At 42.3% G+C, this 72,089-nt stretch overlaps 3 protein-coding genes across 17 annotated transcripts in view; 1 reads left to right on the top strand and 2 right to left on the bottom strand.

Annotated features, from left to right (window-relative positions):
- Positions 1 to 15,355, bottom strand: part of LOC126996407 (organic cation transporter protein-like) — a 54,283-nt gene extending 38,928 nt beyond the window's left edge. For 3 of the 9 annotated variants that reach the window (XR_007751155.1, XM_050856797.1, XM_050856802.1), the window contains exon 1: positions 6,184 to 6,327. The gene's annotated coding sequence lies outside the window, so the exon portion shown is untranslated. Of the gene's footprint in view, positions 1 to 6,183; positions 6,328 to 7,423; positions 7,650 to 13,791; positions 14,150 to 14,338; positions 14,561 to 14,668 lie in introns of those variants that run through there. The other 6 variants (XR_007751154.1, XM_050856803.1, XM_050856799.1 and 3 more) reach the window with 5 other exon arrangements.
- A 155-nt stretch (positions 15,356 to 15,510) lies between these two features.
- Positions 15,511 to 26,137, top strand: LOC126996409 (zinc finger protein 511-like). 5 transcript variants are annotated; one of them, XM_050856816.1, is made up of 5 exons: positions 15,511 to 15,651; positions 15,794 to 15,900; positions 20,971 to 21,126; positions 22,006 to 22,207; positions 24,852 to 26,137. In XM_050856816.1, exons 3-5 carry the CDS (start codon positions 20,972 to 20,974, stop codon positions 25,338 to 25,340), a joined length of 846 nt encoding a protein of 281 aa, XP_050712773.1. In that variant the 5' UTR covers positions 15,511 to 15,651; positions 15,794 to 15,900; position 20,971; the 3' UTR covers positions 25,341 to 26,137. The 5 variants fall into 5 exon arrangements, with proteins under 5 accessions (XP_050712773.1, XP_050712770.1, XP_050712769.1 ...); XM_050856813.1 differs by lacking the exons at positions 15,511 to 15,651; positions 15,794 to 15,900 and adding an exon at positions 16,210 to 16,558 and having other exon boundaries at positions 20,955 to 21,126; XM_050856812.1 differs by lacking the exons at positions 15,511 to 15,651; positions 15,794 to 15,900 and adding an exon at positions 16,214 to 16,558.
- Positions 26,138 to 28,261: 2,124 nt separating this feature from the next.
- Positions 28,262 to 48,423, bottom strand: LOC126996408 (uncharacterized). Of its 3 annotated transcripts, XM_050856808.1 has the most exons (6): positions 48,211 to 48,423; positions 46,812 to 46,996; positions 44,018 to 44,149; positions 43,443 to 43,607; positions 42,898 to 43,246; positions 28,262 to 31,190 (listed from the first exon to the last, which is right to left on the bottom strand). In XM_050856808.1, the coding sequence occupies exons 3-6, from the start codon at positions 44,132 to 44,134 to the stop codon at positions 30,730 to 30,732; spliced, it is 1,092 nt and encodes a 363-aa protein (XP_050712765.1). In that variant the 5' UTR covers positions 44,135 to 44,149; positions 46,812 to 46,996; positions 48,211 to 48,423; the 3' UTR covers positions 28,262 to 30,729. The 3 variants fall into 3 exon arrangements, with proteins under 3 accessions (XP_050712765.1, XP_050712766.1, XP_050712767.1); XM_050856809.1 differs by lacking the exon at positions 46,812 to 46,996 and having other exon boundaries at positions 43,117 to 43,246; XM_050856810.1 differs by lacking the exon at positions 46,812 to 46,996 and having other exon boundaries at positions 31,044 to 31,190; positions 42,869 to 43,246.
- Between the last annotated feature and the right edge of the window lie 23,666 nt (positions 48,424 to 72,089).

Genomic DNA, 72,089 nt, shown 5'->3' with positions numbered 1-72,089 from the left:
TGGAGGTTGAGAATTACGGTTTCCTGGTACCAGAGACCAGAGCTGCACCGCTGGACTTGGCATAGAAATGCAGGAGTGGTAGCTAAGGAGATTGACCGTAGTGCGGAGTTATTTAGAACTGATCATAGGCTTGTTGTTGCAACATTTAACAGTGTAATATGGAGGAAGGCGAGCCTGGTCTACTGAAGATTTTTGAGTGAGTTTTTGTCCTTCCCCGCCATCTATCGTAGCAGCTTTGCACGAACCACATCAACAGAAGACTAACGACTCTGTTTGTACATCAGGAAGATAAATTGTTCCAATTGTTTCAGCACCTGAGGTTTGGCATTCCAGTCATCACCAAGTTATCGGAAGGCAATGTGAAACCTGGGGTTTTTCTCCAACTCCTTTAGGGGCCCTACCTTCCCCATCCCTATGAAGATATTGGTGCAATCCTTCCCACTGAAGACATAAAACCCAAGAGGAGTAGCGCAGTAGTTTTCACTCAAAGACTGTGCCAGTTCAGAGAGGTTGGCAAGTTTTCGATGTTTGCCAGATCCTGTAGCCAGGTATACAGTTAGCCTGAAGGTTTGAGCATGTTGGAGGAGAATCATAAGAATGTCAGTGTCAGGACTTATGACGACAGCATTTTTGTATCCCAGCTCTGCAGCGTAATGGAGGTACAGTACCACTCTGGCACCAGTCTCTTCTTGGTTGCTGTAGATTGCAGAACTCATGAACCTTGACCTGGAACATAGAGGATAAATAAGACCTTGAAATTTCATGAGTAACATCTTCAGATACCCAAAATACTCAACATCTGTTAGCGCCGCTTTAAGATAATATGTCAACTTTCATTTCAGATGCTAAACTGAACCCGAGTTTCTCACCTGCCTGTTCGAGGAAACAATTTGATAGATCCTCCCCTCTACGATCAGCACTGCCGTCTCTGCTTTGTTCACTTTTGTGGAAAAAGACCCCCCCTTACAACTCTGGGTACTGCCCTGCTAATATCACGCTTTTGCCCCTGCTACTGCTCTGAGAATTCTGGCGGTCCATTGGTTCCTACCGTAATATTCAAGTCCTTGTTTAGTGAGGGCGTTATGTTGGAGTCATTGTTTCATGATCGGGTGGGTGTGGGGTAAATTTTTAGTCAAGAAAGGAGTATATCATCTTGAATCAAAATTCCCCCCGGAGGAAATTATCCTGGGCCAAATTCCCCCTTGTGAAATTTCGGACGGGGATAAATGCAGACTAGTACACCAATCTTCCGAAAAAAAAAAAGGGTACCTCAAAAAATAATAAGATAGTACATGACCTAACTTAACATCGTCCAACAAGCGAAAACGACAACGTAGGGAAAGTGGGGTAAGATGAACCGTAGGGTAAGATGAACCACCCCTTGCGATCACGGGATCACAGATCGCATCGAGCTCTAATGCTGCACATCCAAAGTCAGAAGTCACCACGTGTCTCTGGTAGCAGCGAGACGTTCCTATGGAGAGTCTATCAGTTTTTACAGCAAAAAAACTGTTTCTTCCATCGAAAAGTAAAATATTGGAAGCTGAGAATATCGTCAATTACTCTGGTATGTATTAGTCTTACTTTTGTTGCAAATTGCTGGTGATTAGTTTAGTATTTGATAATTCTTCTGTCCATGTTTTCGATTGTAACGGTTTGCATTACCATGTTTACAAACGATTCATTCAAAATGGCCGCGGAGGGGTAACATGAACCTTTAAGTTTGGGGTAGGATGAACCATCTGTTCATCTTATCCCATCATGTGTGAAAGATTATTTTTTTAATCCTCATTGTAATCTATTTGATTTCAAATGCCCCGAAAGTACATCAGAAAAACGGGCCGGGCCCCTGTACCCCTCGGTGTGATGAAAAGGGCCTCCGCTGCATTTGAGAAGTATCACGAAATTTCAACATCGACCGTGCCACACTGCGTCGCTTCATTGTGAAATCTAGGGGTAAAACAGCTCAAGACACCCTAACTGGATATAGCAGACTGTCGAAAAGTAGGTGTGTGTTCCCACTGCAAATGGAGAATGACCTGGCACAACATATTAAAGACTTAGCCGATCAGTTCCATGGTTTGAGTGTGGCGAAATGTAGGGCACTCGCCTATGAATTTGCGAAACAGAATGGCAGTCCAATTCCATATTTACTTATGAAAGGATGTAAATGTATTATTGATAAATAAATATTTGTAATATCCTCTATTTTGAAGTAAAATCACTAAACATTTTGTTAAATTTTCAAAAGGATTTTATCTATTTATTTTTTATTTACTTCTTAAAGGATGTACATGTACCGCCTCGGAGTCCCCGCCTGGGGGGGGGGGGACCATAAATTCCCCCAGGGAGGACTCCCCTTCTGGCTGCCGACTTGAGAGGTGTCCTGATAACTCCTCGAACCTCCTCCTTATCAATTTCTGCAACATTCGCGGTCTTCGTTCTAATTTTCATTCTGTGGAACATCATCTCTCCTCCTTTAAACCCCACCTTCTCTTCCTCACCGAAACACAGGTTTCTGAGGCTACTGACAGCAACCTCTACTCTGTTCCCTCCTACTATCTCTATCCTAAATTTCAATCCAAAGCTGGATGTTGCGCCTACGTGCGCAACGACATCACTTGCTCTCGTGCCCACGACCTTGACTCTTCTGAATTTTCCACCATCTGGCTAAGACTTCATTATCATTCTATTACTAAATACATCTGTGCTGTTTATCTCTCACCAAACTCTACTAACTTTGTGAAATTCTTTGACTATTTGAACTTTAAAGTGGAGCACATCTTGACTCACTCTCCCTTCGCTGAAATCTCCATCTTGGGAGATTTCAATGTTCACCACCAGCTTTGGCTTTCATCCTCTTTCACTGACCAGCCTGGTGAACAAGCCTACAACTTTGCTCTCCTCAACGACCTTGAGCAGTTGGTTCAGCACCCTACTCGTATTCCCGACCGTCTTGGAGACAGGCCCAACATTCTAGACCTCTTCCTTACCTCTAATCCTTCTGCTTACTCTGTCAAACTGTTCTCTCCGTTGGGCTCCTCCGATGATAACCTTATTTCTGTATCCTGCCCTATCACTCCTGTACATCCTCTGGACCCGCCGAAGAGGCGATGCTTCTGGCATTTTGCTTCAGCTCGGTGGGACGACCTGAGGATGTACTTTTCCGATTTCCCGTGGAATGATTACTGCTACCAGGAGAGAGACCCTTCTGTGTGTGCTCAGCGCATCACAGAGGTGATTGTCTCTGGAATGGAGGCATACATTCCACGTACTTTCTCTACTCCTCATGCTAAAAAGCCTTGGTTTAATCACGCTTGTTCTCGTGCTATTAAAGATAGAGAGGCAGATCACAAAAGGTTCCAGAGCCTTCGAACGCCCACTAACGTTGACCTTTACATTTCAGCCCGGAATCGTGCCAAATATATTCTCCGACTTACCAAAACTTCTTTTATTAATAGAAAATGTCAACACCTTGCTTTTTCTAATTCTTCCCGTGACTCCTGGTATCTAGCCAAAAATATCTCCTCCGATTTCACTTCTTCCTCTTTCCCTCCTCTCCTTAACCCTGACGGCAGCACTGCCGCCTCATCTGTCTCTGAGGCTAAACTCTTCGCTCAAACTTTCTGTAAGAACTCCACCCTGGACAATTCTGGGCATATTCCTCCTACTCATCCCCCCTCTGACTCCTTTATGCCTGTTATTAAGATTCTTCATAATGATGTGTTATATGCCCTCTCTGCCCTCAACTCTCAGAAGGCTTATGGACCTGATGGAGTGCCTCCTATTGTCCTTAAAAACTGTGCTTCTGTGCTGACACCCTGCCTGGTCAAACTCTTTCGTCTCTGCCTATCAACATCTATCTTTCCTTCCTGCTGGAAGTATGCCTTTGTACAGCCTCTGCCTAAGAAGGGTGACCGTTCCAATCCCTCAAACTACCGCCCAATAGCTTTACTTTTCTGTCTATCTAAAGCTTTTGAATTAATCCTTAACCGGAAGATTCAAAAGCACCTTTCCACTTCTAACCTTCTATCTGATCGCCAGTATGGATTCCGCAAGGGGCGTTCTACTGGCGATCTTCTTGCTCTCTTAACTGACTCTTGGTCATCCTCTCTTAGCCGCTTCGGGGAAACGTTCTCTGTTGCGCTAGACATATCGAAAGCCTTCGATAGAGTCTGGCACCAGTCTTTGCTTTCTAAACTGCCCTCTTTCGGATTCTATCCCTCTCTCTGTTCCTTTATCTCCAGTTTCCTTTCCGGCCGTTCTATCTCTGCGGTGGTAGACGGTCACTGTTCTTCCCCTAAACCTATCAACAGTGGTGTTCCTCAGGGCTCTGTCCTATCACCCACTCTCTTCCTGTTATTCATCAATGATCTTCTTTCCATAACAAACTGTCCTGTCCACTCATACGCCGACGACTCCACTCTGCATTATTCAACTTCTTTCAATAGAAGACCATCCCAACAGGAAGTACACGACTCCAAACTGGAGGCTGCAGAACGCTTAACCTCATACCTTGCTATCATTTCCGATTGGGGCAGAAGGAACCTTGTGTCCTTCAATGCCTCAAAAACTCAATTTCTCCACCTAGCATCTCGACACAATCTTCCAAACACCTATCCCCTATTCTTCGACAACACTCAGCTGTCACTTTCTTCAACACTAGATATCCTTGGTCTATCCTTAACTCAGAATCTCAATTGGAAACTTCATATCTCCTCTCTTGCTAAATCAGCTTCCTCGAGGTTGGGCGTTCTGTATCGTCTCCGCCAGTTCTTCTCCCCCGCGCAGTTGCTATCCATATACAGGGGCCTTGTCCGCCCTCGTATGGAGTATGCATCTCACGTGTGGGGGGGCTCCACTCACACAGCTCTTCTGGACTGAGTGGAGTCTAAGGCTCTTCGTCTCATCAGCTCTCCTCCTCCTACTGATAGCCTTCTACCTCTTAAATTCCGCCGAGATGTTGCCTCTCTTTCTATCTTCTATCGATATTTCAACGCTGACTGCTCTTCTGAGCTTGCTAACTGCATGCCTCCCCCCCTCCCGCGGCCCCGCTGCACACGACTTTCTACTCATGCTCATCCCTACACTGTCCAAACCCCTTATGCAAGAGTTAACCAGCATCTTCACTCTTTCATCCCTCACGCTGGTAAACTCTGGAATAATCTTCCTTCATCTGTATTTCCTCCTGCCTACGACTTGAACTCTTTCAAGAGGAGGGTATCATCAGGCCACCTCTCCTCCCGAAATTGATCTTTCTTTCAGCCACCTCTTTTAATTCTTTTTTGGGAGCAGCGAGTAGCGGGCTTTTTTTATTATTGTTTTCTTTTTTTGTGCCTTTGAGCTGCCTCCTTTGTTGTAAAAGAAAAAAAATATTGATAAATAAACATTTGTAATATCCGTTGTTTTGATGTAGATATCCTCTTGTTCATTTAATTCACGGTGTGGTTCAACTTACCCCACGGTAGGGTTCAACTTACCCCCCTAAGTGGGGGTAAGTTGAACCATTCAACACTTTTTTTAAAGGCTTTAAAAAGGTAAAAGCCTTATCAGGAGAATATAATTTTTTTTTTATGGTTAAAGGTAAATGACAGCTGCTCACATGAACACCGACAGAGACAGGGTCACGTTACCAGGGAAGACCCCAGGTCGAAAAATCTAAAAAGTGGTTCATCTTACCCCACTTTCCCTAGTAAGTTACACGCCGCATGCGCGAGTGGCGCGACAACACCAGCAGAGTATAATTTTAGTTGTAAGCCAAGAAGGCCACGCCACGCTGGTAGACCGCTCCCCTAGTCTGCCCATCCCAGCCCAACTAGCGCGCACAATCAATATTGAATCACAAGTTCATTACTCTCAGCTCTCCCACCGGCCATTCCCAACAAACCCATCCAATGTCCTGAAACAACATGGCATAACAGATGAGGAAAAAAAATGTGCTAATCTTATCTCGGAGACTCGAATCAGTCTCCGAGTGTTGCCATTCTCAAACAACCCCATTCACAGACAAAATGTTATATGCGTTTACATGTTAGCAGTTCGCAAATTTCACCCCCTATTTATTAAGCGTCTCGCTGTGTCTTATGGCGGCACCCGCCATAAGACACTACAGCTATCTAATCCTCTTTTATCTCTTCTCTGGCCAACCTAGGCCTAAAGTTGATGAGAATAGGAATAAAATACCTGGTCAGTAAGGAGCCTCCGGTATACGACAACTCCACGGGAAGTCCTCTGATGCAAATTTGTCTGCGATTCTACCACACACACCACCCCAACCGCTGCTTCCGTAGCACTGGCACCGTGGCACGCCGCACGAGAAACGCTGCCGGCAGGGCTAGCTCCCACAAAGGCAAATCAGTAATTCCCTAAATTCGTGGTGAAAAATCCCTAGATTGGACAAAAGTTCCTAGTTTACAAATATTGACACATGTACAATCGTGGGTCACAAGTGATGACACACTGTCCACTGAGTTTCGTTCACTGGCCCCGACTTTAAAATATATACACCGCATGGAAGGAGGTTAATGTTCAGATATGTCACTACATATACACTCTCCATAATTTATTAGATATGAATTTGTCAGTTGTGGACACTGATAACAACTTTTAAATTCACGGATGAAAATGTCTCTTTACATTTCGTTCAAATTTAGTCAGGGACAGCTAAAGTTGTTTACAACGCTATTATGCATTTGAATAAATGTTGTATTCATTCCTGCAACGTCCACGCTAAGAAAATACGAAGAAAACATTGATAACGTGCACAAAAATTTTGATATGGTTTAAAAATATATAATAATACCACCGTTTAACTCTTGCTTGACAATGTTATGCAATGACGTCATCGACCATGCCAGCCGGCGCATTAAGAAACTAGTAGGCTATTATGAATTGAAATGAATTACAAAGCTATTATTTTGTATTTGAGAATACTAAGCGATTCGTTTGCATTTATGAAACTAGGCTATTACTTTGCATTTACGAATACTAAGTTATTATTATGCATTTAAGAAAACTAGGCTATTATTTTGCAGACTTTTTTTTCTTAAGAGAAATTAATCTCTCTCTCTCTCTCTCTCTCTCTCTCTCTCTCTCTCTCGGGCCCGCCGGCCCGTGCCCTCCCCTGGGAGGACAAATCAACAATAACATCTCTCTCTCTCTCCAGAATGCACACTGACGACCAAAGCCAAGCAAGTATTTAGCAAATGGAATGCAGAAAATCTTACTACAGATCGTGCACTAGTGGAAACAAGAGCATTCATAACAGATTTTTTTAAAGAAACATAATCGTCGTGCAGTTGATGCTCACAATTTCGTAAGAAAAATCCTTAAATAATCTCTCTCTCACACCCACACACTCTTTGATCCTTGCACACACCCACACACACAGACACACATACGGTCTCCCACCCAGTACACTGACATTGAGGTTACCAGGGGTACCTGTCCTCGACCCGGGCTGAGCTGTATGCCATCCTTGAGGCTCTCCACACTGTAGCAGCTTTGCACGAAAATGTCTACTTGTTTGTCGATAGCCAGGCTGCATTACATGAGCTTGTGTCCTCCTCCCCTACCGACTGTGATCTTGTAACTAAGTGCCTGACTGCCGTCCGTGCCCTTGAGGCCGCAGGTGCCACGGTCCACTTCACCTGGGTGCCCTCCCATGTGGGAACTATCAATCAATCAATCTTATATAACTCGAATGCAGCTCTGCTGGATAGTTGCCGTTTTTCGCTAGCGGTGTCCGAAACATTTTGGAAACTGTCAACACTTGTGTCCCACGACTGTACTTACAGTACCCCCCCACATAAAAATTGCGAAATAATAGGAAAAATTTGCTTTATAAATATTTCAGAAGTCTACTTTTTATCATTATACAGATAATACACTTTTCTTTCCCTTTTTGACAATGATTTCCCTCGAAACGCAGAAGAACTTGTAACACAATGTTTGAGTTTTTCTTGTGATGATTAAATTTTCATCATGTTCTTAAATGCTAAAATGAAATGAATAAATGAGATCCCTTAGCAGCTGAGATAGACGAGTGATTTTTATCAAGCAGTATAACATATAAACAAAGACTAAACTAAAATCAATAAATAAATGAAAAACCTGAGCATTAACTGTTGACATTTCCTGTCAACAAAATATGAAAAAAAACACTGGCAGTTCATATTCTTGCTTTTTCTAGCATAAATTGCACAATTAACAATTTAAGAAAACACTTTCATACAAAATGTATGTGTTACTTGTGTACTTTACACTTTGGTATACAGAATATATTTTTGGCATAAGTAAAGTTCTATCACATTCATTACAAAATGCTAAAATGAAAAAAAGACATTCCAAAGCAGCTGAGATGGGGGGCTCCCGTGGTCCCGTGGTAGAGTCTCGGCCTTGCGCTTCGGCAGGGGCGTAAGGGTTCGAGACCTCTCCTGTGCCATGGGGGTGGAAAGGTGGGCTCTTTCCGACACCCTCAGCCCCGTTGTTGGGCCTCCTCCTTGAAAGAATTGGGTATCTCTCTACCAGCCGTCTGGGGGGTTGCGCGGCATGCTCCGCCTTCCTCCCAACGAATTCCCCCCCCCCCCCCCCAAAAAAAAAAAAAGCAGCTGAGACAGATTAGAGTGCTTTCCATCACGTTCTATCTTCTATAAAAAAATATTAATAGACTAAACTAAAATCAATAAATAACTGAGAATCTTAAGATATTGCAGTCTGACATTTCCTCAGTTAACACAATATAAAAAAAAAAACACTTGAGAGTTCATACTTTTGTTTTATTTCAGCAAAACTTGCACTGTTAAAAAATACAGTAAAAAAAAAAAAAAAAAAAACATACAAAAAGTAGCTATATGTTGCTTATTATATAGTGTATGTTGCATTGCTTTTGACATTTTGCATAAGCTTTAACAACCTTGGGTGATCATGTACACTTAGTTTATTAGCAGTTAACTCAGTTGAAGCCATACCGAGTACGTTTTCCATGGAGTAGTCCCACAATGCTTTCCCTTTTCAGTGAGTTTCTGTGATCATTCTTAATTGCTTTCAGAGTGCTAAAAGTCTTTCAACTGGAGCATTTGCACAAGGTAGTGACATCATGCACCTAATAACTCTTTGCAGATTTATGTATTTCAACTCACCAGTTATGTTTTTTTTGTGGTTCAGTCTTTCTCTCCAGCTGGATATCCCTAAATTGTCACTAAAGGCGACCAGAATTCCCCAGAAAATCCCCCCCCAAAAGCCAAAATCCCCAGATTATCACTAAATGCATGAAAAAGTCTCAATCTGGGGACAAAATCCCCAAAAGTGGGAGCCCTGGGCCCGCCTGCCGGTGCTAGCTCAGCCAGACGCCACCTAGCTCCTGCCTTCCTATTACGCTTACTGCGCATGCTCTAGCTATTATGTATTATCCTTTCGCCTTCACTATTAAATTCACTGCTTATATATGATATCGATCTTTAGTTGTTATTTTCTTATAATTCTTTTTTACTATTTATATTATTATCACTCTCTTAGGTTTGCCACCTAGAGCGCAACATCTCACTCTCCAATAGGGTGTAGCGGGACAGAATGTAGGAGCAGGGGCCGCAGGCCAAAGTGTAGACTTACCAATCACGGAGCTAGAATTTAAGGTATCGTACCGCATTCTGGCAGCAACAATCTTAAGAGGGAAAAAAAACTCAGTGCGGTCAGAGTATTGACAAGGAGAGTGTATGCTCTTTGCGTCGTAGAAGTTAATGAGTTACATTTTTCGTATTATATAATATATAGTAACACTAATAACAGTGACACCTATACATATGGAAAGGACACTTGCCCCAGCCTTGTCATTAAGCCGCGAATTTTGGAAAATCAACCGCTTTGGTGCGAATCGCCATAACGCCCTTATTTCTGGGGCTACCGAAAAGTTATTGGTATCAATCGACGGCAAAATGCAAGGGCTATATTTTATATTCAGCGACTGGGCTCGAAAACCGACTCGAAAGGGTTGAAAATCGAATAAACTCGCAAAAAATCGACTCGAAAAAATACGTATTTTTGAGTTCCCAACCTTGAAACCCACTCATTTTTCGAGAATTTCAAAAAACTTATTTAATAAATGATTTATCCCTGCCAATGTGCTTTCCAAAATGGTGCATAACGCGTCCCTACTCCCAGTATAGTTTCGTCGCTAGAGCGCGAAACGTAAACCCTGTCGAGAGATTTTGACGAACTCCAGACATTTTGCCGTTTTTATCTAGTGTGGCTTTGCCATTGCCTCTAGAAGGCTATAATTTGGCACGTAGCCCCTCTTGGCAAGCGGACGCCGTCTGGTTGCCGTCAGATAGTAGGTTCGGTCGCTGATGTTCGCCGTCCACTTTTCATGTCATTGGCCGTGGTCGACGTCCGGCCTTCCACTACACGGCAAGTTGTGCGGTGACCGGTGGTAGGTCAAACCAACCATTCCCGGAAATGAGGTACATCCCTGCGCAGTGACGTCCCACGCCCCTCAGCCCGTCCAAGCTCCGTCCCGACTCAACCTGCTCCACAGGTCAAACACACAGGCAAATGTGTATGGGTCACCTCTGCCTAACCAAAATAAATCACTGCAGTACATGATGTGCACAGCAGTAACAATGAGAGTCTGTGGAGCTATTGGCTTTTATCCATTTCAAAAATAATTGTTAATTTCATCTTTTGCTCTGCCCAGGGTGATGGAAATGCATTAGAACGAATATAATGTTACATACATACTAATAACAGGTTAAACCAATATTGTTTGGAGCATTTTTTGCATGTCTGCGGCCCATAGGGGGCGGGGGCACAAATATCCGTCTTTTGCTGCAGTAAAGCACAGAATACTTTTATTACCCTTATAAGTAACTATTTTTTTGTACAAATAATTTACAGAAATAAGAATGAGAAATGTGTAATATAACTTGGTGAAAATATTATATACTGTAACACGTCAGCAGCAAGTCGTTAAGGGAGGTCGCCGTCCTCATTGCGACAGGACGCGTACTGGTTTTTGCCTGTCGGTCACCAGTCGGCGTATGGTGGGCGTCATGGCCTGACTCCAGGTGTGAGGTCAAGGTGTGAATCTTACCATGGTCGCCGTCCGGCCACCCACTGGACGGACACTGGACGGACACTAAACGACCACTGGTAGCCGTTCGGTCGCACGACTACTTTGCCACCTATATGTGGTCGGGGAGCGTTGGGTGTGAATCGTAGCATTTTGAGGTCGCAGGTGGTCGTTAGCAGGTCGTAAAAGTCAGTGTGACTGTAGTTTAACCATTTAAGAGAGAGAGAGAGAGAGAGAGAGAGAGAAAGTACGAACAAGTGTACGGTAGACTACTTTGCCCCACCGAGTACCACCCCAACTTCGAACCATGGAGTTATAGTCTTCTTGCTTTTAATTGGGGCGTTTCGAAGATTATATATATATATATATATATATATATATATATATATATATATATATATATATATATATATATATATATATATATATGCAGAGACAAGCCCGTGCTCCCTCCTCTAGGGAGGCGTGATCTTTTCCCTCTTAACGGGCCGTCTTCGGACAAGGGCCCGTTTCCCCAAGTGATAGTGGGGGATAAATCTTTAAAAAATATATATATATATATATATATATATATATATATATATATATATATATATATATATATATATATATATATACTATATATACCTATATGAAATGGATATGGTGATTTTTCAATATAGCAGTGCTTTGCTGTTTAGCCTTTGGCTGAAGCAACAGACCGGAGAGGAAATACAAACTACATAAATTTTCTGCAAGCCCACAGAGAAGACAGAATAACTATTGTGCTGACAAATTTTGATTAAAGTCAGTCGTCTTGAGTGGAAATCATTTCGATTCTCGATAGTCACGTTTATATAAGATTATTGTGAGTGTCTTGCTGTCATAGCCACCCTCCTTTTAGTACACTTTCCATGGAAATTAATGTAAGATAAGGCTACAGCAGTGGTGCCAAACCCGCCTGAAGGGTGAGCCTTCCATGCTTAACTCATTTTGCGAGGGTGAGTACCTTTTTAGCCAACTGGTTAAGGAGTGGTTTTCCCACCTCGCTGATCGCGGGTTCGATCCCCGGCGCCGGTGAAACCCTTTCCTGGTCTGGACTAATTTATTGTGTGTTTCGTTACACGCAGAGGTCGTATGGAAAGTATCAATCAATCAATTAATGGGACATACGCCGGGGGGCGCGCCGCGTTGCCCACCCTACGACGCCCAGTCCGGGGGGTCCTTCCGGGCGAGTATCCATGCAGGCCCCCTTCCCATCCTGAGAACCTCCTGGCAGGATCTATCGACTTGCTCAAGCCACGAACTCCTTGGGCGTCCCCATGGCCTCCTCCAATCAGGGTTATCTCTTAGAGACAACTCGCTGAGCAGGATGAGCTTCTGGTAACGTAACACCGTACGTGGGTCTGGATTTATATATCGTGTGTTTCGTTACACGCAGAGGTCGTGTGAAAGTATAGTGAGGTGAAATTCAGGCAATACACTATGATTGGAACAAACGTTGGAAGACTCGCTTTATGGACCACCGATATTTTAGAACTAAACTATTTTCTCAGGTAGAGTTTGATGTTTTGGATTATCATAATTATATTTTCTCGGGAATGACTGATTTTTTGCCCCCCAGGACCGTAATTTCCGGGGGACTAGGGGGCAATAGCCTCCCTAATGTTTTCTATATCGGCCTCAAAATGCGCCTAGACGTGCTATTTTTCAAAAAAATTCCCCCACCTGCGCATACTCGCTTCGCATGCCCCCCCCCCCCCCCCTCATAAACCTATGATGCCCTCTAGTCTCTCAAAAAACTGCCAAAATTACGGGCCTGCCACCCCATTCCCAGGTACATAACTAGTCATTTCCAAGGACAAATAATAATCAGAAAAATTCAAGTTTAATCCTCGTAAATAACATATAGTAGAGACACCCAGGGTCTGGACACACCGGCGATATTTCCTCAACACAGACTATGCGCCCTCCGGGTTGACCATTGAGGGGTGACCCACCGCCGCCCGTGCAACCTTGCATATTTACGCGTGACCTAACCTAACCAAACTGGGTTTTTTCGCCCCGCTCGACTCCTATGTGTTATTATATTACATCTCACCATAATTTGGGCCCTAACAGATAAAGATTCGTTTTAGTACCGTGCCAGTATTTCATTACCTACCTTATGAAACATCACTAGCTCTTCATATATCTTTTCTACAAACGTTCAACAATCATTGAAACGCTTTCAAAATCCAATTCAAGGACTTTATTGTTGAAAATAGGGGATAATATTCACGACAGCGTAGCCTCCTCTGGCGGCGGCCGCAAAATAGCTCGCAGAGGGTTTAGGGTGGGGGAGCATATTTGAACTACTCCAATCGAACTTTACGACCTGCTAACGGGGGGTGGCTTCGCCCCCCTCGACCCCCCCCTTCTAACCAAGGGGGCTGCGCCCCCCCCTGGACCCCCCCTCCCCCATGTATATGCGACTTATTTCTGCAAGGAGGTATTTCTCGCAACACCGGCTTTACCGCCGCCGCGGCCGCCGCCAGAGGAGGCTGTACGCTTTCGTGAATATTACCCCCTATTTTCAACAATAGATGGTTCTTGAATTAGATTTTGAAAGCGTTCCCATGATTGTTGAACGTTTGTAGAAAAGATATATGAAGAGCTATAAAAAAATATATAGTGATGTTTCATAAGCTAGGTAGGTAATGAAATACTGGCACGGTACTAAAACGAATTTTAACCGTCGTACATACCATATTGTGGTGGGTTTGGGTGTTTGCAGAGCAGCGCGGCACATTTGAGGAAATGGTGACGCAGTTTTATCGGGTGGGCTTCCGTGCACAGTTAGGTATCTTGCAAGGTAGCTACTTGTGGTACCTGTTCCCTGAGCGCTTCGCAGCTGTTGAAAGAACACCCGTCAGGCTCAAAAGGTCTTAGCACAACCACAACCTTGAACCTTCGTTAGTCATGCCGGAAGCGAGACTGTGATCATATTGTACATGTGTGATATTCAAATTTCAAATGTGATTGGCTAAGTAGGTCACGTGACACTGAGAATTAAAACAATTGGCTCCGGGGATATAACTTGTGACTGCTGGCGCCAGATGACGGATTAGAGCGCGCTCGAGCGAAGGAGCTAGGTTGGAGGTGGGGAGCTGGGCAGCGCCCTAGAGTCAGCACTCTTATAATTATCTCTCCCTTACTGCTGCGTCGACACCAAGGATCGAGATTATAGTATATAATATATATTAGTCTCCTTGGTCGACACCAATAATTAAGAAGCCTAGAGAAGATACGTACTCTAGAATCCGGTCGACAATGTCGGCGTAAACATCTGTATGCTGGCCTCCACTATATATACTGCCTCGCTTGATCACTATATAGTTTACTTAACGTATGGACTTTCCATGAATTAAGGTTGGAGGTTGCCTGAATCCATTTCCAAGTTGAGATTACTAGTTGTTGTTTGGTTTGAGAGTTATTGGTTGTCCTTTTGGTAATTTTATAAGTCTGTACGTGGCACATGTACAATAACGAAACGCACATTTATCATGTAGGAAACTAGGTGGTTTTGCCGTAAACGTATAAAGAAATACCGCCCTTTTACCGAATATTAACCCAATCGTTCACCTTAGGTTTATCAGAGCTCCTGATAATGTTGCTGTTGATGAGGCAAGCCATCGCCCGTGGAAACAGCTTGGCCCCGCCCCGCCCCAGCTGGCAACTCTTTGGCTGGCAGCGTCGCCGCCGCACCGTTGTTGCGAGAAATACCTCCTCGCAGCAATAAGAGCATGCGCACTGGGGGAATATACACATCAGGAAAACCTATTAATTTGCCTGGGGTTTTGTTCAAGTTTGTCCACTTGTGATTATTGTGATGGTTGATATTGCCGGCAAGACAACAACACACCAGACCAACAGATTAAATAAGCAAGAACTGAGTGAACATCAACGTGGGGTAATTCTTTCCAACATCTACCCTATTCGTTTGTTCTTAAGCCTTCTCTTGATTAACCTTTGAAAGGTATTCCTATGCCATTTGGAATCACACACTTGCGTGTTTCTAATTTTCGCGCTCATTGTTCACACAGCAATGGGTATTTTGCAACATTTGATGCTAAATTATATCCTCTGTATTCCACTTGCTCTCGTAGGGGAAGGGTGTGTGTCAGTGCTCCGCATTTAATTGTTTCTGAGTATGGTAAGTACATAGTTGTGTATCCAATTGGCACAGGTATACCCGAATCGTTTTTAGGATAAAAAAAAAAAAGTGTGAAGGAAAATATAGTCATTTGTTCTATTATGATAGATCAATTGGCGCGAATTTTCCGACTGTTACAGTGAGTAAAAATTGCTGATCAGTAAACATGACCCATATATACTAAACCAAGTTTTATATATAATTATCTACGTGTTTCTTTTTTTGCGGGTTTGAGCCATGGCCACAAAATGAACGCGACCAATTCCTGATGATGACATATATGTAAGATAGCTGATCGAGCTCCAGTGTAATGTCTCAGTCAACAAACATCACACTAGAATCAATCACTGATGCTAGGAACTCCTCTGTGAGTGTGTGTGGAGATGCCCCCCTCCCCCTATAAGAATAACTGGTAAGTAAAAGTCAGATTTTTTTATTATTTTGTTATTATAAAACATAGCTAGTAGTAGTCCGGATCACTTATTTTTGTACCAGAGTACCATTTAAAATCAATAAAACATGTCTTTATATTTTATTTTTATTTTTTTCTACAGTGAGGCCTATTGGAATTACCCATCTCTAGTCATTCGAGGCACCATGATTGCTGTGCAGCCCAGGATTGAGAGGCAGACTGAGGCATCTAACATCATTCTAGTTTAAGGTGGGCACTTTTTTATTATTTTTTTAATGAAAAAAAAATCTCAAAATATTAATTTTTGGAGGGGATTTTTTTTTCAGTAATCTAAAAGTCAGATTTTATTTTTTGTTTTGTTAGTATAAAACATAGCCAGTATTACTCCGGAAAACTTCTTTTTGTACCACAATTTCATTTATAATAAAAAAAACATGTCTTTATATTTTATTTTTATTTTTTCCTACAGTGATATATACTGCCTATAGCTATACCCGGAACGTTAAAATTTTAGGGAATACCTTTCTAGGGTTAAAAGTGTTTCTCTGATGTTTGTGTCATGTACTGGAGCCGATCGAAACAGGACAGGTAAACGATAGCGGTGAATGAGAAATACAGAAAAAATAATCAAGTTGAACCTCCCTCTGCGAGCTATTTTGTGACTGCAAGCTGATTCATACACAAGCCCGGGCTTGTTTACAAACAGGTGGCCAGGAGTGAGGCAGCGGCCAGCTGACGAGGCTGGCGGGGCCGTGGAGGCCGTGCTCCCAGGCCTAACTAGCCCCCCAAAAAACACTGAAGAAGAAGAAGGCGCACCTTGCCTGTGTGAGCAAACCACAAGCTACTACCGACTAGACTTTCCCCCGTAGATGTGATGTGATTGTCATGCTCCACAATAACTGAAAAGGTAAGAAAGACAACGACGCTAGTTACGAATGATGCTGGAATCAGTCAGTGGGGGCATACACCGTGGGGCGCGTCGCCTCGCCCACCCTACGACGCCAAGCCCGGGGGCTCCTCCGGGCGAGTCTCCATCTGGATCTGGATCTGGACGAATAATGCGCAGGGCATCCGTACAGGTACATAACACGCACATTTGTGTTGGATGTTGGGGGGACGATGAAGTTGATGAAGTCGAAGTCGATGAAGTCTTTGGGGTACACCTTTGCAACGGTGGTTGAGTGTTGCATTGTGTTGTGGCGTGGGTTGGCAATATCACCCCACTTTAGTAATTTTCTTTGGTATTGTCTTTGTTGTTACTTTGGTGAGTCGTATGATTGTGCTCGCTGTTTCCACATTTGTGGTATAGTTTGTTTTTTCTCATTGACACTTTGGTTGTCTGTAAAAAGTAAGAGTAGCCAGTTTTTCTTCTTCAGTTATTGTGGTCACTTCAAGGAAGGGTAGTTGTTGTCTGATGTGTCTGTATGCATCACAGTGTAGTAGGAAGTGTTCTAGTGTTTCGTCTTGGTTAGTGTTGCATTGTGTGCACAGTGTGTTCCCGTTGGTGTGTCTGGGAGAGCTAGGTGAGATGAGTCCATGCAGGCCCCCTTCCCAACCTGAGTACATCCCGGCAGGATCTATCGATTTGGTCAAATCACGAATTCCGTGGGCGTCCCCTTGGCCTCCTCCACTCAGGATTGTCTCTTACAGAGACAACCCGATGAGCAGGATCAGCTTCAGGGTAACGTGCCACGTGCCCGTATAGTTGGAGTTGGCGTTGACGGACTATGCAGGTAATATATGTTGAATCAGTCTCATAGAGTAGTCGCTGGTTTGACACAAAGTCATTCCAGTGATATCCCATGATTCTGCATAGACATTTATTACCAAAGGCATGAATCCGCCTCTCCAAGTCTCCATTTAGTGTCCATGTCTCACAACCATAAAGTAGGACAGGGAGCACAAGGGACTTGAAGATCCAGATCTTTGTCCTTCTGCACAGGTATCAAGAATGCCATATGCTCATGTTGAGCGAGTCCATGACACCGTGGGCCAAGCCAATCCACCGCAAGACTTCCTGGCCAGACTCACCGTTATTATGAACTACTCTACCAAGATATGTGAAACTTTCTGAGATCTCAAGGTCCTCGCCACACACATGAACAGGACGAGGATGTTGAGATGCTGGAAAGCATTGGGTAAGTATCCCATCCCGGAAGAGTAACCCTTTGTCCATAAAACCAACTTCAACCATGAGGTGTAAAAATCAAACTAAGTGTAAAAATAGGGATGAAATGTGTGCACAAGCCTACATGGCCACGGGAGGCTGAATACCCCAATGCGACCAAATGTGGAAACAGAGGGGCCCAATGTGACGAAATATGGGGACACGGAGGGGGGGTGGGGGTTAAGGGAAATGAAGCCCCCTGTTAGGAGGTTCATGTATATTCATCTGACTATTACTGTCCCAGTGGGGACTTGAGCAGGGATGAAAGTAAGATTAGATTCTTGCAGGTACTGTGTCTTCAAAAGCGTACCCCTGCGTACTGGCTGTAGACGGCTGTATATCTCTTCCCAGTATGGCACACCCCCGTGCACGCGACACTGGCTGCCACTCGTCTCATCCAGAACCCGTGAGAAACTGCAAACATGAGCCACTCAGGCAGTGCGGCAAACTCTAATAGACGAAAATGTGCAAGATTGGGTATCCAAAACCGCTAGAAATCTGCCAGATATAATGAGCTACTTTGCAATATGAGCATTTCATGTTTACAAACAAATCCTATTGCCTGGTAGGTAGCTAGGGGTGAAAGTTGTGTATTCGAAAGCGTGTCCCTGTGTACCGGCTGTAAACGGCTGTATATCTCTTCCTGGTATGGCATACCACTGCGTACCGGCTCACTTTCACCCCTCACTTGAGGGGGTGAAGCATTCCTATTCCTATTTGATTTTAGCTGTGATGAGCCACTGGTTTTGGCTGCTGTGGGACGCTGTGAGCTTTTCCGCCACATACAGCTGTGCAGGTTCCCACACACATTTCATGGCTGTTTTCATCATTGCTATGCAGGTTACCAGGGTTAATTTTCATTTCTACCCATAACTTTTGTGGCACTTTCTTTTAACCCCTTCAACACGAGGACGCGTATACTGCGTCCTTGCATGCCCCGTACCATCCGAGGACGCGCATACTGCATCCTGGCTTGCTTTAGCCAGTATAAGAGTTATTTTATCCCTTTATTTATGCTTACATCTCAAAATTATCAATTAATTTATGTTTCTTTATGTGCACCATTTAATTTTGCATGTGTTCATATATAATACATGGTGATTGTGTTGAGTTTATGTCTGAAAACTTGTTATATTCAATAGGGACATTTGAAATTTGGCATGTGTGGTGATCCCGGATATGGCGCGGGGCGCTGTTTTGGCCTGGCCGTAGTGAGTTTCTTTATGTGTATCATTTAATTCTGTATGTTTTCATATATAATACATGATGATTATGTTGAGTTATGGCTGAAAACTTCTTATATTCAATAGCGACATTTGAAATTTGGCGCGCACGGCGATCTCGGATACGGCGCGGGGCGATGTTTTGGCCTGGCCGTAGTGAAGGGGTTAAAAATATAGGTTAATCTTAGGGAGCACCACTCCAAACCAATATTCGTAGTAATTTAGCATGTAAAAGAATTATTATTATAAGGCATTTCCGTATACGTTTTACTTTGGGGAGGGGCCAGGGGGGCAAGTCTCATTAATTATAAAGTTGGCTTTGATTTTTCTAAGTCCATTGTTGTTGTTTCACGAGGATCTCTATAGGGAGACTGAGCCTCATAGCTGCCTTACACTACACCACAGAAACTAGTTCCTAAGTCGGTAATATCCAGAACGAGCATGGATCATTACGATTTCGGACACAAAATGGTATTTAAGAGTTCTACGTTATTTTCTTCTCTATATTAAAGCAAATAATGGCACAAGTATTTGTATTTTATTATTCTAAAGGACTACAATTATGAAATGTTACTACGCTAGGGTGTATCACGGCTGACATGTAAGCAGCTTCCTGAAGCTCAGTCTTCCTCTCGCCGCCATCATGGAATGATGGACTGACACTCTAGTATTCTTTATTCTCCTCAAAATATAATTCTACTTCACCTCTCGGTAAATGTTAACTGAGTATTTAACCTCTTTATCGGTATGCATGTAGTTTGACAAAAGGACCGGTTACTATCCACTTCTGTACCAGATGTTTCTCTTGTGTCACATGCATGTCACTTTGATTCGCCCATGAGGCACCTCGAGGCACATTGCACCTTCAAATAACCCAAAACCAAGTCCTTGTGACCCTTCAATACCACCATATTCTAACAGTGACACGAGCGTGTCACATGGGGTGTGCTTGGTGCCTCTTGGTCACATCAACCTGTGACAACCTTGTGTCACAAAACAGCCGGATATTGTTCAACGCGCGCAACTCCAAATTGGAGTAAAATGGAGGCCTTGGTGATAGGTAGCAATCGATAGGTCACTCCCGGGTCAGTTGACAGCAGGAGCGTCAGGGCTAGACGACAACTGTCACAAATCGGTTTTATTTTGTACCCAAAGTACTCAGTAACAATAATCTAGCATCAACTTAGCAGAAGTGGATGGGTTAAGTGTCAGTATTGTACCATATGTAATTGTTGATTGTTGGATCCCACCTCCCCTCTCGGTGAGTATTGCATAATTATTTTCGTCCATTATAAATGAAACTTGACATTTCCCTAGAGTTGCTCTGCTTCTTGGGTCTTTTTCCCTAGGAGGTTATAATGTGGGGGGGTTAGGAGGGAGGGTCAAGGGGGGCAAAGCCCCCCTCAGTTAGAGGTTAGGTTATGTAAAGTTGGGTTGGGGTAGTTTAAATCTATTCAGTATGTGGTGTGGGCCGTTGAAAATTACTCAGTGCAGGACAGATTGGGGCAGCGGCAGTGGGGGGGTGGAGGGTTCCACTGCGATGACCATCCAATGACATTCCCGACACTCGTCAACAGACTGCCTGCAGCGGCTGCTACGTTATGTTGTAATAGATTACAAGAGTGTACGTTAGGGACTTTCCTTACTTTCAAGACTAGGGAATTTTCCCTACTTAAGTGATTTTTTTAAGGTAAATTTTTGAAGCCTATATTTCAGTGATTTTGCCTCCCCCCCAAAAACCAAAACAACAACAACAAAAAAAAAAACTGGCTCTCCACAGGTCCTCAGGCTTGTTTTGGGGGTAGGGGGGGGCTGAAGTGGTGGATGGGGTGGAGTGGTAATTCTTAAGATTTACCAAAATATATGGTGTAAACTACTAAATGTACAAATTTATAATGGAAACATGAAAGCAGGTTTTTGTTTTTTCAGAATGGGTACAAGTGATTGCTGGAACTACTTGACATCCCTTGGTGTGCAGCACCACTCCTGGCATGACCCTGTATTGGCAAAAGGTCTTGTTGCTTGTGCCCCCCTCGCCAAAATCCCATGTATTGATATTGATGAAGAGGATTTCTTCCATCCTAGGTATATTATCTTCCTATAGTTGACTGGAAATAACTTAGGTGTTTAAGTGGGTAAAGGAAAAGTTAGTGTTTGTTGATTTCTCATGGTTATGGCTATTGGGTGTAACAGTCCTATATAGGGCACATCAGCACAAGGCAGTGTGCAAACGTGGTGAAACCATGTTGACTCAAGGCTATGTATTACCTGAATTTCACTTCACTATACATTCACACGACCTCTGCATGTCATGAAACACACAAAAAATTATTCCAGACCAGGAAAGGGTTTTACTGGCAACAGAGATTGAACCCACGACCAGTGAAATGGGAAAGACACCCCTTTAGGGCCGAGTCACACATACGCGGTTCAGCGATACGGTTCATTGCGGATAGCTATCCGCAATGAAACATCTCCATCCGCCATAGGCTGGGGTCACACATACGCGGTTCAGCGATACGGTTCATTGCGGATTGAATTTTGGCGGTTCTGTGTGGAATGTTACAGATAGTGGTGGATGGCTATATGTTTCATTGCGGATAGCTATCCGCAGTGAACCGTATCGCTGAACCATGTATGTGTGACCCCAGCTTTAGCAGTTTGCCAAAGAGGTACCCCACTCGCAGAGTGGGGTACCTCTTTGGCTGACCCATGAATCTTCATTACCAGTGGGAAAGAAAATGTAATATGTAATAGTTGGCTCCAGGCCCAACTTGAGAACTAAATAAATGGGAATGCTGTTATTCATGCAGGAGAATACAATTAGTATTGGTATGTGTGTAGCCTTTCATGTATGAAATGATTTATGTACTTTGTATTACTCTAAATTTAGTAGTTTGTGACAAAATTGGAGATATTACACTTATACAGTGTATGATAAAGTTATTCTCCTGAACATTACAGTATTGAGCCAATAGTGTGTAGCGTTGGTGGATGCAAGAAGACTTTCACAACTGTGGCAGAGCATGCAGCTCACCAACGGTCCTGCCATCAGCATGTGTGTTCCACTTGTAAACACTCCTTTCCTACACACCACTTATTGGATCTTCACCTGCTGGAAGTGCATGATACTTTGTTTCAACTGATGGCAGAAAAGAAAATGATGGTAAGTGTGTATTGTTCCTGTTGTCTAACAACAGAATTCTCATTTTGAACTTTCTACCATTGTGTTTTGCTACCTCTGCACACAATATTTCTTAATTGTTACTCAGTAATAAAATTACAGTAAAAGAAAGCTCCAAATCATCACTCTGGATTTTTTTCTCACTGAAATCCAGACATTTCTGAATATTCCACAGCATGTCATGCAGTTGTGGTTCAATAAAGTCTAAACTACTTCACTAGTGCCTTCGCTCTACTGCCATCACACAAGAGCTTTTAGTGTAGTATAATATACATAGTCTTAGTATAGAACTGGTAGCATAAGACTTTAAAGAGAAATCATCTTATAATGAGTTAATCACTAATTTCATTTTACATATAGCAGTCTTTTTTGTTTCTGAGCTATCTTGACATCCTGGCATTTTGTAATTTTTAACTTTATATTGTAAAATACAAATGTAATCATTCCAATTTCTGACAGAGGAGGGGGATAGTGAGTTTAAAATGCCATGTGATCTTTTAATTGATGATCTAAGATGAAGTAATTGAAGGGAGGACCAGTTCCCAGTCTCAACCTTAAGTATATCAATCAATCAAGTGGGACATACTACACCAATATTATACTCCCAACTGCCACATGCATCAGAGAAGTGTACATACAATGTAGCACACCAGTCACAAATTTGCGCAGTAGAAATGAGCTACAAGGTGCATGGGGTGTGTTAGGATGGGATGGAAAAAACAATGAAAGCATGTATGAGAGATTTGGTATGGGTGTAACAAGGGTTGTGGATTGTGAACTGGTTAAATGAGTGAAGTGTAGTACTCTGAGATGATTTGGACATGTAATCAGTATGTTTGAAGATGAGTTTGTGAAGAGAGTTTATAAGGGAAGGATTTAGGGAGTGGGTATCAGGGGGAAACTACCAACGAAATAGATTGAGGGGGATGAGTATTGGAGAGATAAACTTTGTAGGAATGGGAGTGTCAGATCAAGGAAAACTGGAGACGTTTGTCACTCCCTTGAGGAAGGTTTTCATTAGGGAGCAGGGCATCAGAGATGTAGATACATAGACAAGAAAAATTTATTGCTCCTTTATTAACCCTCAAAGCGCGGGCTTATTTTCCCTGCCTGTCCTCCCACGCAGGCAAATTCAGGCAAAAACATACGTCACTTCAACCTTTCATACCTTCACTTCTACTTAACTCACATAACTGAATGAAGTACCATTGTAAAGTACAAGTTTCACTTTTCGTACCGATGTCTATATCGGTCGCCGTCGCTAGTCGCCGCGCGCACGCACTCGCACGCAGTGGGCAGGCAAGGCGGCAAGTGTCAGTCCAGTCCCAACGTCCATCATCATCTCGTTGCCGGTTCGTAGAACCCCTAGAACCCGACTCGAACAGTGTTGCCAAATTAGGTTTTTTTTCCGCTAAATCTAGAGTTTTTTTTTGAAATCTAGGGGAAAATCTTAAATTGACAGGGGTAACTGGCGATTTTTCCGGTTGTAAAATTTTGAGTGAGCAACACTGGACTTCGAAATCTGAACACATCAGCCAGCGTGAGGGTGAGGAGGTGATGGGGGGGAGGGGGGGCTTGGAGTGGTGCAGTGGTGTACTGTTTGGCATCGAAACTGGCTTTTCATGTAGTGACGAGTACAGGGGGAGTGTCCTAACATATGTAATATTTATCTATTTCTATAACGGACATGAAAAAAATTGGTAATTTTTATATTATATTTAAATTGTTTTTTGTATTGTGAGTAGTAAATATTTTTTTTATAGTTATATTTCATTTTTTTTTTTTTTTTTTTTTTTTGGTCCCCTGGTCCCCCCCTTATTATTATTTAACTGGGGGGGATGGTCGATGATATTTAGAAAATCGATAAACGAGTACATACCCTTAACTGTTTAATGACGTTAAGTTGAAGACTATGTGACCTTTGGTAGAGCACGTACGGAATATTGAAGTAGGATCACTGAGAACGCATTTTTATAGACAGTTTTCCACCCCGAGTGGACTTCTCTTCTATGATTTAATAATTAGAAGCATAACTTTAATACAGTTTATGTGAACCACACCCCAAAATAACATAACTTCTAGGCCTTCTTGATGCCCTTGATGGGTATTGAGGTCAAAGGGCCCCCATCTTGTGGATGAAATTCACTGGAAGGTGAGAAGAGGTGGGATGTCTAGCAAACATCATTTCAAAACTTACACAAGTCATACACTGACCAATAATTAGTCAAAAGAGCATGGTTGGGTATTATTTGAAAGAAAATGACATGCTAACCCTACTTCAGCATAAACAAAATTAATTTGACGGCGTGCTAAGTCAAAAAATGCCTTGTCGACACACCCGCGGTTTGAGCCCAGGCACCAGCTGTCGACTATTGTCGACACCTGCACTTTAAGGGTTAATAAGTTATTGATAAATTTTGCCTTTTCTTTTATTAATGAATTATGGATAAATTTAGCCTGTTGATCTAACCAGACACTGCCCTTTCATTTTACCATAGAATTGTATTATATGTAAGTGCAACAAATTTGTTAATTTGTAATTATAAAGTAGTTTCCTTTCACTGATTTCTTTTAAGGAGTTGAATTATACAATTTCATTCCAAATGGAATTTAATATTTTTTCCAGTACCAGTGTCTTCTGGAAACCTGCTCTGAAAAATTCAAAAATCCCACTGAAAGGCATATCCATTGCATAGAATTACACCGATTCCCATCCAATTTTCGATATGATATGTCTTGGAGAAAACAAAGGAAAAAAAACTGCAAAAATGCCAGAAACCTTTCAGCAGAAGTATCTTCAATGGAATGTGAAGTTTCACTCATTAAAGATGAAAATGCTATGCTGTTTAGTTCAGAAACTAATGAAATGGCAGGAATAAAAAGTAAAAATGAAAATGTAAGAAAATCACCAAAAGTGCCGTGCAACTTATCATTTGGCACTGGAGTGTCTCGAGGTTTCAGCCGAGGAGGCAGAGGTAGCAGGGGCCAAGGCAAGAAGAGTGGTATACATTGGCACCAGAGGAAGTATGTCCCACATAGTTCAAGAACAAAACTAGAAGAAGTAAATATGAAAGATTTGGAAGCAGCATTACCCAGTGAGCCAGAATGTTCATGATATATGTATTTCACAAATTGATGAGAATTATTATGCTTGTAAGTTTTCATAAGTTGTGATATAGTAAATATTTGATTGATAAAATATAAAACGTTATGGATAGGGTACCCAAAATCACTGGGCTTAAATTTCACTCTCATCCCTCTAGATCAGGCATTTGTAATGCAGTATATATTTAACCTTTTAAAAAATGTAAAGTAAATTAGCAGCACTTCTGCAATACACCATGGGTCTCTTTACAAGCAAATGTAATCATCATGATTATAAATTGTCACTTGGACACAAATGATACTTCATAGCTGGAATGTAGAATTCCAGTAATTCATTAGAGTTTACATTACATCTTGAAAATCTTATTGTTATTTTCCTGATAATTTATCATACTACTGTTGTACTATGTTTGACATGAATGCTTGTGATTGCTGTCAAACTATGTGAATGCTTACTTTGTTTATGTAAGCTTAGTGAAAGGAATGGATGAGATGCTAGGCTTTTTTATACATCAGTATAAAAATAGCATCCTAGTGCTGTATATGTAATAACTCCAGATATTGAAATTGCATTCTAATGGTAATGATGAAAGAGTCCTGAAGTGGCATAAGACAAATTGGTGTGGCAGTATTCAACAAATTTTATGGAAAATTTGTGCCTTTACTACCCAAGTGCATTTTAATTCCAGGACATTTTATCTACTCACTGGTACATTGATTTAAGATCACTTTCACCAGTTTGAGTGTTTAGAAATGTAACAGCATTAATCTCAACAGCAATAAAATAATAAAATTGCTTATAAGCTCTGTGTGGCACTTTATTGAAACTTTTGACCCACCGTTTGACCGCAAGGCAAAAGTATGAGTAACATTTCACATCACTGCTACATTTTATCAAATCAGTTACAAAGTCTTTGTGTAGTTACCAGAAAAATACATCAAGTGGTTATTAGAAAATAAAGGTGATAAAGATTCCCCCCTTGGTAGATAAAATCATGGAATTAACCAATTTCCAAGCTAAGTAAAGCTTCATAAAAGGAATGTCCTATTTTCAACAACATACCATTATGGGATATATGATCCACAGAACAACTGCTGAGGTATGGTATATATGTTGTTAAAAGAAGACACTTGCTTTATCCTCTCATAATTAATTTTATTCAAGGTATATACTAAAATATTTCTCTAGTGCATAAATTGATACTTACCATGGAATTACATGTGCACTTATTTACGTGCTACATTGATTGAAGTGGCTGACATGTCGTGGTTGAGAAAAGTGGACGTCCCTTCCTTGCATAGTCTTGCATTTCCATGTTAAAGTAGGTAGTGTCATCAAAGGGATGTAACTGTAAATACTGCTTTCTTTTCCCTGTGGCAACTTGTTGCCATGAAGATAACAGGTCTGACATGTGCATGTATGGAGCTTTTCAAAGCAAGAGAAATTTGAAGCAAAATCATGGCATGGTATGATTATAAAAGGACAAAAGAGGTGTAGTGAACATAAAGAACATGTAAACTAGTAAAATGTCTTGTGGTAGTATGTAGAGGACTTAAAAAAACACCTCATTGAAACTGGGTTTGAAAGAAGGTAAGAACTTATAAAATATGGTTAGATATTATGAAACATTGGATATGCTAACATAACTTGCAAATGAAGGATATAAGTGATTAATGAATTATGGGCTGAAATAAGGGATTTGAAATACTTTATCCCTGATAAAGCTACTCCGTTGCTGTTCCTTGTAATTCTTGCTTCTTTTCTCTCAGTGTTACTGTGATTTTGATAAAAATATTGCTGTCAATCATGCATTGAAGTTCCTAAACCATCATCAGTCCTTAACCCGTAAAGGCCGATAGGTCCCATATGGGACTGCATCACCGCAGGCCAATAGGTCCCTTATGGGACAGCTACTTTACGCGCGTATCAAAACTGCGCTGTCATTGGTAATGCTGCTAATTTTGCTTGAGGAGTAGCCTTATGTCTACACTGTCGCCCCGGACCATCACCACCTCCCCCACGCACCCTACCTCTGTCCCATAGACCGACCCCGGTAAAGTGACCACCACCTCTGCCACGCCAACGAGTGCTACGGCACCTGTAGCAACGGCTGCTGCTTCTGCACGTGCCCCTAAACGTCCAAGGGGGACCAAAAAGGCTGCAATGATGTCGGGAGATGATGCACGTGGGCCAGTTATGCGGGGGTCCAATGCAGGCGGCCAGTCCTCCTACGCCTAAAAAAATCACGCTGTGACTGCCTCACTGTCACAGAGGGTCCAAAACAAACAAACAGGCCCATAATAGACCGGGAAAAGGCCCTGGGCGCACAACGGACCGAGTCTGACACCTCAGCAGTCCAGCCCAGCTTGCACGCGCCACCACAATCTCCAATTACCGGCGATTATTCTGAAGCAACCAGGGTGGGCTAAGCAAAAATATTTCACATGCTGATGTATTTATATGTATACTAACAGCTAAAATTGCAACGGACCGAGTCTGGCACCTCAGCAGTCCAGCCCAGCTCGGATCGAGGGTTGCACGCGCCAACACAATCTCTAACTACCGGCGATTATTCTGAAGCAACCAGGGGGAGCTAAGCAAAAATATTTCACATGCTGATGTATTTATATGTATACTAACAGGTAAAATTGCTTCCAGGTCATTCTGCAATAGTTGATTTTAAGACAATTAATGCGGCTGTGGGGGGGTAGACGTGGGGGGTATTGTTGGCCTTTACGGGTTAAGACAGCAGCAGTACTTCACAAATGTAGTTTTTAAGGTACCACAAATATCAGAGTTCACCAACATTATGGTGTGAGAATATGTAGCAAGTTTCATTTCAGTGAGCAGTCTTTCCTCTTTTGTCTGCACACTTATGTAATGGTCATGGTTATGGAATTCAGTTGTTTGGAGGGATATGTAAGTGGAACTGAGTGGAAGATTTTTTTTAACATTTTGTACAACTTTAGTAAAACTTCTGCATTTTTACTTTGATCAGCCATTAACTAATATACATAAGTACCAGTACAAACCTCAAAAACCTTCGGCACTGATGAGACTGAATAACAGGTGTATATTTACTAAAATGTCTATCATTTTGTAACCTCTGTCAGTAAACTGTCTATGTTCTACAGTTAAATTAACAAAATTTATTTTTATTCAGTTTCTTACTAATACATTTTAAATTCAAGTAATTCATTTTGAAAACTTAGTTTATGAAAAACAAAGTCATACACCAGAAATCTAAAAAATTCTGAGCTATTTTTAATTTGATTTCTGATTTTGAAAAGAAATATTTTTTTATTACATTTCCAAGCAAAATTCAGTTGGACAAAGTCAGTAGAAATGGCACATATCACAGAGATGTACCACCAACTGTTTGCTGAACATGCACACAAGCGCATACAATCTCCACACTCACAAAGAACCACAGATATATCACAACCTCCCAATAGTTAAGTGCCACATGTGATATGAAACAGGAGTCAGGCTCTACACATTATTACTCATACCTTTGTAGAAACACAAGATACAAACCCATGTTTCCCAAGTACAGTGACACAACACCTAATAAAGAGAACATTACACTTCTTGGGCGGATACATCATATATAAAAACAATAAATACATTCCTCTAACTTTCAGAGTACAAAAGTTGTCCCCTTGTGACAAACTATTTACAGTAAAATCTAGAATGGGAATATCACAACTATTTAAGCACATGATAGGCAAGTCTCTTCATGACTAGGAAGGGTCAGTTGGAGTTGGACCTAGCCCAAGAACATCCTGCCTTTCTGGCTACACATGAAAATCTAAAGACAAGACAATGATAATACAATATAAATCAGTAATATTATTTTTCTGATGCCAGCATACGGATATATGTTAGTTTATTATTCAGTTGTTTTAAATTTAGAGTTTTGTGTTGAATGTCTGAACAGGATTTAGCCTCTTCATATAAATTACATTCATTTACAAATGACATGTGACTACATAAAATTGTAATAAAACTCAGCATTGTCACACTGCATACAAAATAGTACTTTCTACCTTTCAAATATGTGATCAGAGTAAAAACACAGCATGAAGATAGAAAAATCCGATTGGTATAAAATTAAGATTACAATATATAATTTCACAATGGTTGTTCTACTTAAAGCATTTATATATTCATATGGGCATAAAATATTTATATGTATGTACAGCATACATTATACAGTAGAAACTGATTATTCAGTAGGTAAAATGCAAACTTAATCCAAATACAGTTTGATTCTGTATGTTGACAGCATGATCCTATCATCCTATACATGCTCCAATCCTGTGTGGAATGACTAAGTTAAATTTGACTTTAATATTATATGACTGATTCCAAGAATTATAGCATTTAATAAGGTTCTATCCTCTTTTATAATCGTTTCCTCAACTGATGGGAGGAGGTAAACCGAGGAGGCATGAACTGCTCTACTGTAAAAACACTGTACATAAGCATACAAGAATTTCACTGCTAACTTTTATATATATATATATATATATATATATATATATATATATATATATATATATATATATATATATATATATATATATATATATATATATATATATATATATATATATATATATATATATATATATATATATATATATATATATATATATATATATATATATATATATATATATAAGATGACTGAACCCTGTCCGTGAACATTCAATGTTTGTATAATTTAGCTCCCTGTGGTTTTATGAATTTTTTGACATGAATAAGGGTACAAATAAAAAAAAATTAAAGGAGCATCTGATATGAAAGTGGATTTACAATACATAAGACAGTGTACAAAATATAATTATCACAAAATTCATTTGTTATCTGTATCTCCATAACATAGCTTTATGTTGTAAACTGGTAACTAAGAATTAAACCATTGCTTTTAGTACTGCTTTATATTTGCAATGGTTTCAAAGCAATATATATATATATATATATATATATATATATATATATATATATATATATATATATATATATATATATATATATATATATATATATATATATATATATATATATATATATATATATATATATATAATATGAATCACATCGACACAGAAACTTGACAATGTTTCAAGAAGTATCCTGAAGTACACATGAAGTATATAAGAGAACTAAATAATTAAATGAAGATATGAAGACCCAAAATGCTTTTTCCCAAAATTCAAATAATGATTAATTTATTAAAAAAATAACCTGCTTTAATTTAACTTAGTTTCCTGACAATAACAGTAATCTCTTTCTGTCTTAAGACACAACATACATATGTATATACTGTGTTAGGAAATCATGGATGATGAAGACTGTAATTTATGTACCTAAGACCTTCAGCAATGTGTTATCACATGTTGTCCAGGTGCAGTGTCTCAACTTCATGTCCCTCTACACCACCTTCAGTCCTGCACTGGAGACTCAAGCTGGGTGTGTGGATCATTCTGGGTTCAACCTTTGGTCCATCCCCTCTCTGGGAGTGTGGGCGAGTCTCCCACACAGACCCATCACTGTCAAACAAAGAGTCAGGATGTGGTGCTCCACCCTTGCCCAAGGCATGTTCTACACCTTTCTCCAGGCACATACTATGAGAACTTGATTTCCTGAAAGGCTGCCTCTCATTTTGTGCTAAAGCTTGACTGGAGAGTTCTTCCATGCTTCCATGATTACACCTTTCTTCATAAAAAAATGGGCTCTCTAATGCTGGACGTGTGTCTCTGCATCCGGACCTTGACTCTGTTGGCCCTTTTGTGAGGAATGCTGTGGCTTGGTGAGGTGTGGTTCTGGATCGTCGCATTCCAGACAAAACCCCTGGAAAGCATTCACAGTTAATTAGTTAAAAAAAAATATAGAATATAATGATAAAATGAAATTTTGTCTTCCAGTTAACTACCTTAAAGGGGACATCAACAATGATATACCTTACCAACTGAAAATAATATTAATTAATTTGGAAAAATATATTTACCTACTGCTTATTGGGTCAGAGTAGTTAAAAACAATAACATTATGTTTTACTTTTGGCTTATTGAATTACTGATTCCACACAAAGATTGAAATATATAGTAATGAAGTTTGCAGGTATCTCAAAATTAATCCAACTGAGAATATTTTCAATAAGTGACTAAACTGCATCAAACAACTATTGTGTAATCAGGCAAAAAAAAAATGTGTAAGCAAAAAAAGGGCAACAAATGTTGCAATGCAATACCATACAATAAAGTGACTCAACTATTTGAAATATTTACAGACAGAATGTTGAAGAAATTTTATGAAAGAAATTTACCATAAAATAGAAATGACTTCAAATTTTTAAGTGCACATCTAAAAACAACAACTTTTTTATCAGTATAAAAAATGCAGAACTGGAACATACAAGATTTTTACAAATAAACAATACAAAATTTTGTTCAGATATTAATACTTCCTTGTGGTCATTAATCCAATGGTTGGGAAGGTCAGCAAATACTTGAGTCCATTATTGGAAATGAGGAGTGTCAGAGTCAAACAATTAATATATTGAAGACTTCTGAAGTTAATTACAATACAGTACAGTAAAAGTCCTTTGGTAAACTTGATAAGCTTATGGAGGATCATCTTTATAATGTGCTTCATAAAACTGCCAGGCTTGAGCTTTTCTAGAAAACAGGGTTTTATTGGAGGGTATCAGAGCTGCAAGATTCACACCTCAGTGAATTTGTAATCATCAGTTATGAATCCTGACACTGAATAGAAATGGCTATTTTTTTAAGATTACAAGGCTTACATGGCAAGTCCTGCATCTTCAAAGCATTTCACTGCCTCATGTCTTATTCCAATTGTATGTATCTTGCATAAACCTACATGGCACAAGAATACAACTTCTTACACATTTTTGTGCAATGATGTAACTCATGGGCTTATGAATATACTGTAGTTCATAACAATACTTAGACAAAGAAACTGTGCAGTATACTGAAAAATGAAAATCAGTCTCAGGTTGATGCTAGTGATTACCTATCCTAGTATGTATACAATTTCAGCTAGATGGAGAACTGAAGTCTCATGTTTTTTGGTCTATCACAGTGCATTTATTACAGCCATAAAATTAAGTTATAATACTAAATTTAACCATGGTTAGAAAAAAAAGCTTCACCATGTTAAAGCATAACAATAACTTTGTTGTACTATATATTTCTTTAAAACAAAATCTGACCTAATATGTACCCTGATTGTTAGTCATCACTGCAACTATGTCCACACTTGCAAATACAGTTTATAGTAATATCCTAGGAAAAAAATATTCCTTGTTACTTTTTTCAGTTTTCTGTCCTTAAAATTTCATGTAGTAAGTTGATATCGTTCCTTTTCTTTCCCCCTAAAACATGGGTGTAAAGGTGACACAGTAAAACTTCTTGTTGACTTGCTTCTCATTTTAATCTAACCTTCAGTGTCAATGAGTGTTATTCGTATTATAACTGAAAACCTTCCAGAATATCTAAATGATCCTACTAGTTTCATATTCAGTATTCTTAACCTTGCCATAGACTATAAAATCTAGTTTTTATTTTTAGCTTTTGTGTAGTATTAGGAGATTATTTGTAGCAGTTCCTTGAATTCTCCTGTGGCACACCAGAAAATCACTCAATACTGTTGGCAAAGCCTACAGGATACTTGTACCTAATTATATAGGAATCCAGATGCTAATAATGACTTGTATGATTGCCTTTTAATTGCTATGGCTTCAATACAGTCAGTTGATGTCAAAGCATCTTTTATATTTGTTGGAGACTTGAATGGTCATCACCAAGAATGGTTGGGTTCTATATCTCCAACCAATAGTAATGGTCTTGCTGCTCTGGATTACTCTAATCTGTCTGGTTGTGAGCACCTGATTCATGGACCTACACACAGTTCTGGGAACTGCTTGGATTTGGCTTTAACTGACATTCCTGGTGTTGTAATGGCTTCTGTCCTTGCTCCCATAGGTACTTTTGACCGTAATGCCATTCATTGTAAGATCTGTTTAGACTTCACTGTGCCTGATATCACCATTTCCCGTCAGGTCTATCTTAAATCTTGAGTCAATTGGGACAATGTTTGTTCTGAAATTGATAATATTCAGTGGCATACTATTTTTCAATCCAATGACCCAGTCTCTGCTCTTAATACTTGTCTATTTGATATTTTATGCAGCAGAGTTCCATCTAAGAAAATCAAATCTCGAATAAGAGATAAAGCCTGGTTTAATGATGACTGTAAGTGAGCCTTTGATGATAAGCAGGCTGCTTATCACCCATGGAGACAGAATCGATGCCAGTTGCTATGGGATAATTATGTTGCTCTTATAGCTGATGCTCAGAGAATCTATAATGCAGCTGAAGCTGCTTATAATTCTCATATACAGGATGTTCTTGCAGGAACTACTTAACCACACAAATGGTCAGCTTCTCTTAAATCCCCCTTGTTTGGTGTCGATTCTAACATGCTTCCATTTCGCGAGTCTGATGGTTCAATGTCCTTTGATCCTTTAAGAAAGGCAAAGTTACTTTCTGATATTTTTATTAAAAAAGTGTAACGATGAATTATCCCTACCTTTGACCTGTTTCCCCTTTCCAAAACTTAGCTCACTTGCATTTAGATCCAGTGAATTGAAAAAGTACCTTCTAGCTCTTGATATATATGGTGGGACGGATCCAGATGTTTTTTTCCTCTATTCTTTAAGAAGATTGGTATGTTCTTAGCACCAAAACTTGCTGTAGTATTTAGGTTACTGTTGAAGTCTGGTAGTTTTCCTTCTTGTTAGCACAAGGCCAACATCGCCCCCATCCCGAAGGGAGCCTCAACTTCAACTTTTCCTACTGAGTACTGCCCAATTTCTATTATTCCTATCCTCTCAAAGATCATTGAGAGGCTTTTGGCTAAACAGCTTTCCATATACTGTGATAAATTCAGTCAGTTACCTGATTCTCAGTTCGGATTCCATAAGGGTTCGGGAACATGTGATGCTCTCTTGTCTCTGTCTCATGACCTGCAGTCTTCTTTGGATTGTTTGCACGAGTCTCAACTTGTTGCTATTGATTTTAGTTCTGCTTTTGATGTGAATCATAGGGCCTTAATTTTTATAAACTATAACTCCTTGGTGTTGGTGGAAGTCTTCTCAGTATTTTTAAAGAATTTTTGACTAAATCGATTATAGTGTGTGGTTGTTGATGGTGCCTGTTGTTTCTGGTGTTCCTCAGGGCAGTGTCCTTGGACCTTTATTTTTAACATTTTTATTTCTGACTTGGGCATTAACCTCAGAAACAAGCTTATTTCATATGCTGATGATACAACTCTATACTTCTCTGTTCACTCTCTTAGCAACAGAGGTGAAGTTGCTGCATCTCTGAATAGGGACTTGGCAATGATCACCACTTAGTGTCAACTTTGGGGCATGAAGCTTAATGCTAATAAAGCTCATTCCATTATCATCAGTAGATCCCGTACCTTGAATCTGCCTCATCCTTGTTTGCATATTTCTAGTATTCATTTGTTGGGAGTCACTCTTGATTCTTAACTGACATTTGAGAAGCACATCCGTTCCTTGTCTTCCACTATTGCACAGAAGACAGGCTTACTTCGTAAGTGCTTCAAAATATTTGCTTGTGACTCAACTGTAATCAAATCTTTTTATGCATTCATTTTGCCCCACTTTGAGTATTGTGCTCCTGTTTGCATGTCTGCTGCGAATTGTCATTGAAAGTTACCTGACAGAGCTATCAATTCAATTAAATTTATTTCTCCAGCACTTGTTCTTGATCTTGATCATCGGCATCAAGTTGGTGCCCTTGGCATTTTATTTTAAGTTTTTAAGAATAATCGGCATCCCTTACACAATGCTTTGCCTGATCCTTTTACTCCTGCCCGGGTCACGAGGTTTGCTCTTAGTCAAAATGATCTTGCTTTTAATCCTATGAATTTTTGTATGACGCAATTCTCACGATGTTTTGTTCCGTCGTTGACAAATTTATGGAATTGGTTACCCAATGAGATTGTCCTTTCTGCAGACATTTCTACATCGTGTGAATGTCTTTTTGAAGCAGTAATTTTATTTTTCCTCCTTTTGGCTTTGACGGCCAGTTTCTTAACTATTCGTTGCCTTTGTTGTGTGGTTCAACTTGTTGTATCTGTACCCTGAAGGGAGGCTTTGGTAGCTTATCATAATAATAATAATAATAATAATAATAATAATAATAATAATAATAAATGACTGAGTTGGTGCTAAAGTAATCATCCTTGGACACAGAAAAGGATAACCTTCACTTGGCTATTTTACAGGTTCTTGGTATGACCAGAGTTGCACTGCTGGACTTAGTATAACATTGCTGGAGATATAGCTAAGGAGATTGACCACATCCTTGTCAGCAATTGATGGAGGATCCTTCAAAACTGGAGGGTTTTCTGGAGTGCAGAGTTCTTTACAATTAATCATAGGCTTGTATGTTAAGAAGAATCTCAAAATGTGATTCATCTGCAGACTAAATGACTTGGCATGAGCCCATGCAAATGCAATCACAGTCTCAAAATGGTTCAATGTGCTCAGCACCTATGAGGACCCTCTAGATTAGTAGGATACCTTCAAATGTTAAAACTCAAGCTGCAAAGGAGTCCATTGGAGATCATCCAAGGTCGAGAAGTGGTTTTGTTTCGAAGGGAGACACGGAAAAAAATCAGGACTGAATCAGGACCAATATAGGGCTCTGTTGCATAGGATTCTAGGACTACTTTCTAAGGAGAGACAAAGAAGTATGTCAGGAGTCTTGCTGAGGGCGTTGAGGGCCATTTCAATGCAAATGGTCTCTGATCTGCCTACCAAGCACTGAGAAAGCTTTACTCCAAGCTTCCCTCTCAGGGGAGTGTTATCAAAATAGCAGATGGTTGTCTCATGTCAGACATGAATGGGCAAAGGGCTTGTTGAAATGAATATTTTGAGCAGTTGTACATGGCAGGCCTTCTGAGCGGCCAGATCCCAATCAGTATGTTACAAACAGTGGACGTTGATCCACCCATTGACCTCTCTTGATGGGGTCAGAGAAACTGTTGCAAGGTTGAGGAGTGGAAAAACAGCTGGTGTTTGTAACATCAATGCAGACCGGCTTAAAGCTAGAGGTGCGGCCATGATCCGCAGGTGTTCTGCGGTTTTGAGTGCTATGTGGCAATGTAATACCATTCCTCCTGACTGGAAGAAAGGGTTGGTCATCCCTATCTGGAAGGGGAAAGGGAACTGTCAGGACTGTAATGACTAACATGGTATTACACTGCTCAGTGTGCCAGGCAATGTGCTTGCCTATAAATTGTTCATGCAGACTTGCAACTGGCAGCTGAAGTTATAGAAACCTGACTGGGTCCATGCCTGGTAAGTCAACAACCAACTATCCTAGTGCTTCATGCATTGGTGGAGCACCAATGAGAGTTTTAACAGGGAAAGCTTGTACGTACATTGATATCAAGAAAACTTCTGATTCAGTGCATCACAAACCACTCTGGAATCTCCTGCAAATGTGATTTCTAGAAGTATTGCTGATCTATTGAATGGCCTGTACTGTGGGAGCAGGGCATGTATCAAGCTTCTTTCCTTGGAAAACAGAAGTGAAGCAGGGCTATGTCCTTGACTCATCACTTTTCTCTTGTATTGATTATTAGGCAGAGTTATGGACCAAAGTCATTGTAGAGCATCTAATAGCAACACCAGAGTCACTGACCTTGTTTTTGCTGATGAGTTACATTGTATAAAGTGGAAAATGACAGGAACTTTGAAAATCATAAGGGGGTACACAATATAGTTAGATACTATTGAAGTCAATATGAGGAAGGCAGAAGAGTAGCATCTGGTTGTTTTGACAGTCAAAACAATTTATTAACCATCAGTGTTGTACCCAGTGAATTTTCGTATGCAGTAAAGGTAAAGTTGAGGGCATATGCTATTACTGTACGTGGCCTCAGTGCTATCTCAGTCTCAATGGACCTTGAGCCTGTGGTGGGTTTGAACTCATTATCCCAGGATACAGGGCCAGTGTGATGTTACCACAGTTTACCTTCCCCAGGTTTCTCCAGGTACCCATTTATATACTAGCCTGAAAAGAAGGATGAACAGCTGAGTGAGCTGTGTGCCAACTGCCTAGGCCACTACACCACAAAGATGTGTCTGCAGTGATGTCACTTAATATAATGCACATAAACTGTGGCTCAAAGAAAAAGGAGTTTTACTGTACAGTGTTCCCTGTAGTATTACATTAAAACAAAAAGAAACAAATAACACTTTTGTAACTGAAATGTATATTTCTTTTTATTTTCACTTTTAGATGATATAAGTTAGAAGATCTGAACCTAAATTCTAGATTAAAAACTTAATGAAGCAAGCACAATAATATTGCCCCTCTATTAATTAGGAACAATGATACTGCACTGTAAATAATGCAAGGTTTGCATAACACAGCGGCTACAGCTTGTGACATGCAAAAATTTGCAAGAATAATATGTGCAATAAAATAACTGCTAATATATATATATATATATATATATATATATATATATATATATATATATATATATATATATATATATATATATATATATATATATATATATATATATATATATATATATATATATATATATATATATATATATATATATATATATATATATATATATATATATATATATATATATATATATATATATATATATATATATATATATATATATATATATATATATATATATACCCACACCCACACACACAATTTTCAACTGCATTCAGTTTCAGTCTTCTGGAAGTATGAAAAAGTAATGACTGTCTCAAACAAGCACTTTGGGTTTTCTTGCAAATGCAATAATGAATCAATCACAGGAATATGTACCTAAATTCAAGGTATTTGGAGGATGCAACTGAATTATTAATCTTCTATGCCTTTATTTAACTGTCAAATAAAAAAAATACCATGGAACAGCTAAGTGATGGCTGAGTGGTCAGTGCATGGATGTGGTGATCCCAAGGACTGGGGTTCGAGTCCCACTGCAAGACACTGACAATTTTCAACCATAGCCATGTGGTGGAGGATTACCCACATGCTGTCCAGATCCTTAATTAACCCTAAACTTCAGTGACTTTGGTCAAGAGGAGCACTGAGGGGCAACATGGGCCAAGCGAGAGACATTTTGAATAAAATTTGCCCACACCACTAACAGGCTAGGGAGGTCCACATGCCACACAAGACAGCCTACTGGTGCTATTGGTAGGAAAAAAAAGCATAAAATGCAAATTTCTGTGCCAAACATTTTGTAAAGTATACTATGTATGGTGGAAATGATTTTCACTAATTTTCATCATTGGCTAACCACATAAACAAGAAATACCTTATCAAATTCCCTTTTGTTTGGCTTAACCAACTTGAAAAAAAAAAAGGTAATAGCCTATTAAATAATTGTGATCTTTGCACTCAAAAATGTAGGAAAAAATGTATGCCTGTATTGTTGGCATGGACAAATTCTTCAATGGGAGTTTAATTAACTTGAAATTTCACACTATAAATCAATTCTAAAATAACTTCTTAAATCCAAAGAAACAGCCTTTGTTGCAATTTGAGGATTTATCTGTATCAAAGACAATTATTTATATTTTATGAATAATTACTTACCAAGACTGAATCAGAAAGCAGTTACATATAATATGTAACAATAGGTGATGAGTATTTGCACATAAAAACGTCACCAAAACACACACCTGGTCATAGTCCAACCTTAGGACTGAGGCACAGTGAAAATGCCAAATATATGCAGCTGTCACTGAAGTCGGTATGCAAAGAGAATCTTATCATGCAAAAAGAAATATATAAGTATAATTAAATCAAAGCCATCATAGGTAGCAGAAGATCCAGGAGACCACCCAGAGTGCTGGAGGACTATGTAAGTTCCTGCATCAGACACAGAGCAAAATGTTCCCCTGTATAGCACTTGTAATTTGTTCATTAGTTGTCAGGTCGAGTCACCTTAGCTACAGTTATCTACCTACAAAATACAACTGATAATAAATGATCATGTTAGTTGATTATTATAACACACAAGTAAACATAACAGGTGACTCAGTGATTTACTCAAGTTACCAGACTCATCAGCAACAAAAGAATTACGTACAAGTTAAGTAGCGGTACTGGTGCATTACAACTCTGCACACGTAGTAATGTAGCAAAACTGCACCATTTATATCTGCACTAGTTCCTTGTCCAACATGGATTTATGTTTGCATAAATGAACAACCTGAAAGTACTGTAACCAATTATTATTCCCTTTCCTTTATGCCAGAATATTTTGAGTATAAAAACTTTTCAAAATATGTAATTATCTTAGCATCTGTGTATTGTTTGTTGGTGGTGGCTTTTCTTCATATGTATTTTGTCTAACTGTTTGTAAGACATCATGACAAGTTCTGAAGTCACTATCTATATTCAGAGTGAATGAGAGCTCTTTAAAAGTCATAATTATAACCACATTATTGCCAGCAGCAATTCCACTGGTTTCTTAAAAAATAGCAAGAAATAGTGACCTATACCACTCTGAAGGAGGATGCAACATGTTTTTATAAATATTTCCCGGTTTTGGTTATACAGCATTTTATATATGATCAGGTTACACCACTATATTCATGAGATTTTTTTATGAGATGTTTTATTTTATTATTGATACAATAACTTCAGCAAATGGTAATCTATCTATTTATCTACATCTCCAATGCTCTGTCCTCTCTCATGGGAACTTCCCCCAAGGAAGTGGCCACACAGGTGTCTCCAATTTTCCCTCTTCTACCAATCCTGCTCATCACACTCATTTTCTCACCTGCCAACTCTGTCTCTTTCCAATACTCCTCCACTCTATTGATCCATTTCACTGATGGTCTTTCCCGATAGCCTCTCTTTTAATCTTATCATTATACACTCTATTCACATGGTCACCTTGATTCTTTATTGTTGTACGTCCAAACCATCTCAGAGTACTTACAACATTTCACCCGTTTAACAACTCTACAGTCCACTCCCTTTGCTGTTAGAGCCATACCTTAACTCTCATACACATCTTTATTACTGTCTCCATTCGATCTTGTCACACCAAAGGCACCTCTTCTACACTGTTATATCTCCACTGCACATATTCGTGATTGCTGTGCTGTGCTGATGCTATATTATCCTTCACCCCCATGCTTGCACTTCTTTCTTTCATAACTCTTCAGCACAGCTACTACCTGTCTGCCCTTCACTACCTTCTTCCTCCATGTTCCCATACTTACATAAAACCATCTAAAAGTGTTTATATTAAATTACTTCATCCTTTTCCCCCAACCAGATCTTAAACTCTGTCATGCTCTCTGCCCACACTCTGTATGTCTTTGCAAAATCAGTGGTCTGCTCTCTACCATTACCTTACTCACCCATCCACAATCCCCTGTAGCATCCTTTCATTTTGTGCCAACACTGTATCATCTGCAAATAGGTCTAACACCAAGAACTGCTCTGTACCTCTCACTTTCATTCTTGCACCTGAAATGCCTACTCCGACTTTAATCTATTTCCTACAATCATCAATGGAAATGTTGGACAGTCAAAGGGACATCACACACCCCTCTCTCATATCCACATCAACCCCCAAAATTTCAATCAGCTCTCCATTTACAAGTATAGAAACAGTTGCAAGTATATGCCCTCCCACACCATAGATTTTCAGGATACCCCATATGCCATTCCTGTCAACCCTGTCACAAGACTCCTCCAGGTCCATGAAAGTAGCAAACAGCTTCCTACCCATCTGAAGGTACTTTTTGATAATCATTTTCCGTCCAAAGATTGGTCCACGATGTTTAGCTGACATTTTCATCATCCTCGTCTCAAACTCTCTCAAACACCCTTCCTGTCACGATAGATAAGTTTATTCCCCAATGGATGTGTTTTTCCTAGTCTTCAAGCACCTCACCCTACTTCCATGCTAGATTACATATCCAAAGCATCTGCTCCATATTTCAGCATTCCTGCTGTTACACCTTTAATCCCTGGGACCTTTCTTTGACCTTCTTTATTGCCTCCTCTATCTCGCCCCCTACACCTGCCCCTGTGGATAGGTTAAGTAAAAGAGAGTGATGCTTCCTTGTTGTTTCACAGGAACCTGTTCAAATTATTTGAGTGGAACATTATAGTACAGTCTTACAGCAAGGTAGAAATATTGTGCCCTTTCCTTAGCTACACACAAGAGGAACAGATAACAAAGCTTCCCTCTTTCTTGACTCCGCTTTCCAAGATCCATGATACTTCAGTCATCTGTAGAGGTTAGTGGCTACAGAAGTGGGTAATATCCATCTTTTCAAGAGATGCGTGGGCTATGTTATAGACTAGTGTAGTTACTTGTTGCTATATTGAGTCAGAGACAACTCTAGCATGTATATATGGAACCTTGTACCTATTCCAAGAAACACTTCTCTGCTGTCTTATCTCTTTCTATCAGTACTCTATAATTATTGTATATGTATTGCGGCCCCTCAATCAACAGCTGCCACAACCAACCTCTACGATTGAAGACTCTAGTAATGGTTATGCTTAGGGTGAATTCTACGTCCACAGGAATTTTGGAAGGGGGGAAATCGTCCATGCTGGCAAGTGGCAACGGTGAGGGCTTTGAGTGGCTGTCCGAACTCTGTGCCGTAACGGATCTGACGTCATTGATAACGCTGCATTCAATGTTATTGTTATATAATATAGGAAAACGAAGTAATCTAAACCAGGCCGAAATGTCCTAATAGTTTTGAATTTTGTTATGCTTCTAAATTATCTACAGCTCCACCCCACATTTGCAACCGTTGTCAGAACATCTACTGTTGAGTTGACCACCACCTCTTATCTCAACCTAACATCTTCACCGAGATGAAACTTTCCAAAGTAACTAATTGCAGTTCTTCATTTCCTTTTCAGGTCCTCATTACTAACTCAAATTACCTTTTCTCGTCGATACATTGCTGTCATAGTAAGTGATCGTTAATTTTTACTAAATCAGTAAATATTCAGCCAAATTTAACAAGAATCGGCTGCTGTATACTAACATAAAAAATCCCATCCACCCATTAAAAAAAACGCAAATAATAATCAATGTCGGACGATGGAATGTTGTTGCTGGGACTACTTGCAGGACTAAGGTGCAACGTTTGGTGTTCACTGTTTCGAACAAAAGACAAGATCACTAATTGTAAAACTATGAACGTGATAAATTGGGAGTTTTCGCTGGAAGCTTCAGGAAACACAGAGGAGAGTCAAATAGCACAGCGGCGGCATACTGGTGCATTCGTGAGGCCAGAACTTACCAAGAAACTCAACGAGGTTTATGCAACGTGGACCTGCATGCATTAATGAAAAAGTAGGCGGGAAAATAAGATTTTAGTGCATTGCAGTCTAAAAATCAGTCATAATAAAAAGTAAAAGTATATAAGCAACCTAAAACGTGAGAGTCGTTTTGGTGAAACCTGTGAAGCTAGTCTGCGGTGCAGGCTGCAGCGACGCCACGTCCGTCCACACTGCCCCTGGAGGGCTCGGAGTGGCGGTGTTGGTGTTGGTGGAGTTTGTGAGGGTGAGAGAGGAGGTGGTTGTGATAGTGGCAATAGTGCTGAGAGGTGAGGAGGAAAGAGTGATGGTAGTGGTGGACGTTAGGTCGTTGCCGGTCGGCCCCGTGATGATGGACACACCCATGAGTGACTTTTCTGACTCATGCGACTCGCTGCACGGGTCCTTGCCGCCGCCGCCTCCACCGCCGTCGCCACACTGCTGTCCCGCCTCCCTCTGCAGGTCTGCTCGGTCCCGCTCACTCAGAGGAACCTGTACCACGCGATAACTTCATGGAAGAAGCATCCATATATATACAGTGGAGTTGTTCAAAACAAGCAGCTGGCCCCGACAGACCACAGCGGCCGTGTGTGGGCCGTGCTTTACGTTGTGTCATGAAAGTAGTGCACGCCGGCGAAACATTCTCTGAGGAGAGAACACAACACCTAAAACGACGAGTTTTCCATACCTTTTCAGGAGCATTTTGGACGTAGATGACTCTATTGAAGGCACGCCACCTCTTGCACAGCTGCACGTACATCTTGCACTGCACGTACATGAATACCAAGCCCCCGGTGAAGCCTATGGCCACCACGATCAGCTTCGTCCAGAAGGGCCACTCCAGAGTACCCTCCTGCCGGGACGGGATAAGTGAGGCAGCACGTCACGCCCTCGCCCTAATACCATTTCATTACCAGTGGAATATTTGCAGCTCACGATGACTAAAGTAATTCTATCCAAAGGGCATACAAATATAGTTATTAAAAAATATACAATGGCTAAGGTGTTTATTCACACAAACGTCATTTTTAATAACATGTCTTCAAAAAGGACCGAAACTTCCTTCACTTTAATATTTACTAAAGTAGAAATGCAGAGCCTTATTGCATTTGACTTATTATAATTTTACTTAGGTATAAGGATATACATAGTCTACTATAGTCTGGACTATAGGGTGTCTGTGTGGTCTGAATATCTATGTAAATTCTCTCTCTCTCTCTCTCTCTCTCTCTCTCTCTCTCTCTCTCTCTCTCTCTCTCTCACCTGGACCTCCTCGGTGGTCCGTTCGATGAGGACGTAGAGGGACCACACGACGCAGGTGATGGCCACCACGTGGAAGGTAACCGAACAAGCTATCTTGCGCCGCTCCATCCCCGACATATCCAGCTTCTCCCACTGGAAAGTGAAGACCTTCACCACACCACTCTCACATTCTCATTATTCTAATACGGACTTTTGGCGCCGTTATAGTTCTAGCCCATTAACCACTAAGGGGTTGTCCGGACTCAAGGAAAAAAAATAAAATACAAGTTCCATGGTCTTCTGAATCACTACCGCTAACACATTACTCATGGATCCTAAATCAACCCTACATCGATTATTTATAGTATTTTTGTTAAGAAATGCCACCTCTTAAAATACACCTAGATCTGGGCTACCCATCTTGAGCCCAAAACAGAAAGATACTGGTACTCGGTCATCTGCGGAGAGTTTCTTCCATCCGTCATGCTGTTCCATTGATCAGTACCTTGGTACATTGAAGTCACGCTCCATTTGCTGCTCTCCACTATAATTATCCTGTTCAATCTTTTCTTCCTGCTTTCTAGAGTATACCAGCAAGAATTGCATGACTGCCAGGACTGCCACCCACCAAGGGCCACTACCCTAATAATTATTAGCCGATATAATATTTATCCTGGTCTTATTGTCAGGTACGTACTCTGTTTTGAATCCATTGCCGAGTTAGTTATAATAATAATAATAATAATAATAATAATAATAATAATAATAATAATAATAATAATAATTATTATTATTATTATTACTATTAACATTAATGTCATAATTCTCTCTCTCTCTCTCTCTCTCTCTCTCTCTCTCTCTCTCTCTCTCTCTCTCTCTCTCTCTCTCTCTCTCTCTCTCTCTCTCTCTCTCTCTCTCTCTCTCTCTCTCTCTCTCTCTCTCTCTCTCTCTCGTGAAAAGCTATCAATTCAATTCGTGTCCTGCTGGCGTTGCTATAAATATTACCGCAATACTTTTGTTAATGAGAGGAAACCTTCAGCTGTCGCCCACCTTAGCCTTGTGGCGGACGATCCCTTTTGTATCAAAGGTCTTTTATGTTTACTACCAAAGATGAGGTGAGCTGTAAAACACAAAACAACAGCAACAAAAGCATACTGCACACCTAGGTCACTTCCTCATTTATCTATTTGTTCTCTCTCTCTCTCTCTCTCTCTCTCTCTCTCTCTCTCTCTCTCTCTCTCTCTCTCTCTCTCTCTCTCTCTCTCTCTCTCTCTCTCTCTCTCTCTCTCGACACTCCACTCTTGTTGACACGGCCCGTTCAAGGAGTTCGCGTCTAAGCCTCTTATTCCTGGCCCAAGATTTCTCTCGACCCTACCACACAGCTTCGTAACCTTCCCTCTTTAACTTTCCTCACATACGAGTCACTACGACGCTACTTTCTTTCACATTTTTCCTCACCATCCTGTCTCACCAAACCTTACAGAGAGTCTCGTAACCTTCCCACCTCCCTCTAAACTTCCATTTAATACGATTGACTCCATGACGCTACAATTTTCCATAGTCTCCCTTATCCCCCCGCGCACCGAATCTATCACAGAGGCCCATAACTTTCCCACTTACTTCCTTCTCGTACTCCTCCCACCTTCGGCAATTTAGTATTTTCGCACTTTCTTCCTTGGTTAATTTCCCCTCATATGCAGCTTTACTTAAATTGTTTCTATTAGCTCCCTACGTTCTCCCTTTATTTTCTGCTTCATGACACTTCACAAATATACTGGTAGCAAGCCCCCCCCCCCCCCCCCTCTTTCACCTCCTCTGCGACTCTACCTACACCCACACTCTACTTTATTGCGACTCTATGGAAGTCGTTATAGTCATACTCAGCTATTAAGTCAGTTTGGGCGGGGCCGGCTCGGGAAGTTCCCTGGCCATTGCGCTGCCAGATTTTATCTAATGTATACAGCATATTTGAGAAACAATTTCAAATCGTACGTAGATGACATATGAGGGAGAATGATGTATTGGGGGTGATGTGGCAACGCTGTGATGAGGTTTGGGCCCCACACAAACTGACTTCATAATCTGTGTCGGACTATAGTCTACCCACATTTCCTCTCACTATAAACGCATCTTCCCATTCTTTCATGGCTGCACAGGCTACATTTATCCCCTCCCATCCCTGGTCTTTCCTCCATTCATCACTCATATTGCCTTATATTCACCGTTCCACGCCTTTATTCCTGTCTTTGCTTATCGAAATACTTCAACTTCCACGTCATCATGTCATCTCTCACCCATTTACCTCTAAAATATTTTAACATCTGTCCTTTCCTCTTTCCTCCCTCTTTTCCCTCACATCTCTCCTCACCTGCGACACTTCTTGCTGCGGCCTCTCACGCTATACACCTTCTACCTCCAACAATCACGTCTTGCTCTAGAAAACGTATCACTGCACAACACCATGCTAACTGGGAGGTTGATGAAGTGACTACACACACACACACACACACACACACACACACACACACACACACACACACACACACACACACACACACAAATACACACACACAGAGACGCAGACAGTTAAGATCCAGACACACCTGAATACACTAAGAATTTGCCTCACACTTAAAGCTCTAAAGAGTCTACATGATTAAACGGAGAAGGGACGAGTATTTCTACGGTGCTACTTGTTCACTAGCTCCGAAAGATTTATAATATTATATATCCATTTCTATTTAACTCTTGTTCAGTCTCCTTCTGATGAAAAATTCCATCCACTTCATTATCATATTCGTGTACTCTTGTCAACCTCAGCTTGGGGGGGGATGCGGTGGCTGAGTGGTTAGCGTGTCGGGCCCGCATTCGCCGCGTTGTGGATGATGCCGGTTCGAATCCGCCGTTAACCACCTGGGATTTTTCAGTCACCGCCGAGTGGCCTAAGGCAACCCACATGCTGTCCTGAAGACCACCCATCAGCCCGGACTCTAGAAGAAGCTGTGCAAGTGAAATCAAGAATGAGCTCCGGGGGGGGCAGCATGAGCCAATAATGGCGCCACTATAAACAATTGCCTACGCCATGACGGGCTTGGGCCGACCATCAGGCCCTTAAGGAATAGCCTACCGGCGCCATAAGCCCTATGTAAATAAAAAAAAAATAAAAAATAGTCGCAATACTCATTCACAGAAACTCCCCGGCCCGTCACGCCACATTTGATTATTAACATTCAGGAACTTTTAATTGTTATAGAAAAGAAAAAAAACTGTAAAGGCTACAGAAAGAGGTTATGCTCGCAGTGCATGATAATGCGTAGGTGTGCAGGTGTTCGGGAGAGCAGTACACAAGTGTGGCCAATCACCGGGGCGAGTGTGTGTGTGTGTGTGTGTCGCAGTTGTGCTCATCTCCTACTCCAGTTTCTATAAGATATTTTATTTAAGTCAATTTCTAAAACAGCTAAAACGGGATCGTCGAAATGTTTGCTATTTTTTATTGCTGCTGCTGTTAAGACAGGTATACATGCGCTGCTCTGCATTAGTGTGAGTTTAGTGTGCCAATGTTTTTTGTGTGGGTGGGATGTGAACGATGAAGATACGAAAATGACAAGAATTTAGCTACGTAGGAGACTTTCCACAGCTATGGCAGCATCAATGTCGCCAAGGGCTTTGAGGAATATTATAACTAGGCAACAATAAATTTCTCAGACCTCTGCAAGATGTAAAGCAATGACGCATTACTAAAACAATTAAGATACTTATTGAAAATATTTAGCAAACTAATAAATAATGAACTAATAAGTGCTTCATTCGAAATTAATACAGATGCAAGTACTTCCAACAACCCTCCTTACTTTTTATTATTGCTAGAAATTGAAATTTGTCTTTTAGATGTACTTCCACCAGCATGGTAGTTCCCTGGCCTGTGTATTAGCACTATATAGCAATTTGACGTCAGTGCTGGCGTGCTCGTGTACAGACATCACGAGGTCACGTGGGAAACTAAAGAGTACAAGGGAGAGAGAGGATAGCTCTTGTTAATGTTTATTTTTATGATAATTCTCTCCGCTATTACTAAAGAGGACAGAGAAGGTAGTGGAAGGGAGGTGGGGCAAAATATAGTGGAAATAAGAGGAGCAGGACAGGAGTGGGAAGGGAATTGGGTTGGTGTGTGGAGGAGGAGGAGGAGGAAGAAAAAGAGGAGATGTGTATCTCACCTTGTTGAACGGTTTGATCTTTGAGTGCATGATGAAGTTGAACTTGCACAGCTCGCAGGACTTTGTGTCTGAGGACTTGATCCACTGCTGGAGGCATGACTGGTGGACGTAACGCAGCGAGCCAGCGCAGTAGCACGGAGCGATGAGTGGCGTCTCCGCATCTCCCTCGCAGTGGCAAATCCTGAAAGCATAAAAAAAAAAAACTTACTTATGGGTGGTTAGCTCGTTGGAGGACCGAGTCTTCCAGCAGTTACCTCTCATAGATTAAATTCCTCGGCGACATAAATTTTTCAGTGGTAGTTTTCATGTCAGACTAAATTCCTCGGGTAAAAGTTAAGAGTTTAATGGCCAGTTGTAAGCAAGACGCGAACCTGCTGGTCACCAGCACACCAAGTTTTCTATAACATGACAAACTAAAACATTCTGGGCCTCTGAGCCTCGCACACAAGGACACGCATACTAATCAACGAATTACTATCGTCATTACCAAAACCACCCGCCACCCACCACCACCACCATTCCTCTTAAAACAATGGACAATTGTTACGTAGAACGTATTAAACTCTAGTATTTTCACCTTCCTCTCCTCTAACCCCCTCATCCCCGCCGACTAATGCACAACGCCGCTGATGCTATGCAGGGTCAGGCGTCTCACCGTTCCTGGGGTGGGACATGAAACCCCGCCGATAAGACACGGACGCCTCAGATAAGGTCACAAATGTACCGGCAAACACTAGGGAACGTTTCCACGATTATTTAGTTTTGGTGGATGTTCATCTGTTTACCTTAATGATTCTAATTTTCTTGGTATTCCCTGATAGCGGTGGTGGGTTCCTGGATCAGGCAGCACTCGTCCCGGCCAGGCCCGACTCAGCAGCCCCCTACAGCCCCCTTGCCGTCCCTCCGCCTCTCACCGCCAAGCTCTAATCGGCCTCGTCGCAGCCACGCTCACGCACGAGACTGTTTATTGTTTACTGAACCTGGACGTCAGGCCAGCAGGTTTTCCCTTACGCTATGCTGTGTGCACACACACACACACACACACACACACACACACACACACACATGTGCGTGGTATAGCGGACTAACACGCTCAAACTACCACGCAATTCTGAGATTCGCGCCAAGCTGTTTTTTTTCTTTCCCCGCTACAGGACCGGTTACTGTCCCCACCACTGGGGAAAGAGTGTGTGGTGTGTGAGTGCCCAGTCGTACCCACAGATCTCAATATGCAACTCCAAACTCTTTAATTAAGGGAGGATACTGGCTCGCGATCGCGAATCTAACACGTGATCAAATCATTGTGAGAATGGCATCATGACAACACGATCCACTGACATATTCAAAGCTTTTGTATGAAAAAATACCTCCAACAAAGTCCCACTTGGTGTGTTCCATGGGCCACATCCGCAGACACTTTTCCTCGCAGGCGTACCTTCCCCCGGACACACGCAGAAGGCATTCCTATCCCCCTTTACACATCCACGGGCGGCATTTCGGCAAGATGAATAATAGGAGTAATTTTTTCATAGTTTTCCAATTTCCTTTGAATCATGTTACGCACATTTCATAAATCAAGACATTTTTCGGTATTACCTACGTGGTCTGTTAAGTTTGCTGGCTTATCTAACAGTTATGCATTTTAACAGCGAAATTCACTATTGTTGTTGTTGTTGTTGTTTTACCAGTCAGACAATTCAGCCTTTCATCCCTGTTTGTGAATCTTGGGCATCAGTTACGTTTTTTTCTTTTGCTTAGTCATGTTATTCTGTCCCTCTGTAAGCCATGTACGCTTTCAAGAACACGACTGAGGAGTGATGAAAAGTTTCTGCTTCTAGGCTCGGGGAGGGGGGTGTTGGGAGGGCCGCCCTACTCCTGCCACGACGGTTTTGCGGCGGGGCGGGGCGGGGCAGGACGGGACGGGGAGAGATGGAGCACGCACAACCTTTCTAAATTTGTACGACTCACCTAAAAATACCATTACTAATTTTGTAAATCATGAGGACAACAGTTACAATGACTTCTTTATAACTACTTCGTATAAAATTCAGACGCCTATTTACATACCTTTTTATTTACTAGCCCAATAACTTGTACTCGGGATTTAAGACCTCTACACTCATATACACGCGGAGGAAGCCATCACAATGAACTCAGCGTAACGCTTTACGAAACAAGCCCATATCGAGTCACCGTGCACCCTGTCAGGACCGCGATCACCACTAAAGTATCTAATGCATCACCACATCCACGAGCGTCACCCTCACCAACGTCGTCGCCCCCGGGAGTCACGTGCCTTGGCCGGCTGCTGAGCTTTCTTGGCTCTCGGCACTACGGGAACGCGAGCAGGCAATGTTGTTCCATGTTTGGCGAGACCTGACAGTAAAGATCCGTAATGAAATTCTCTCTCTCTCTCTCTCTCTCTCTCTCTCTCTCTCTCTCTCTCTCTCTCTCTCTCTCTCTCTCTCTCTCTCTCTCTCTCTCTCTCTCTCTCTCTCTCTGTGTGTGTGTGTGTGTGTGTGTACGCGCGCTTGATGCATGGCTATTAATAGAAAAAAAAAACACCGATAAACAGCAGTAATTGGGAATCGAACAACTCATTTTATCTGGGGAACTTCCTGTGGTGGTGGTGGTGGTGGTGGTGGTGCAAGCAGCAGCGCGGCAGCCTTGAGTCTATTTAGGTAACCATGGTAATAATCTGAACCCAAACTGGACGGTCAGGGCGCCCTTAGAGTACAAGAGTCAAGGTCTCAAAAGGATAGACTCTGGAAGGGAAGGGAGGCGATGTGAGAGGCTGCCAGGGGTGACTAGCTTTCTCTTTCCCTCCCTCCATTATTTTCCTCCTATTTTCCTTCCTCTCTCCTCCTCTTACTTCATCTCTTTCCTCTGTTCCTCGTTCTCCTCCTTGCCTACTTTCTTGCTTCCTTTATTGTCTGTCTGCATGCTTCCTTCCTTCCTGCCTTCGTTCATCTCTTCCTTCCTCTGTTCCTCCCGCCTTTCTTCTTGCGGGGCGTGAGCGAGGCGGCCTCCACGCCCCGCTGCTGCAGCATCTCGCCGGAGGCACAGCGGGGGCGGGTGCTACTTGTAGATCGATCGAAGAGCAAGTCTGTGGTGGTGGTGTTGATAGTGGTGGTGGTGGTGGTGGTACGGCCGCCCAGCAATGACTTTGGTTAGGAAACATACAACATATCATTTACATGCTTTTTTGGAAGCAAGTAAAATAAAATAATAAACACGAGGCCGTTTGTGTTTGTGTGGGGGTGGGGGGGGAGGGGGGGGAATCCCGTTGTAAATGTCAAGCAAATCAAGTTTTAACATGACGTGATTTTCCTTACAAACGGTACTGCGAATTTGGTGCATTTATTCTCAAGGCAATCAATGAAAAAAATTGCTTGAAAACAAGCTTAAATTACTCATATAAAGGAAAGATAGAAATGCATTCAGGAAAAGCAGGAAAAAGGTGTGGCCGCCTGGTTTCCGATTGTGTACCTTCTGAGTCAAGCTGTTAGTTCTCGGGGGCAAGACAAAATGAACACAAGGAGATTAAAAGAGACAACAATCGATCCCTCTTCCCCTTTACTCTACTACTGTACATCCTCGGCCAGCCCAGCGCCAGCAGGCCTTCCCCCGGGGATCACAACGCCTAGCACTCCAGATGGAACACAATGCAATGCAGGGGTGGCAAGGCGAGGCGGGACGGGTCACGGTGCAATGGAGATGTGTATACTGCCACTCATCCCAGCCCAGCATTCCCGCCCACTTCCTCCAGCCTGCCCTCCCGGGAGCACAGGAGGCACTAGTCAGGCGAAGGTTGGAGGAGCGAGGCAGATGGGTTGGCACGACTGCCACAGTTACACAAGCTCGTCCATCACACTGGGTTACTGGGTCTCGGACGGGGACTTCCCACACTTACCGAGTAACTTCTTTCGTAACTTACAAACTCGGGTGGTTCAGGAACACCGAAATCATGTCAGTGTAAAGGCTTTGCCCCGTCCCTCTTTCCCTTTTTCACTGTTCCATGTTTCAGCGCCCCCGTCCCCGGCCTGGGCGCCTTCGAGAAAGAGAACACTGGAAATATGATGTAGTCTTTTCTTTTTCCCTCCCTCACTCTGGACAAGCACAGTGTCCTGAAGTGCTTTGAAGATATCCACCCAGATGTTGAGTGCACTTTATGAAGAAAGACAGAAATGTGTAGAGTACACGTGAGGTTCTGTAACAAAAAAGTCACATTCTCATAAACATGAGTTTTTTCCTCTCTGAAATATGCCAGGCCCCGAGTGTGCTCAGGCTCAGGCCGGCGTAGGACCATATAACGAGCGTGACCTGAATACACTGGCGGAGGAAACCTACAAAAACGCTTCCTGAGTGGCCGGCTTACAAGTCCTGGAGGCCCCCTGAGCACCGCCGAGGAGCGAACGGAGCTAAAGGAGGAGGCGAAGATGATACTTTTTTACCACAAAAGGCGCGGCCAAACTGGACATTTAGGGTATTTTCGCCTATTTGTGCGCACCATTCTAATTATAGTATTCTAAAACTATCATTGAAAAGTAAGTTGTGGTACAAAAATGGGGACTTGTCAATAACAATATTTATGACATGCACTGCGCACGCTCTGAGTTCACTTTGGAGGATCTCCAAAACTGGCTTGAGGGAGCGCCATGTGCTGGAACCAGTACACGCCAGACGCTGTGATCACTCCTGATGTCAGTAAACTATTTGGTAAGTACTTGCTCACAACAGTGCATTATTTAATACTATTACTACGATATAATTTTCAGCAGCAGCAGCAACAACAGCAAGAAGCAACACCGACCTCCTGGTGTTGCCCACTCGGCTCATTCAACGACACACATACACACTTTACTTTAAGGTTAATTTTAAGTTTGTAATTTTAGAATGATCTCCCTATATAATATGTATATTTCCAGCTCTCGAGCTGCTTATTTCTAAATTAACCGTATATTATTATTATTATTATTATTAGCATCATTATTACACACACACACACACACACACACACACACAGCTCGGTCTGTTAAGGCGCTGCGCTGCCAGGCTTCGCAGCGTGGCAGGCAAAGGTTCGAGCCTCGCTCAGGCCGGGCTCTGTCTCCCCTTGAGCAAGGGGATATATATATATATATATATATATATATATATATATATATATATATATATATATATATATATATATATATATATATATATATATATATATTCATACATACATACATTATATCTTCGTGTCCCGGTTCTCCCCGCTCACCTTTCACCACCCGGCGCTCCGCACACCTGCCTACCGATCCTCCTTAATAACATGCAAACGACCATTACGAAAAAGGAGTGGAGATGCGGAACGTGAGATGGGGGGAAGGCAGGGGCCAGGTGTGGAGCCAAAGGGGAGGCGGGATAGAGGGCGAATGCAGGGCCACAGGGAAGAGGCAAGGAGTGGCATGCAAAGGGGAAGGAGAAGGAAAGAGGGGATTTAGGGAAGTATAGCCATGGAAGAGAAAGAAGATTGCGGGGCTGTAGTGGATAGTAGCCATATGTGAAAGAAAAGGGAGGGTGGATGCGGGAGTCAATAACGGCGGGGTAGTTACAGGAGAGGGCGAACGAAGGGGGAAGCGGGGTTACAAGGGAGAAGAGGGGAGGGAGAGTAGGGATATACGGGAGTGGTGTGGCTGGGGAGAGCAGAGTGGAGAGGGGAAGATAAGGGGGGAATGAGAGCGGGGAGGGTGAGTCGAAGGTGTGTTGGCGCTAGTGTGTCGAGCATGAAAAAAAGTGATGTCAAAAGGAATTAATGCTCATCAACGCCGCGACCTTCACCACCTCCACCTCGTATCCCCGACTGTCTTGGAGACAGGCCCAACATTCTAGACCTCTTCCTTACCTCTAATCCTTCTGTTTACTCTGTCAAACTGTTCTCTCCGTTGGGCTCCTCCGATCATAACCTTATTTCTGTATCCTGTCCTACCGCTTCTGTACATCCTCTGGACCCACCGAAGAGGCGATGCTTCAAGCATTTTGCTTCAGCTCGGTGGGACGACCTGAGGACGTACTTTTCCGATTTCCCGTGGAATGATTACTGCTTCCAGGAGAGAGACCCCTCTGTGTGTGCCCAGCGCATCACAGAGGTGATTGTCTCTGGAATGGAGGCATACATTCCACGCTCTTTCTCTACTCCTCATGCTAAATAGCCTTGGTTCAATCATGCTTGTTCTCGTGCCATTAAAGATAGAGAGGCAGCTCACAAAAGGTTCCAGAGCCTTCGAACACCCGCTAACTTTGACCTTTACATTTCAGCCCGGAATCGTGCCAAATCTATTCTCCGACTTACCAAAACTTCTTTTATCAATAGAAAATGTCAACATCTTGCTTCTTCTAATTCTTCCCGTGACTTCTGGCATCTAGCCAAAAATATCTCCTCCAATTTCACTTCTTCCTCTTTCCCTCCTCTCCTTAACCCTGACGGCAGCACTGCCGTCTCATCTGTCTCTAAGGCTGAACTCTTCGCTCAAACTTTCTGTAAGAACTCCACCCTGGACGATTCTGGGCATACTCCTCCTACTCATCCCCCCTCTGACTCCTTTATGCCTGTTATTAAAATTCTTCCAAATGATGTTATCTATGACCTCTCTGGCCTCAACTCTCAGAAGGCTTATGGACCTGATGGAGTTGTCCTTAAAAACTGTGCTTCCGTGCTGACACCCTGCCTGGTCAAACTCTTTCGTCTCTGCCTATCAACATCTACCTTTCCTTCCTGCTGGAAGTATGCCTTTGTACAGCCTGTGCCTAAGAAGGGTGACCGTTCCAATCCCTCAAACTACCGCCCTATAGCTTTACTTTCCTGTCTATCTTAAGCTTTTGAATCAATCCTTAACCGGAAGATTCAAAAGCACCTTTCCACTTCTAACCTTCTATCTGATCGCCAGTATGGGTTCCGCAAGGGGCGTTCTACTGGTGATCTCCTTGCCTTCCTAACTGACTCTTGGTCATCCTCTCTTAGCCGTTTCGGTGAAACCTTTGCTATTGCGCTGGACATATCAAAAGCTTTTGATAGGGTCTGGCACAAATCTTTGCTTTCCAAACTGCCCTCCTACGGTTTCTATCCTTCTCTCTGTACCTTTATCTCCAGTTTCCTTTCTGACCGTTCTATTTCTGCTGTGGTGGACGGTCACTGCTCTTCCCCTAAACCTATTAACAGTGGTGTCCCACAGGGTTATGTCCTATCTCCCACTCTCTTTCTGTTGTTCATTGATGATCTTCTTTCCAAAACGAACTGTCCTATCCATTCTTACGCCGATGACTCCACTCTGCATTACTCAACTTCTTTTAATAGAAGACCCACTCCACAGGAACTTAACGATTCAAGGCTGGAGGCAACAGAACGCTTAGCCTCAGACCTTACTATTATTTCCGATTGGGGCAAGAGGAACCTGGTATCCTTCAACGCCTCAAAAACACAGTTTCTCCACCTATCCACTCGACACAATCTTCCAAACAACTATCCCCTATTCTTCGACAACACTCAGCTGTCACCTTCTTCAACACTAAACATTCTCGGTCTATCCTTAACTCAAAATCTCAACTGGAAACTTCATATCTCATCTCTTACTAAATCAGCTTCCTCTAGGCTGGGCGTTCTGTACCGTCTCCGCCAGTTCTTCTCCCCCGCACAGTTGCTATCCATATACAGGAGCCTTGTCCGCCCTCGTATGGAGTATGCATCTCATGTGTGGGGGGGCTCCACTCACACAGCTCTCCTTGACAGAGTGGAGTCAAAGGCTCTTCGTCTCATCTTCTCTCCTCCTCATACTGAAAGTCTTCTACCTCTCAAATTCCGCCGCCATGTTGCCTCTCTTTCTATCTTCTATCGATATTTTCATGCTGACTGCTCTTCTGAACTTGCTAACTGCATGCCTCCCCCCCTCCCGCGGCCCCGCTGCACACGTCTTTCTACTCATGCTCATCCCTATACTGTCCAAACCCCTTATGAAAGAGTCAACCAGCATCTTCACTCTTTCATCCCTCACGCTGGTAAACTCTGGAACAATCTTCCTTCATCTGTATTTCCTCCTGCCTACGACTTGAACTCTTTCAAGAGGAGGGTATCAGGACACCTCTCCTCCCGAAATTGATCTTTCTTTCGGCCACCTCTTTTAATTCTTTTTTGGGAGCAGTGAGTAGCGGGCTTTTTTTTTATATATATATTTTTCTTTACGCCCTTGTACTGTCTCCTTAGGTGTAATTTAAAAAAAAAAATAATAAAAAAACACGTCCTTCATTCTCTTCCCATTCTTACCCTCAGAACACACCTTTTGCTCGGCGCAGAATAGCGTGACTCCTAATGACGTAACAACACCATCATCGTCAATGACATCATAAAACAACAAATCTCGCTGCAACAAATCACATACTATTGCAATCATTACTTTATACTACTACTACTAATACTAATACTACCACCACAACTACTACTACTACTGTTTGGGTCGCCGTCCTTTCCCTTTTCAAGCCTCTTCCGCACAAAAACTTTCAGCCACACCCAAAAGACAATTCACTCCTGCCTGCCAACCTTCACGGGGGTCGCACGGTCAAGATTGTCCCCCAATCTCACTCGGGTCACTGGACATGCTATACCCTGCCGTGTTTATTGTTCGTCTTGCTGTGTTTGAATTGTGTTGTGTTGTGTTTCATCCTGCTACCAGTTCCACCGCCGACATTCTGTAAAGTTTTAGGTAGGGTATTGTCAGACCCCTTCGCCTGTCACATCAACTATTTCCAAAGGCCAATAAGAAATCAGGTTCTCATACAGTGTATCTTTAGGTTCATGGTGCAAAGAGATACGATCAAATCACCACTAGGGTCATAGAAATACCAATGTAAATACCCAGAAATCCTGAGAAAGTCTTGTCAAGTGTGCGTGGTTGGGCGCCGAAATGTTTAAGCGAGTGCCGTAGTTGCCTGACGACGAAAGGATAAGTTGCATGGCCTCAGTTTTTGTGTATCTGTCCTATCGTACTTCGTAGTTTGATAGCTGGCTCGATACGTAACGCCACCTGACGCAAACACACTCCCTTATTTTTTTTCCTTCCCTGGTTTTCCTTTCCATCTTTACAGTCTCCCCAACCCCTCTTATCAGTACCCACTTCGTGTCTCTCTTTCATCGTACTTCGTAGTTTTATAGCTGACACAACACACACGGCCACCTGACGCAATCACAGTCCTATTTTTTTTTTCTTTCGTAGTTTTCCTTTCCATCTTTAGTCTCCTCAGCCCTTCTTATCACTACCTGCTAACTATTTTCCTATCGTTTTCTTTCACTTCTTTCATCTCATCACCTTCTTCGCAGCAACCCTCAAGCGATCCCCCTCTTCCTCCGCCCACTCACGTCCGCGCCTACCTGTTTTAATTTATTTTTTAATCGAGGGTAAAGCGTACAGTTATATGGTGTAGGTTTGTGGGGTGTCATGATGTGCGAGGTGTTTATTGGGCACCTTAATATACGTATGTCTCCGGCGTGCTGGTGGAGTGAATGTCTGATCTTATTTGTGTATAAAGAACTAAGCTAAGCCACGAGGTCAATTTTGTGAAGGTGTGTGGGTGGTCGTTCTTGTAGTGACGACGCAGCGTGGGAACCAGGGTTGCTCGTGTTAATCCAGCCGTCAAGCTCCTCAACGTGAGTGTAGTTTATGGCATCCTATTGGTCAAGTTTCTCATCTCGTGTAAATTTACCTTTAATCCGCAGTACTGTGTTTGTGTGTTCTCGGTATAAGACTTCTTTCTTCGAGTAGCTAATCGCCTTGTTCTGTAGTTTCTGTAGTTTTAACATTCTGGTTCGTGAAGCCATGAATGTCGGGACAGGTCAGTAGTCTGGTCAAGGTAGTATTTTTATGCTTAATACATATAGCATAGCAAAGTTCGTCCCCTCCCCTCCACCACATGTATAATAGCCCGTTTCACACCCCCAATGCCTTTTTCATTTCACGATTTTCGCTTCTTCACTGTTCATTTCATTTCAGTTTACATTTTATATATTCCACCATCTAACCCTCAAATTTCACCAGTTTTATCATGCCTCTGTTTCACCTCAATTCCCAACGTCCCTCTTTCCTATATAACCCTCATCCTCTCATCAAGTTGCACCCCATTCGTCAGTCGTCGCGCCGCCACCAATACCACCACCATAGCCACCATCACTGCCACTACCAGTACTGGGTAAATCTCTTTCCAAGTTTCACCAGTTCTAACATCTTAGCTCAAAACATCACCATTGTTAGTGAAGGAAGAATCTTTCTCCCAGCACACAACGCCCTTTGATTTCACTTTTCTCTCCTCTCATGTCACACTTCAAGTATGACCGGTCCTAACATTACTATCACCGAGAGAGCAGGATGAATCACTTGCCCAACCGATTACATCCCTCCTCTAATTCTACTCATGCCTCACCCTAAACCTTGACCCCCTTCCCCCCTCAAGTTTCACCGATCCTAATAACACCATCACCGCTATTACCACCAGCATCACCACCAGAGCAGGACGAATCTGTCCTAATGAGTGTCCCCAGACGGTAGTAACTTGTGTTAGTGGCCGCGGCGGGGCGGGTGATGGGCGAGGAGACACACCCACCGGCCGCGGCGTCACCAAGGCCATACCCACACAGGCAGTCGCTCGAGCGTTGCGCAATATTTACATCTCTGCCTTGAAATGCCTCTGACCACGAGCTGATGACAGTGGCGACGAAGGTGATTCAGATGGAGGAAAGATGCGAGATGATGACTCTCCACCTGGCTAGAAAATATAATTATGATCATCCGTGGGAGAGCCCCTTTTAGAGAACAACACTACTGTCAACGCCTCTGATTAAGGGAGTTTTTCGTGGTGTGTTGACTCTGGCGACGAGGGCAATTAGAGAGTGGGAAGGTGTGAGATAACGACGGTCCAGCTGGCTAAAAGGAAACTCAAGGTGCGAAGATGTAGAGTTAAATCCCATGACTATAGCAACCGGGAGAAGGCAAAGGATAAACACTATGCGACTCTCGTTCTTCCCATTTCTTGTTTCAGGATCTTTCACTGTTGAGGAACCATTACAGAAAAGGTGGTGGCTTATTTCGTCCCTTGTAAATGTGAAGTTGAATCCCATGCCTACAGCAACCGGAAGGGAAAGGAAAAATACTCTGCAGCTCTTTCACTCTTGAGGATCCACTAAATAAAAGGGGGTGGCATATTTCGTCTCTTGTGAATGTAGAGTTGAATCCCATGACTACAGCAATCGGAAGGGAAATGAAAAACACTCTGCAGCTCTCTTCTTTCCTATCTCTTCTTTCACGATCTTTCACTCTTGAGGGACCACTAAATAAAAGGCGGCGGCGTATATCGTCTCTTGTGAATGTGAAGTTGAATCCCATGACTACAGCAACCTGAAGAAGGCAATGTATAAACACTATGCAGCTCTCTTCCTTCCTAACTCTTCTTTTAGGATCTTTCCCTCTTGAAGGACAACGCCACAGTATATATATGCCAATACAAGAGGAAGTCATGCACCTCCCGGAAGGCGCTTCAACACCCGACCGAAGGATCACGTCAAGATTTTTGGTCCTGCGACTCACAGCCACCTTCCTTCCCTCTAAAGCTGTGGGGTCAAGAGGAGAGAGTAAGAGAGAATTTGGGTAGGAAAAGAAAAAGCTGAAGAACAAACGATGGGATATTTTTTTTTCTCAAGGGATATGAAGATGAGAAGCTGAACGAAAAGGGCCAAGAAAATAGAGCAAATGAGAAAACAAAGAGCAACGAGATACTGTATATTAAAGCAAGAGAGACGGAGAAAGAGGGTAAGGAAGAGAGAAAGGAGAGAGTTGAATATAAATGAGAAGAAAAACAAAAAGAAAAGGTTTGTAAAGGAGAAAACAGGGATTGTATAGATTCATAGAAGACGGAGAAAAGAGGGTAAGGAAGAGAGAAAAGAGAAAGTTGAATATAAATGAGAAAAAGACAAAAAGAAAAGGTTTGTAAAGGAGAAACAAAAGAGGAACGAGAGAGAGATTGTACATAAGACGGAGAAAAGAGGGCGAGAGAGAGCGGTAAGAGGAAGAGAGTTGAAAATAAATAAGAAGAAACACGAAGATGATGAAAAGGCTGCAAAAGAGAAAAAAAACAAAGAGAAAAATAAAGACAAACGACAAACACACTGGAGAAGAACGGAGGGTGAAAATGGACAAAAAAACATCACCAAAAACAGAGAGTAAAGACAAGAAAACAAAACACGAAGAAATTGAACTTGTATGGGAGAGCTGGAGGGCGAAGACTAAGAAATAATAGATGCAGAAAAGGCGGAAATAAAGAGGAAGGGAGGGATGTAGTGAAGGAAAGAAGAGGGATACACACGAATGGAGAGCTGGAGGATGAAGACGAAGGAAAATAAAAAGAGAGGCAGAAAAGGCGGCAATAAAGAAGGAGTATAGTAGAGGAAAGAAGGACAAAAATAGCGGTCGCGGAAGGATATATATAATGCGAGATGATAAAAGAAAAGCCAAGAGGTGCGAGCGAGGGAAAAAAAAAAAGGCTGAACAGAAGGAAGAATACGAGGCCAGGCAGGTCATCAAGAAGGAGGAGGAGGAGGAGGAGGAGGAGGAGGAGGAGAATGAAGGTGAAGAGAATGACGAGGAAGGAGAAAGAGAAGTGCAGGATATAAGAAGGAAAGAGGAGGAGGAGGAGGAGGAGGAGAATGAAGGTGAAGAGAATGACGAGGAAGGAGAAAGAGAAGTGCAGGTTATAAGAAAGGAGGAGGAGGAGGAGGAGGAGGTGCAGGAGGAGGAGGAGGAGGAGGAGGAGGAGGAGGAGGAGGAAAAGCACCAGCAGTTGCGTAAGGATCTCTCTCTCTCTCTCTCTCTCTCTCTCTCTCTCTCGGCTAATGTAAAAATCACCACCCCCATCAACGAAACCACCACCACCACCACCACCACTACCACCACCACTACCACTACTACCATCACCACCACCACCACCACCACCACCACCGTCCTTCCTTCACTATTTACACCAGGACCATCATTCATCACCACCACCATCAATGATTCCTGCAGAAACCATGGCCTAAAAAAGCGTTACCATCAACCACTATTACCACCACCTCCACCGCTTCTTGACTGATCCACCTACCACTTTCTTTTCCACATCTCCACTTTTTTTTCTCCACCGTATATCTTGTCTCTCACAGTCAACCGTATTTCCGATCTCCACTTCTTGCTTGCTTCACCATCTCCACCGTATATCTTGTCTCTCTTACACTCCACCGTCTTTCCCATCTCCACCTTTCTCCACTGTTGTTTGTCTTTTCCACAACTCATCTGTCTATCCAAACTCATAAATCATACAAAATTGTGAAGCTCCAGGAATATGCCCCACAATTATAACTGAACGACGCAGTAATTAAGAGTTGGAAGAAACAAATGTTATAAGTTTAAAAGTCCGAAAGTTTAAATGTCCGAAACTTTATTATCCGTTACAATATTTTCTAAACTGTTCCCGTTACTAATCTTTCTCTCTTTTTGTAGTTAAGCTTTCTTTTCTATGTCTGCGGTACCAACATATCGTCAACTTCGTAAACAAACCACCTACGTCATTATTTTCTACTCTTCAGGAAATACGAAAAAAAACGTCATTATCTCATTTGGCTTAAGATTTAGGCAGAAATGAAAAGGTCAATTCCAGAACACTCAAACCCTGAATGACGAAGGCAGCTATACAAAAATGGGCGTCACATGTTGAAAAATTGATGTAAACAAAAACCTGGAAATCTATGAAAAATTACTTAGGCGATTGTTTTATGAGGGTGACGATATAGCTATTAATATTCGTCTCGTACACATTCAGCTCCCGCCCTGCCTCTGTAGACGAAAGAAAGCCACTTAATTAAAAGGAGTGATAACGAGCCGATCTAACAAGCTCGCCATTACCGGGGATCATTGCCTCGCGACGATGATGAAACACTCGGACCGCCGGACATTACGCCGATAAAAAGACAGCGCGGGGACACCAGGTGGGGCTAATTAGCAGCGGAGAGAGAGAGAGAGAGAGAGAGAGAGAGAGAGAGAGAGAGAGAGAGAGAGAGAGAGAGAGAGAGAGAGAGTTCCATTACTATAAAATCTAAACAAATATGTAAGCAAATCTATCTATCTATATCTATCCATCTATCTATCTCTAATGAAACGGAAGATAAATAAATAAATATATAACGAAACACATAGGAGAAAAAAAGCACAGCAAAAGGGAAGGAAGAAAATATATAGAGAGAAGAAAACATGATTAATAACAAACTTCGCAAGCTGGTAGCAAGGCGGCAGAAATTAAAACAACGACTCTTGCATAAAAACCAGGCCTGGAATCGCATCTATTTAATCCGTAAGTTCACTAAAAGGGTAACCGGCCGGATGAGAAAAGTTCCTCTAAATTCATACTTCGAACAAGATGCAACGGAAAGTTCAGGGTTATTTCTCTCCTCCCGAAACTGACCTATCTTTCGGCCACTCCGCTAACTCTTTTAAGGAGCAGTGAGTAGCGGGCTTTTTTTTCACATTTGGTTCATTTTTTTAAGCCCTTGAATTGACTCCTCTGCTGTAAAAAAAACAAAAAAAAAAACACAAGGCATGTTAATAAGAAAAAAAAAGTATGGGGTCTTAACGCGCTTATTAAAAAAAATGTTTAGATAAATGTACAGTTCATTAACTATGATTAGGGTACGAAAAAGATCTGTTCACGCGTCCCTTACTCGGCTGGGGATGAAAGGGGAGGAGGGTGTTGCAACGCCTCGACGCCAAGCAACCAGGCAGGCAAACAACCTTTATTCTGAGACACACACACACACACACACACACACACACACACACACACACACACATATACACACACACATACACACACACACATCACCACCCTTAAACCACATCATCGTCACCACAACTTCACCGTGCCACAACCACCGCTATATAAAGTAACCACTACACCACCCCTATCCACCCCCACCTCCCCCAACCACAGCACCACCACATCCAAACTATCACCAAATCACTACCACTATAAAAACACTACCACAACCAAACCATCACCAAAATGCCACTACTGCCACCACCCCTTCTACCAACACACCACCCTTTACCTCCCATCACATCACCCCCCACACTATAAAAGCACTACCACAACCAAACCATCACCAAAACACCACAGCTCCCACCCCCACCACACCATCTAAGAGCATCGTCACCACAACCACACCACATGGGCTACCACAACCCCATCGATCATCACCACCATTACCTTCATCACACACACGGCGGCTCATCACGGCATATTTGAGGCGCATTAACGATCTCCATGCCGGTGACGGGTTACCTGGAGCAGACATAAAGCATACCTGTCCTATTTTTGGGCGGTGCACCAGTATCCCCACCAAACGACTCCACTACCTCCAACCCCCATCACTACCACGACCTACACCATTCTCCCCACCCATCTCCTTCACTACCTCCAACCTCCATCACCACCACGACCTACACCATTCTCCCCACCCACCTCCTTCACTACCTCGAACCCCCATCACTACCTTGACGAAAAACTCCACTACTTACAGCATTATCCCCACCCACCTCCTTCACTACCTCCAACCCCCATCACCATCATAATGAAAACCACGGCTACCTACACCATTATCTTAACCCACCTCCTTCACTACCTCCAACCCCCATCACCATCATAATGAAAACCACGGCTATCTACACCATTATCTTCTTCACCACCTCCTCCATCACCTCCAACCCCCATCATCACCACAATAAACACCACCACCACCATCCTTGTATCGTCACCACCATTCCCATCGTTTCTATTACTGATATTACAGCCATCAACATCACCGCACCCGTCAATTCAAACCCCATCACCCAGACCGTTATCATTCAATTAGTATCACCATTACCTTTATGACACTATTTGGATCACCAACAACAACACTATCAGCCTCACCATCACCATCATTGCAACCCCTTCCAATTAACTGTCCCACTTCCAACACGACTGCCATTACTATAAAAAAAAGCACATCGATCACCATTTCTAACCACCATCAACCATCACTCACGAACATCACCACGCCTCCCCCTTCCAATCACCTCCACCACCAGTATTTTCACGATCCCACACATCAGAACCACCATCATTATCATCACCATCATCATCTAATCACAACTCACGGTACAGAAACTTACCACAATTGCTTTCACCACATAATACACTCGCCCTCTCTCTCCCTTCCTTCACTACAGCCACCTTCCCCCCACACGTCTATGTTTAGCGGGAAAAGCTTGTAATGCATCACCTGCCTTCATCCACCGCCGCCCCCGTCACCGCCGCCGCCTTGATGATTCAGTCAGCTATTCGTGATCCCAGACATCCACTTCCCCGCCACGGTCACGCTTCTCACACCACGCACGTTAGTGAGGGAAACGCGCAAATAATAATAATAATAATAATAATAATAATAATAATAATAATAATAATAATAATAATAATAATAATAATAACGTAACCTAAACAATTAATGCTCCAGTAACAAGTACCATCACCGTTTCTGCTGATGATGACGACGATGCTCACGTTTCTAGTGTTACTACATATACTATTGTAACTACTACTACTACTACTACTACTACTACTACTACTACTTCGAAATATCACGACCCCTACGACCTCCATCATCACCATAACAACTCAACACACACACACACACACACACACACACACGTAAAACAGGAAGCTCCTCAATCCTTGGTCACTGCACTCCCCTCCGTCCAAGAGGCAACAGGTTGTTCTGCATAAAATATCCGGCCGATAATGCGTCTGCGTACGGGAGCCTTTAATTACATGGACCAGGGAAGGGGAGTGCAGGAGGGAGTGGCGCCGAGTTAGTGCAAGTAAAGTCTGATACGAAAAGTTAGTAAGGCAGCAAGGAAGTCTAATGATAAGAAGGGAGACAGAAAGTTAGGTTATGAAACGAGAATGAGGGAAAGAAAGAGAGTGAAGGAAGAAGAAAGAAGAGTTATAAATAACCTGATGATGATGATGAGGAGGAGGAGGAGGAGGACAATAACATCAACACCACCAAACAATAGCCTACCATATGCTTTCTGGGAACCGGCTAACGACCAACTTATACACACACACACACACACACACACACACACACACACATCTACCCAGCCGAGACAGATGGTATTGGTGAAGGATGACAGCCATTTCGAAAGTAGCGAGTGATAATTATCTTTTCGGGAGGCAAGTAATCAATCGGGTCAATAACAGCAGGTATTCGGTAACGGAGGACGCGAGTGGGGGAAGTGGCGGCGGGTGGTTACGTTCGCTCGATAAATCAATTCGTTACGCGGCCTCTTTCTTTACTAGCTTATTATCTTGATTATTCACGTGTTATGCTTGCACTTATCACATTTCCTAACGAACGGTATGTGGGAAGTAGAGAAGAGACACCGAGAGTTTCTTTATCAACTTTTTATTTTGGTTATTCCACGTATTGATGAGCCTTACTAAGAAGTGCCATTTCGTTACGCGGCCGCTTCCTTTACCTGCTTATTAACTTGAATATTCACGTGTTATGCTTTTACTTATCACATTTCCTAACGTAGAGTATGAGGGAAGTAGAGGCGAGAGAGCGACAGACAGTTTGTTTACTAACCTCTTACTCTGATTATTCCCGTATAATGACGAGCCATACTAAGAAGTGTTGCTCTACATGCGTCAGACACAAGCTGCTGTGAGCCTAGTTTGTTTCGACCACACCCATGTCATGCTACTGAACAGAAGCCTATTTTTTTTTTACCTGCGTTGAAAGATGAGCAAGTTCCGGTCATTATTTTGGGTCTCTCCTTGCCGTCAAATTGAGAATCTTTTTATCAACTTCCAGGAGCAACATTATTCGCTTTTTTCTTAGTTTCTCCGTGCCGTAAAATTAAGGATCTCTTTACAAACTTCCTAGGAGCAGTATGCTCCGCCTTTTCTCAGTGTGTCTCCGTGCCGTGAAATTAAGGATCTTTTTACCAACTTTTTAGGACCAGCGTGCCCTCAGCATTTCTTCCTTCTTGGCCTATCCTCGACGTACAAGAAAAGAAGTAAAAAGTCACTTGCAAGTAAAAAACAAATAAGGAATATAACTTCAGTAAAACTTCAGCAGACAGCCTCCGCCACGGATTAGCTGGCAGTGGAAGGAGGGGAGGACGCGCGTGGCTGCTGCCCGGGAACGTGACGGCCACACACCAGCACCAGCAGGAACAGCACCAGCAGCAGCAGGAGCAAAAACAGGTGAACAGCTTCAACTATTACGCCCAAGCTCAGACGAGCTTCCCAGACACACACACACACGCACATACACACACACACACAAAAAAATACTCTTATTACATTTCACTTTAGTAGCCATCAGTTGCATTAATTACAAAGTAAGAAAATATTATTAAATTTAATTTCTGTTAGGACGAGGGACGTGATGAAAGCTGCAGAGTCAATCCTTTGCGAGGCCATCAAGTTCTTGCATGGCACTCCACCTTAAGGGAAAAAAATATAACCATGATGACCCAAGAAAAGGCTTTAAGAAATTATGGTGAAAATGCTATAATTGGGTTCTGAAGCGTCTTGATACATTCCAATAAAAAAGAAAGGCACAAAGAGATTCTAAAATGAAATGATAACATGTCTGGGCCCTGAAACGTTATGTTGTGGAGGAAGGACTTGCCTGCGTGAGACTAATGGCCACGATAAGGCGAGTGCATGATTCACTAGGCGATGCATAATACACGAGGCGATGCATAATACACGAGGCTGAGTATCAGTTTAACATGAAAACATTATCATCTACATATCCTTGATGGTTCACCGCCGACCCCCTCCATATTCATGTTCCGCTCGTCCTCCAACTCCTCCTCCCTACTTTTTTCTTCCTCTTCCTCTTCCTCCTCCTCCTCCTACTCATCTTCATTATCATCAATCATCCTCTTCCTCTTTATCGTCTTGTTCCTCCTCCTTTCTTTCTTTCTATGGAACTACATTTGAGTATTCCATTTTTGGGGCATCTTCTTGGTCTTGAAAATTATTCCTATCAAGATCTTTAAACTCACTCTCTATTTCCTCCTTCACACGACTTTAAACTCTATGGAACTATATTTGAACATTCCCTCCCCCCCCCCCCCTTTTTTTTTGGCGTCTTCTTACTGGTCTTGAAAACTTTCCCCTACAAGATCTTTAAACTCACTCTCTATTTCCTCCTTCACACGACTTTAAACTCTATGGAACTACATTTCAGTATTCCCTTTTCTTGGGGTCTTCTTACTGGTCTTGAAAACTTTCCTTCACACGACTTTAAACTCTATGGAACTACATTTCAGTATTCCCTTTTCTTGGCGTCTTCTTACTGGTCTTGAAAACTTTCCTTCACACGACTTTAAACTCTATGGAACTACATTTCAGTATTCCCTTTTCTTGGCGTCTTCTTACTGGTCTTGAAAACTTTCCTTCACACGACTTTAAACTCTATGGAACTACATTTCAGTATTCCCTTTTCTTGGCGTCTTCTTACTGGTCTTGAAAACTTTCCTTCACACGACTTTAAACTCTATGGAACTACATTTCAGTATTCCCTTTTCTTGGCGTCTTCTTATTGGTCTTGAAAATGATCCCCTACAAGACCTTCACTACCTCTCTTTACTTTCTCCTACATTTGAGTATTCCCTTTACCGGTAGCAGCGACGGGCCAAATTTGTGGCTTTACCGTGTACCAGCGACGGGCCAAATTTTTGCCATGATATAACCCCCCAAAAATAGATGATGCATAAACTGATAACAAATGCGTTGATATATATTATGAAATGGTTTGCGTGAGTGATGATTTTTTCTCATTTTTCTCGCTTAGAGGGGCCTTTAAGAAACATGATCCCCGCAGCTACCAGGTTATGGCGTCGTCTTCTGTGTTTCTTTATGGAAGTAGGGAGTTGCGTGTTCTTTTTCTCTTGGTCATTCTCGTTGCGTGTAAATAAAAGAATCTCCCCCGCCCAGCCATAGCCAGTACAAGGTCACCAGTTAACAGCCCCCATCGCAACCCTATATGCAACACTGCCTGGAATGATGAATGTTCCTTACTGATTAACGACATCAACGACCCGACTATTGCTACTAAATGACCAATAGGAACACGAGACCGAGAGGGCGAGTCGCTAAGTGAATGAGTGAGTGAGTGAGTAATGGAATGTAGGAATAAGAGGGTGAATGAGTAAAGTGGTCGAGAGTGAGGGTGAGTGAGTGAGAGAGGGAGGGAGTGAGTGAAAGTATACAAGGATGAGTGAGGCAGTCAAAGATTAAAATAAGGGTGAGTGAGTGTAAGTAAGTATACGAAGGGGAGGATGAGTGAGTGAGTGTACGAATAAGAGGGTGGATGAATGAGTAAGTGAATGAGCAAGTACGAGTGAGTGAAAGAATGACTGACTGACACTCATAACCTATAACAGAATGCTCAACAATTCACCGAAACAAATATTTTAAGTCTCTCTCTCTCTCTCTCTCTCTCTCTCTCTCTCTCTCTCTCTCTCTCTCTCTCTCTCTCTCTCTCTCTCTCTCTCTCTCTCTCTCTCTCGCCGCCATGACAGGGGGGGGCCGAACTAGAGCTCTGGGGTGTGCTAGGTTGTATAATTTATGCTGGGGGACGGAATTGCAGACTATCTCGTACTTCTTACAGCATGGGAGAAAGATAAAGTACCAGCAGCAGCAGAGGAGGAGGAGGAGGAGGAGGAGGAGGTGATGGTGGTGATCAGGTAGTATTAGTATTAGTATTAGTTGTAGCAGTTGTAGTAGTAGTAGTAGCAGTAGTAGTAGTAGTAGTAGTAGTAGAAGTAGTTGCGGATTGATTTTATTGTTGAATTAGAAAGTGTAAAATTGTAAAAATAAGTTTCAGGAGGAGGAGGAGGAGGAGGAGGCATGGTGTACCCTGTTATTCGCTTCTTCCCTGACTATAATATATCTTCCAGGTTATTCATATTTCGCGATCTCACGTCCTCCTTTCTCCTCCCCTTTCCCGCTCCCCACCCCTCCTCTCTCTCTCTCTCTCTCTCTCTCTCTCTCTCTCTCTCTCTCTCTCTCTCTCTCTCTCTCTCTCTCTCTCTCTCCGTTCCTTCTTTCTCTCCCTCCCTTTCTTTCTTTCCTTCTTTCTCTATCTCCTTTTCTTACTTTCCTTCTTTCTCTCCCTAATTTGCTTTCTTTCTTTCCTTCTTTCTCTCCCTCCTTTTCTCTCTCTCTCTCTCTCTCTCTCTCTCTCTCTCTCTCTCTCTCTCTCTCTCTCTCTCTCTCTCTCTCTCTCTCTCTCTCTCTCTCTCTCTCTCTCTCTCTCTTACCCTGTGTGGTCTCCCCAGCAAGTCGTACCTTCAATCATTTTTCACACAAAGAAGCAAAATTATGTTGAGAAGTACATTCCTCGGCGCCCCGCGACTGTTTATGCCTCAAGGGGGAGACGGAGGGAGCAGAAGGAAGGAGAGGGAAGGACACAGGGAGAAAAGAAGGGAGGAGGGAAAGAGAATAGAATAAAGAGGAGAAGAATATGTTTTGGAGGTAGGGGGTTGAAGACCTGAAAAGAAGGAGACGGAGGGAGGAGGGGAAGGAGCAGAGGAGAGGAGAGAAGGAGAGAGGAAAGAATGAGGAAGAGTGAAAGAAAGGGAGAGAAAATAAGGGAGGAAAGGAAGAAGATAATAAAGAGGACGAAAGATATGGAAGAGTGGAAGAGGACGGACCTGAAAAAAAGGGAAGGAGAGGAAGAGGAAGAGGAAGAAGTGGAGAAGAGAGGGAAGAAGGGAGTGAGGAAGGAAAGGAGAAGAGTATTAACAGGGAGAAAGATATGGAGGAGTAGGGAGGGGAGGCATGGAGAGAGAGAGAGAGGGGAGGAGGAGGAGGAAGAGAGGGAAGAAAGTGAATGAGAGGGAAGAAGGGAAGGAGGAGGGGAAGGAGAGGAGCAGAAAGATGGAGGGGTGTGTGTGGAAAGAGAGGGGGGGAGGGAACGGTGAGGGGAAATAAGACAGGAAGGGGGAGGGGGAGGCGGGGAGGAAGGGAGAAAGAAAAGAAAAGCAAGGGGGGAAGTGGTGTGTGGGGGAGAGAGGTGGTGGGGAGCGAGGTGGTGGGGGGAGAGGGGGTGTGGTGTGGGGGGGGGGTCAGGAAAAGAGGAGAGGAGCGAGTTGAGGAAACAAAGGAGGTGGAAACATACTCTATTTGAGACATTCACCCTCCCCCTCCCCTCCTCTCTCTCTCTCTCTCTCTCTCTCTCTCTCTCTCTCTCTCTCTCTCTCTCTCTCTCTCTCTCTCTCTCTCTCTCTCTCTCTCTCTCTCTCTCTCAATAATTCTTCTTTCCTGTCTTGTCTTTCTGCTTCAGACAGACTCCTACGAGCTCTCTTGAATTATGGGTGAAGAAGAGAGAGAGAGAGAGAGAGAGAGAGAGAGAGAGAGAGAGAGAGAGAGAGAGAGAGAGAGAGAGAGAGAGAGAGAGAGAGAGAGAGAGAGAGCAACAACAATCTATTCCCAGTGGAAGAAGCAAGATAGAAGAGGAGGTGAAGGACGACGGAACGGAAGGAGGAATGGAGGGAAGGAGGAGAGAAGAAAAGTGTGTGTGTGTGTGTGTGTGTGTGTGTGTGTGTGTGTGTGTGTGTGTGTGTGTGTGTGTGTGTGTGTGTGTTGGAGAGGATGTGACATGGAGAAGAGAGCAGTGAGGTGAATGAATCAATACCTCCCTCCCCTCGCTTTCTCTCTCCTCTCCTCTCCTCTCCTCCACTTCTCTCTCCCTCCCTCCCCCATCTCCACACACCCACACACACACTGTACCTGCTCGTGACACGTTCACATACAAACTAAAAAATGCACAAGGAAAAAAAAAAGAAAGGGTCAACAGCAACACCTTGGAGATGCAGTCAACACCACCGCCGCCACCACCACCACCACCACCACTACGTTACCCAAACCACCACCACCACCACGACAACTATCACTGTTATCATCACAATTAAACTCCGGGTAACGATGATGATGATAGTGAAAATAATAATAATAATAATAATAATAATAATAATAATAATAATAATAATAATAATAATAATAATAATAATAATAATAATAATAATAATAATAATAATAATATGAAGAAGAAGAAGAAGAAGAAGAAGGAGAAGGAGAAGAAGAAGGAGAAGAAGCAGAAGCAGAAGCAGAAGAAGAAGAAGAAGAAAAAAAAAAGAAGAAGAACAATAAGAGAATCGAAAAACAAAACTCACAGTCTATAACCAGAAACTAATCGATCCTTACCCCTTCAATTTGACAACGCTAACCTATTAAGGACATCAAATATAAAACACCAAACTTCTAACTTGCGATCCAACACGTGAATTAAGAATCATTAAAACACCAACCCGCAAATAACTTGAAAACAACAACAATAACAGCAAATATCACCAAAAAAAAAAAACATGAAACGGAAGAAAATAAACTATAAGAGACGTAAGTTTGGACCGCTAATTGCCTGACTAAACTGGATACCTGGATGAATGGATGAGGCGGTGGAGGGAGGGAGGGAAGGAGGGATGAAGAGCTGGAGGGAAAGAAAGGATGGGATGGATGGATGGAGGGAGGGAGGAAGGGAGAGGAAAGAATGGGGGGATGAGGAGAGAGAAAGAAAAGGATGGAGAGATAGATGGATGAAGGGAGAAAGGAAGAGAAAGGAAGTGATGGAGATGTGGAGGGAGGGAGAGGAAGGGAGGGATAAATTTATGGAGGGGAGGACGGAAGAGAATGGGAAGGAAAGAGGATAG

Source organism: Eriocheir sinensis, chromosome 10, assembly GCF_024679095.1.
Source record: "Eriocheir sinensis breed Jianghai 21 chromosome 10, ASM2467909v1, whole genome shotgun sequence".
Lineage (NCBI taxonomy): Eukaryota > Metazoa > Arthropoda > Malacostraca > Decapoda > Varunidae > Eriocheir > Eriocheir sinensis.
The sequence above is the reverse complement of the archived record's forward strand: the minus strand, read 5'-3'. Positions and strand labels throughout refer to the sequence as shown.

Coding starts and splice junctions, on each gene's coding strand:
- LOC126996409 (XM_050856811.1), top strand. Junction 21,127..22,005: donor GAGGATTTCTTCCATCCTAG/GTATATTATCTT, acceptor TGAACATTACAG/TATTGAGCCAATAGTGTGTA. Junction 22,208..24,851: donor TGGCAGAAAAGAAAATGATG/GTAAGTGTGTAT, acceptor TATTTTTTCCAG/TACCAGTGTCTTCTGGAAAC.
- LOC126996408 (XM_050856808.1), bottom strand. CDS start 44,134: ATGTCGGGGATGGAGCGGCGCAAGATAGCTTGTTCGGTTACCTTCCAC. Junction 43,247..43,442: donor TCCAAAATGCTCCTGAAAAG/GTATGGAAAACT, acceptor CGCGTGGTACAG/GTTCCTCTGAGTGAGCGGGA. Junction 31,191..42,897: donor ACCGCAGACTAGCTTCACAG/GTTTCACCAAAA, acceptor AATGCTTTCCAG/GGGTTTTGTCTGGAATGCGA.